Raw genomic sequence first — 72,089 nt, forward strand, 5'->3', positions numbered from 1 at the left:
CTTGGCCAGCATGTCCTTGCTGGGGCCAGCCCTGGCTGACAAGCCTGAGGCACTGGCTTGGATAAAGGAGCGCCCCTCAGAAAGCAGGGAGGCGAGTACGCCATCAAGCCCAGCACAAGCCTACGACCCCGCTGACGCCCCTGGACTCTGACAAGCTTCTCCACCCGCCCCCAGAGCCCGCAAGAGCGGGCCGGGCCCTCCCGGCCCACCACCCTCCTCAGCCCGCCGCCCCGCCGCAAGATGGCGGCGCGCCGAGCGGCGGGGGCGGACAGCGGCGGAGGCCGCGTCACGTGGCGGCGGCGGGCGGCGCATGCGCTCTGAGGGCGGCGCTGACAGGCGGCTGCATGGTGCCCGCCGCCCCTCCGCCGCCGATGCAGTGAGGCCGCGCCGGGCCGGGCCGGGGGAGCCGGCGGCGGCCTGGATGGTGGCGTAGGGCCCGCAGTGCCGGCTCCCCAGCATGGCGAGCTACCTGCCCCCCTGCGTGATAGACGGAGGCACCGGGTGAGTGCGGGGACGGGACGGGACGGGGGGGACACGGACCGGCGCTGCCAGTCCCCTTTCTGAGGAGTGTGTGTGTGTGGGGGGTGTCTCCGCCGTGCCGGCGCCCCTCAGCCGCCTCCCGCTGCCGGCGAGGGCCCTCGGCGGGGAGTCCCTTCTCCTCTCACATGTCCCGGTCTCCTCTCGGCCTGTCGCCCCTCTGGCGGAGGGTCTCCCTCCCCTGCGGGCCTCTCCGCCGCTGGGGTGGCTGCTGCCGCTGCCCACCGCCCTCCACTGAGTACCCTCCTCCTCCTCCTCCTCCTGCCCTTCCTCCCCGTCGGGTGTTTGGAGCAGGGCAGTCCTGCCGTAGCCCAACTGTGTGGCCCGGGCAGGCCCTGTGCCTCCGGGGACGGTGCGTTTCTGTGCGCCCTTTTCTGCTCTTGGGTCCGGTTTTTGTTCACGTTCTCTGACTTTGTGAACTATTGCGCGGTTAAAATGCTAAAATTGGGGATGGCTTCTTTCAAGTGACTGCCTGGAGAAAGGGGACACGTGTTTGCTTTGCCTGGGAGCTACGAGCCAGCAGTGACTGTGGTCCAGAGGCAGGTGAGGTGTGCTTGCTGGGCTGTGGCCTCTCCTTTATGCACAGTACCTGGACCGCAGTGGCCTTGCCAGATTGCATCTAGGTGTGCCTCTAGACAGCATGTACATCTTCTTGAACCTTTCCAAGTATTACCCCCGGCCAGCAATGAGACGGGAGCTGGCTGTCTTACACTGGTGGTATTTCTTTGTCATGAGGTCATCCCTTCTTCACCTTTGCCAAATCAGTGTGAGATTTGTTCTATGTTTAGCCGAACCACAAGTTTTGTAACTCTAGTCTTTGAGGACTAAAATGAATCTGAATTGCAGAGGCTGTGCTCGGGAGGCATTTCAGGAACAGGTCTCTCCTACCTGTCTGTGACTAGAGAAGACCCATTCATCATCCTGTAGACCAGTTCTGCTGTGCCTCAGGAGTGGGAGGTGTCAGAGGGAGCTGTAATGAAGGTGATATTGAATATGTGGTGTGTTTTTGCTAATATCTTTCCTTTGGCCCAACAGTTACGGACACCTCTGAGGAGGAGTGGAGACACCAGTCCATGAGTAACTAACTATTCAGCCAGTAACTTTACTTGTCAGGCTGTGTTGGTGTCACTGATTGTGTTAATTTTTTGCAATAATAGACCTTTCCTCTGCAGGGAATTTGCAGCACTATTTTCATTTCTTTAATGCTTGGAAAGTTACCTTTAAAATTTCCAAAACTGAGCCATCTTAAAAAAAACAAACCCAAACCCAAATCAACCAAACAAAAACCCCAACCTCCTAGATAACCAGAGAAAGTACTTTCCAGTGATGTGGTGTCACACTGCCTTCTCCTGAAAAAGTGTTTCATATTTTGAAATAAGTCTCTATTAAACTGTCATAAAACTTTTAGAAGTCTCTTGTCATATTTCTGTTTCTACCTTATTGTACTAGAAAGCAGCTTTGTCCCCTCAGTAGGGAATACTGGAGTCCACAGCTGGAAACTTTGGGAGTAGGATAGAGACTGGTTCCATCTGCATGTAATTCTGCCTGTGCGTTAGATACTCCTTGGTAGTTTCCCATGTTCCTTCTGTTTACTTGCTGAAGATATTTTAAATATCTGTTCTGCACAGAACTGTTGGTGTTACAAGAATGTTACTTTACAGTTTTGAAGAGTTTTTCAGGGAGAGAAATGGGAGCTCTAAGTGGATCCTTTAAAAAGGCTACAGTGTAAACTACAAAATCCAGAAAATGCATTAAATGCAATGTCTGTCTTTTGCGGGAGATGATCTTTGCTCTCAGTTTGTGGAGTGATTATAGCAGGTAGATACTTCTGATGAACAGTTGTACAAAATAAATAAGGATAGAAAATGGTTTATTATGTCCTTTCAGAGACATAATAATTTAAGTAGAATTTCTAATCTATTTAGTGCTTGCATGGAAAAACTGGTGGAGTTTGTGTGTGGGGGTGTGTATATTGGTTTGTTTCAGGAAGGGTTCAGATAGTCCCCAAATGATGTGACTTCGTATTTCCATGCCTCCAAATGATCTTAATTCATATGAGACAACATGGTGTCTCTGCTGATGGGACTTCTGCTTGGCTTTGCTGCAGGGCACTGAAACGTGGAAGACTTTTCAGCAATGAGGTTATTGAATTTGAAATAAGTTATTTTGCAGAATTCAAGAAGAAATAAGAGTCTGAACCAAAGCAGCCAGAAGAAGTAGCTTGACTCATTGATATACAGTCTCTGGAATTTTCCTCTGTGTGGGCTGAAAACCTTCTTATTGTTAGAATGAATTTATGTTGGGATACAAGCTTCAAACAATTCATTCAAATTATTCATGAAAGGGTTTTCAGATGAAAAACTAGGAAAAGTATAGCAGAAAGGAAAAGGTATATGCAGACGTGCGCTGTGGAGCATTACGTATATAAAATCCACTTTTCTACTTACATCTCTGATAGTGAATAAGGTGCTTTGTCCAGGCACTAATCTCTCTTCTTTTTGTGTAAGGGGATTTAAGAAGTCTTGGAAAAGACTCTTTTTGTTGTTGTTGTGTTGTGTGTAAGGAGCCTGGTTTAATTTACTGTTGTTTGCAGCCCTAGGCCTCAGTCCTGTAAAATGCTGGAATTTTTCAGGAAAATAAAAAAAAAAAAGCAACAGCAAGTGTATAGAAAATAGGTAGTGAGAAACATAGTGTCATAGCAGGACAGGATAACATTCCTTTTCTCTGTTGGATAGATGACTTGAACTTTCTTTGTCATAACTGTTCACTCTTTATTAATAAATTTTGCAGAAAGCGGTAATAATTTGCTCTCATCTTTTCTATTAGGACTTGCAAATGACTTGTCCTACTTCAATTTTGATGCACTACATCTTCATTTTCTTTGCATGAGGTTTTCCTCGTGATCAGTTTACACATTGCTATCTGTCTTTTTGTGGAGAAGGGCATGCTATTTTTAGTTTGTTAGGACTATCAGGCGTTTTTGGTGTTGCTGTTTTAAGTAGCTTTAAACTTTATAACTAGTTTTATTAACTGGCATTTAGCTGTGGGACATCAGAATGCTAGTAGGTGGGTGTGCGAAACAAAGATGTCTTAAAATACCTCTCCTCTTCTGTGTGTGTATTTGCAGACACTGAGGAATACTTCTATTTTGGGTGTATTTTATTGAAATCACTCCATTTTTCTTTTAGTAAAGAAAAATAACTCTGACAAAGTCTTACTGATGAGCTTATAGTTAAATACTTGATTTCTGGGAGAAGTGAGCTGGACTTGTCTTAAAACGTGAAGCTTAGGGTGTTCGTTGTTTTTGTTGCTGGGCTATTGAGATAGCTGGAACCTCAGAACATGTTACATTTTTCACTTATTATATTTCTGATGCTAAATGAGATGCTTTAGCCGAGTATTACCTCTGTTCTTCACATGTGAAACTTGTGAACAGGCATTATTGTAATTGCTGTTCTCAGTCTAAGGAGCCTGGGTTAATTAACTGGTGTTTATAATCACAGGCTTCAGTCCTGTAAAGTCCTAGAGTCTCTCGAAAAAAGCAGTGGCTCTAATGTATGCCTTATTCCTATAGTGCCTGTTGGTGCTCTTGGGTAAATTGTGGAGACATAGTAGATTTCTTCTGTTTGATATTTCCTCCTTCATCCCTTCTTTCTTCATTCCCATTCCTTCATCACATCCTCCTTCATTTCAGAAGTGCCTTTCCACATCTTCATAAAGAACCTTGTGTTGCGAGTTTCTCAGGCATATTTGTAATAATGATAATACAGTCTGTTTATGGCAGCACGGCATCACAGGTGTTCTGGCAGTAATAACTTAGTTATTTAGCATCTCAGCTGTCAGACTGTTCTCTTTACAGAGGGTATTTTTTGTTTTTTTTACAGGACTTTATTAATGCATTTTGCTGTTTTCAGTCACTTCATTTCTATCGCTTCAGAGCTTTTTTGTGGATGTAACACATTGTTTTAAAGATCTGGACCAAAAAGCAATAGAAATTGAGGAAATGCTAAAATGTTCACAGCTGGGCTTTGGTCTTCTGCATGCTTGTCCAGAGAAAAAATTGATGTCTATTATTTTGAGATAGATAAAGTAACTGCCTGAGTTTGTGATTTTTATATGCCTAAATTATGTTCTCCTGCTTTAGTAAGAATTTTCCAAAATACATCCCTGCTCTTTAAAATGGTTGAGGGTGCAGTATCTGCTTCCAGGTTTGGTCTATGTCTACATTTTGCAGTCATTTTTCTATGTTAAGTTTTTCCATTTTTTTCATGGTAGGACCTCAGAAAAGAAGGTGGTTAGGACATACCATTCCTCAGAAAAAGCTAGTGAAACTGATTTGTGTATTAACTCATCACCTGGGAAAAACAGGATGTACTAGAGAATGATCTTTATGTTTAGAAACTGCTTGTTTCAACAATATGTAATTTTCAGATTTTTTTTTTAAATGAGTAGTCCCTTCAAATCCCCTTGCATAAAATAGCTTTAGTCTATTAGATCAGTTTTCTACTAATCTTTAATGCAGTCTCCAGTATCCTATATTTTGGAGAGTTTCCAGTAGGTTCCTATCTCACTGGCAATAAATCTGTTACTTCTAATGAAATTAAGTTGGAATACTGATTATCTACACATTCCCTGCAGCTGTCTCTGTAATTTACAGATCACAAGACGTTGCATTACCATTAGTCTGCTAGGCTGTAACCCAGGAGAAACAAAACCATGTTTTAGATGCTTAAATATTCATTGGAGAAGGGACTGGAGACCAGGTAACCTCTCTAACTGTTTAAGTCCAGAGCCTTTCAGGTCAATGAATATTTAAATATCTTGTATAAAAGGGAACGGTCTCTGTAGGAGGTCCTGGAAGTGGGTCACCCAAACACTTTAATGTGCTCTTGGGTATGGCGCTGGAAGGTGGAATGTGTTCGGGTCCTGCTGGGCAGAAGAAAAATCTGGGACCAAGTCTGCCATGTCCCGAGTGAACAGGCTACTTGGTAAGAAAGGGCAACACAATTGCATTGTCTCTTTTTCTTCGCTTCCTCAGTGGTTTTGAGAGTAGTTTGAGTTTCCCTCCCATCTGGTTTTGTCAAAACAACTGAAATAGGGCTGCTTGTTCAAGTCTGTCTCTTGTTTGATCCTAAAGAGATTTTTTTTTTTGAACAGCTTTTTTTCATTTCCTTGCTTCAACATTGCACTGAGAATTTAGTTACTCTCATAGTTCTAGTATTAATCCTTCAAGGATTAATGGCATGCAAAAGAAATCTTTCCACATGTTATCTTCTGTGAGATGTGTTCTTTGAAGAGAACTATTTTTCACTGATACTGAGAAATAAACTTATCCCATAGTTTTAACAGGAGTTAATTCAGTGAGTGAAAAAATAAATTGGTAAAATATTGAGCTATATGCTTTTAGTAACTTTAAGTTATTCTAGTAGGGGGATCTGATACCTACTTGAGAGGGAAGGTTTGCAGACTGATAGCCCAAGTTGACTTTTAGAGCATGTTTTCTTTTAATACTGTGACTGGGTGTGAGTTTAGCATGTGTGTAGATGGGGGAAAAGATGGCAGACCAAACGCCTCTCAGCCAGAGTTTAGTGTAAGAAATGAGTTCTGGTTATATTGCAGGAACCTTTAATTTTACATATATATATATATGCACACACATATAAAAATTGTATAAAAAGTATGTATGCATTTTTACATGCTTAGGTATATGTGTAGATACATATATATTGACTTTGTTTTTTGTCACTAGGGCTTGAAGGGCTGTTTTCATGAGGCTTCTGCCTGATTGCCATTTCTAAGTCTTAGAACTAAGTCTCTTGAATCCAAAAATGGTTTCCTTGGTCCTCACTATGTGCATTTGAGCAAAACCCTTTTCAGAGAGACATGAAGAGGAAGTATCATGTAATGCATATTGAATGCCAGTATAACTCCTGTTGTTGCTTGTTACGTTTTAACAATATTCCCTAGGTAGGCCGCATCCTAAAAATGTGAAGAAACTATGCAATAATAATCATAAAAACAATTCTTACTAGTAATGGCCTTCTTTACAAATAAGTCTAATTTAATGTCCTGATTGTATTTTTTGAGAGCCACAGAAAGTATGCATAAATATTTTGGATTAGACTGAAAGCATATGCCTATATAATGATTAAAAATAAAACAAACCCTTGCCCCCAAAACACAGTCCTTGTCTTTTTAGCCTTGGGGAAGATGTTTTTTTTTTAACTATTATTTGAAGTCTATCAAAGCTATAGCTTTGAAGAGATATTGAAAATATAGTATTTAAATTCCAAGGTCACTGCTAATTCTGTTCTGATTTAATTCCTCTATCTAAGCAAACTGACTTTTAATGAGTGTTCTTATGCCAAATGCTCCGTAAAGGGGAACTTACTGTTTAAGCTCTTAATGAGGAAGCAACCCTCTGCTTTAGTGATGGCATAATATTGTTTGCAAATATTGACAGCAGGGTATAGACAAAGACCCTAAATTCAGTTTAGGACCTAGAATGTGACTGGTCTCATTTAAAAATATCATGGCTTTAGGTTTTCATGGTAAAAGTGGATGTGAATAATGCTGATTTCCCTCTAATCATGCTATCATTGTACTTCTGTTCCAATCTAATGAGAATATTAGAGAGACTTCGGTGTCTGCAACCATTCAATTAATTTTGTTGGGGTTTTTTTGGTTGTTGTTGTTTTGGTTTTTTTTTTTTTTTTGAAATTGCTTCTGAATTTCTTTTTCTCCTAGGAATTAAAGCTGTTTTTCATAGTCTGGGATGTTAATTCTTTCTAGTTGCTCAAGACCTGAACTAGCTTGCAGCCAGTAACACCATGCAGAGCTTTTAGGGTTTGTGTGAAAATTCCTTCTTTTTCATCTCCAAGTTATCAGTTTCTTTTTTCTCTTGATCCTTTACTTGTTCAAATAGATATTATATGTTTATTGAAAGAGACTGACAATGTTTCGTACCATCTGCTGCCCATTTCTAAAGCATTTCATCAATGCATGCTTACCTTGGTGTAGTATGTATAGATTACCACACACAGATACTATACCTGTGACAGAGTGAGTGGTTTGTGCAAGGCATGAAATAGAATTGTGTTGGGATTGCAACTAGAGTTCTGAACTGTGGTTTGTTCTTAAGACACACTATTTTTTTTCCTGTGTTTGACAATATTAAACAAATATGCAAAGTCTAATGACATCTTTGGATCATGGTAGCTTTATGAAAGGTAAGATCTGCACAGCCCTTTTTTTTACCAAAGGGTGTAATGTTGCCTGCCCGTCTTTTGTCATAGCTGGTCAATGAGATGGAGAAGCAAGAGCTGAATTTTCAGATTTCGTAGTTCAGAAAAAACACTACCAAAATTTGTAAGCTGAAGGTGTCTGAAAAATAAATAACACCTAAAATATTTACCACTTCTGAGTTTTCTTCTCAGCAGGATGACACTTAAAAGCATAACCCAGAAAATATAGATGTGGTATGCGATTGTTTGGCCTTTGCTTTAAGAAATGTAGTTAACTGAAAGGTTTTTCTTTTTCTTTACATCTAAGTCCATCTAATGACCTCGTGACCATTCTTTTTCTAGGTATACGAAACTTGGCTATGCAGGAAATACAGAACCTCAGTTCATTATCCCATCATGTGAGTAATTTTTTTGTCCTTCCAAATTCTAATATACACTGCTATCACTGAGCATTTTCATGAGTAAATGACATGCTTTCCAACTCCCAGCTCAGCCTTCATAGTCTCTTGTCCATCTGGGAAGTGATACTCATTGCGTTAGCATCTTTGGCTAGAGTGTAGCTAAACAAAACTCCTTGTTTGCAATTAGCTAGGACTGTTGCTCATTAAATCAGCTCTTGGTTGCTATGACAAAGATGAAGAGAACTCCAGTCCAATTTCCTTTTTATCTCCATTATTTTTCTGCCAGGACTCTTGAGTAGGCAGAAGGCAATTTACCTCCTGTCTACCTGACACCATAGTTACTGCCCGGATAATCTGGGGAAGGCTTCCAATCAAATTAAGTACTAAAGTGCAGGTGGTGTCTGCCTTATTTACATTGTCTGGGACTGTAGACAGTTTAATATTCAAAAAAGTTGTTCCTGTTAGAAAATGTTCTTTTTTGGGTGTGTGTTTACCAATTAAAATGTTTGTGCCCATTTAATGTGCTTTTGTTGAGCAGATTTCCTCTTCATTTTTTTTTGTATATTAGACTTGTTTAAAATGTTATACCTTTCTGGTGTTCTTGATTTTAATTGTGATCTTAATAGTTTCTCTCAAATGTTATATGTATTTATAAATACTAGCACTGACTATGTATTTACATCTATAATGGCATATATTATCTCATGGTTATCTCCATTTATGTTAAACACTGCCTTTCACTTTTTGTGAACTTTGTCAATTAACTACTTATTAATGCATCTAGACTGCCTTGTAGCTACTCACAGTAGAAGGTATAAAGGTAAGGAAATAATAAAGGTAATCGGAGGCCAAAGAGGTGGAGGGGGACATGTTCTTTAGCAGACATGGCTGCAGTACTGGTTATAGTCTTACTAGTTTAAGTATTGTACAAAATTCAAACCTAAACCACTCGTAAAGATTTAAATGTCTTATGTTAAAGAAGTGGGATAGCAGGAGTTTCCTGTGAATTTGTTATAAATCCTGTTTTATAAAACTATAAACTTGTTGGGGCTTAGATGTGTTTCCAAAATAATTGTTTGCCTGTCAGTAATTTTTGGTGCTCATAGTATTTGGCGTGTTTGTGGATGATGCCTGTCTACTCTGCATTTTTTACTACATGTTATTTAGATCCTGATTATGACCTATTAAAAGAAAACTGTATATAAATAAGATTATATTTTAGAGTACTTTATTCCATTTTTATTTATAGCTTGCCCTAGATTTTTTTTTTTTGCTGTCTCATCTTCTTGCCTATAGCAGCCATCACCTAATAATTCTAGTGATAGTTGCAGCCTGCTAATGGGAAGCATAAGTGTCTCTGAAGATTTCTCTGTAGCACTGCAAATTGATTTCTCCCCTCCCCCTTTCCTCCTTCTCACCAACTGGGATAATGACTCCAATACTTATTTCTGAAGTACATAGTTTATTTTCTTCTCCTGTGCTCTTAATTCTAGACTTGAAACTCAGAAAATCATGTTGCTTACTGGCTTAAGGAATATCTCCAGTGCAGTGCTGCACTTGCGCAGGTTTAGTGACTGCTGTAGTCTGTAACAGAATACATTTTTAAGATTTCCTCTGAGTTACTACTTACGTTAATGAGGGATGGGTGACCAGAATCCTGCGTGATGCAGTGAGAATGAACTCAGCTATATTGGCTTGTCAATAAATACTTACATAATTTCTACTTTCTGGAAACTATGCTTTCTATATGCTAATTTTCATTTCTGGAAAAGAATCCTTAAGTAAAGAAATATTCATTACTTGGTATTTAGCTGTTTTAATTTTGTTTTGATTTGTTTGGGTTTTATTCTAAGGTATTGCAATCCGAGAATCAGCCAAAGTAGGTGACCAGGCTCAAAGGAGGGTAATGAAAGGCGTTGATGATCTGGACTTTTTCATAGGAGATGAAGCCATAGATAAACCTACCTATGCTACAAAGGTAAGCATTGAGTATTTTTAAGTCATCTTTCCAAAGTTTCACATTTTTATTATATAATGTTCTAGGACTTTTTGATAGCCATTTAAAACATGCATTTGCTTCTTTTCTAAAGTATTTTTGTTGCTTTTTAAAAACTGCATGATTTGGTTCATGGCTTTACCTTTTTTTTAAACGTCTGGTTTACTAGTGTTGTCCTGTGTGGTTTTGGTGCTTGAACCCTTGTGTAAATATCCATTGATACAGTGCAGCTGTTCGTTTTCAAAATTATTAGCTATTAAAATAGCCATATTTTAATATGAATATTTAAATCCTTGCTAAAAGTGTATTCTCTTAACATGGCATATGAACTGGGTAATGTGTTGGATACTTTTGCTTCAGGGAATGTCACAATTGTTTTGTGGAGGGCTGTCTTCAATGCAGCTTTTCTGTGAATCATATTTTCCATACCGTAGTAAAGGACTTCTTTTACTTACAAAATGTTACTGGCTTATGAATTATGTGGAAAAAAATCATATTTTATACATCCTACTGTATTACTTAAATGTCAGCTGTGTTCTTAACATTGAACAAAATGTAAACATCATCCCTGCAAGAATTTTCGTTGAAAAATATATAGCCTATGTGGTCTTTATTTCTGTTTATAGATTGGAAGGCATATTGAAGCCAAGTATGATTCTCAACTTTATAAATGATAAAATTTGTACAAAAAGAGATTAAAACACAGTGCTGCAATACAGCAATAGCAGTACTAGGAATAGAGTCTGGATTCTGACTTGTAGTCCTGCAAGATGGAATCGCAATTTGAAGTACCTGGGAGCAGGAGATAACTTCAAATAGTGCTTCTAAATTAAAGTTACAATGGAAGAGATTTCATAAGGTAACCATGAGATGAGGTGTTTTCATTCTTGCAGAAGATGTAAGAGTTTGGGGACTTGTGCTGTTTGCATTTCTGGGTTTGATTATCCTTGTATGGTCTAGAGTGTTGACAAGTTTTCTTGCTTCAGTGGCCTATACGACATGGTATTGTTGAAGACTGGGACCTCATGGAGAGATTCATGGAGCAGGTCATTTTTAAATACCTACGAGCTGAACCTGAGGATCACTATTTTTTAATGGTGAGTTAATGAGACTGGGTAAGAAAATGTTTTTGTAAGAGGAAAACTAAATAATATTCCAAGCACAAGTCGCTCTGTTGGAGGATTTTTCTCTGTTTATGTTTTATTTCTTCAGCAACTGGGAGAGATGGGGGGCGGGGAGAAGGAGGAGGAAAGTAGTCTGTAAAGCTGCATTATAACTAAAGTCTGTTCATTTTGCAATGCAGGTTACAGCAGGTTGGATTTTGTTTTTGAAAAGCTTCAATCACTTTGTTTAAAGTAAATTCTGTTTGAAATTTTTTATTTTGAGTGCACTGAGAATTCTAAATGTTTGATTACCGTACCAAGCTAATCAATGCATGAACCATTAGGACTCTATTGAGGTGCTTCTTCAAAACTTTTTTTTTTTTGCCCCCCCAGACAGAGCCTCCACTGAACACACCAGAAAACAGAGAGTATCTTGCAGAAATCATGTTTGAATCATTTAACATACCAGGACTTTACATTGCTGTTCAGGTGAACAAAGTGAATATATATTTCTAAAGTACAGTATAGCTGCAGTATGTATAGTCTTCTGTATGCACGTGTCTAAAATGTTTTGAACAGTGTTTTCTGAGACTGTAAATTAGTACACTCTGCCTGCTTCTAAATACAAGCTCTTTCTCATGTAGGCAGTGTTGGCCTTAGCTGCCTCTTGGACATCACGGCAAGTTGGAGAACGTACTTTGACTGGGATTGTCATTGATAGTGGTGATGGAGTGACCCATGTAATTCCTGTGGTATGTAGCAGGATGCAATTTGAAATTATCAGTGGTTTGGACAAGTATGGGGTTTGTTTACTATAGAAGTAAATAGGAAGTGTCAACTAGAACTTAATTTTAAAATTTTTAGTGTTGCTTGGTTGTTTGAGATTTTTTTCCTCTGTTATGATTGTTTTGAAAAGTATGTATTTTATTATGTGAACTTATTTATGCAGTTAATTTAGCTGGCAGACTATAGGAAGGTCACAGTAAGGAATTGTCAGGCCATCTCTTAAAGGCTATTTCTATGTAAAACCTTGTGTTCTGTTAGTGTTATGCCTCAGTTCTGTTTAATGCTGATCATGGTTTTGGATCTCCTGTGTGCCACCAATGTCTGACAATGTCTGTCTTACAAGTGTTGTAACTTTTTTGTTGTCCTGCATTTTGATTTTTTTAATATAGCTGATAACCTGCTTTTTTTATATGATTTATTGTATTTTAGAAGTTGGTGAACTCTGCTTGTGTGGAAACAACTACAAGCTTGTATAAATGCATGTTCATATACATGGTTGATCTCATACAGCTTAATTATGTTAGGATGTTAAAAATATATTATTATCTGTGCATACTGGCATCTGTTCTGTTGATGTCATTTTGTGTATTTCTGAAGCATATAGTATGCTTGAATGATCAGTTATTTTAGAAGTGAAAATTTGATTCCCTTTAACTTTATCTTGCGTTTTGGAATTAACCTGATCCTCTCAGTATTTTGTTCATATGGGAAATACTGGGAAAAACCAGCATTTACCGTATGAAACTCTGAAAAGTGCAAAAAAAGCAAGGGAAGAAATGATGTTGGCTCAGCAATACCAGTGTTTTCAGTAAATGCATCCTGAAAAATTTCAGCAAATAGATTTCTTGTTTTTATTGTGCTTATCATTAGATAATACTTCATTTGATTTTTCTTGTCTGAGAATTGTAATAAATTTTATACTTTTTCCTATTAATTTTTCACTCTCAAACAGGACATGAGTGGCCTGTTTATATTACATTTGCTTTTCACATCATGCATAAAAGGAACCATCTGATCAGACTTGTCTTCTAATGTGTGCAAGATTTTTTTGTCTATCACTATTAGATAATAAATATCTGTTTATATGTAGTAATCAAGGCCTTTTAAATAAAAATAATATCCACTTTGCAGTGGGTTGCACATTTTTATAGTAATTTTACAGTTTCAAGATTTTACTTTTACTTAAAAATCAAAACAAAGTATTATAAAAATTAATGTTAGTTTTGCTGTTAATTATTGCTACACAGTAGTTTTTTCCCTAAGTATTTTTTCTCCTCTCCTCCTACATAGGCAGAAGGCTATGTAATTGGAAGTTGCATCAAACATATTCCTATTGCAGGTAGAGATATTACTTACTTTATTCAACAGCTCCTAAGGGAAAGAGAGGTGGGAATTCCTCCTGAACAATCTCTGGAGACAGCAAAAGCCATAAAGGTACACCCTTCTTTATCTCTTAACAAATACATAAATAAAACTCTTTGAGCTAATTTTTTTGGCTTTAACAAGTTGCCAGTGGCTGTCTTGAAAATGCAAATGTAGGCAGTGTATTGTAATTATGCAAGCTTCTGGTGGTTTATCCAATCAAGTGCGGGGGAAGGAGAAAGAGGAAGAAAATCTTCATGCTAGACTGTTTGGACTGAATATGTTCTGCAGATTAAATCAGCATTTTAAGCTTTAGATTTGTTTAAAATTTACTTTTTAATTTAATAAAAAATAAATGTATGTAATGTCAGTATGGTGATTGTGTGGGTCTGATCTTGCAATGTTAGCTTGCTATTGAACTCCTTTATCATCACAGACCTAATGGGTGTGATGTTTTCATTTTGAGAGAGACTAACCTAGATAAGTCAGTGTGCAATCTTTTTGAAACAAATAGGCCATGTGCATTGTCTTGTAGGGTTGAGTCTTCAGTAGTCATTTGGGTGAGAACATCTGTTGAACAGCCCCATCTGTAAGAATGCTCACATATTTTTGTTTTCTGATTGTGTTACACTTTAATTCAATGATGGAATAATTATTCTGGCGATTTTTAATGCACGGTATTTTTTAACAGGAGAAATACTGTTACATTTGCCCTGACATAGTGAAAGAATTTGCCAAGTACGATGGCGATCCTCGAAAATGGATCAAACAGTATACTGGCATCAATGCAATCAACAAAACCAAGTTTGTTATAGATGTCGGTTATGAAAGGTTCCTCGGACCTGAAATTTTCTTTCATCCTGAGGTAAGAATAGGGACTAGCAATATTAAGTTATAGAAACTTTACTGTGTGAGTGAAGGGGGGGAGGGGGGAGGGAAGTACCATCATTTTTGGTGCCAGTGCGCCATCACGTGGAAGTAAGATATCAGTAAGTCTCCTGACTGCAAGCAATATACAGTCTGAGATAACTTAAGCACGGAAAAACGAGAGCACAGCAGATAATTATTTTTCTAATGTCCTATGTAACATTTAAAACATCTTATTTTGTTTCTTTAAAGGCAATCTAAAATTGAGAAGAAATTGTTTGAACTTATGGATTTTATATAGTATTTTCCTTTTTTGTTTCAGCATTGGTTTAAACCAGTATGCCTTTATACTGTGTATTTGGTTATGTTGCCAATCCCTTTGGGCGCTACTCTGCATGGTAGCATTGCATTGATAATATTCTGAGTCTTGGACACTGGCTTTTGATACTGAGTCAGTTTATAAAGCATGGATGCTAATTTGGTCCTTGAGGGAAGTCCATTGAAATCTCTGTTGGTGTGGTCATAAGTAACATGTATAATTCTGAGAAACGTTACAATACTTAGTCTGTCTTGTTTTTGGTGGTCCAGTTTGAGTGAGCTTCAGGATATTGTGATGTTGCGGGAGAGGAAGGAGTCAAGTTTTGATATGTTACAGCATAGCAGAGAAGGTTCTCTCCATTCCTATGCACTCCACTGAGTTTATTGCAGGCACCCATAATCTGCAATACTATTAAAAAATTTATTGAGATCCACATTAACGCTGGTGAAGTTTCCCTTTGTCTACCCTCCTCCTATCAGAAGAATATTAAAAAACCTCATTCTCTCACCTTTTGTCTAAATTCCAGCCTTAATCTCTTTGTGGTAGGTTTGTAGCCATCTGATCTTGTGCCAACATTAAACCTCTGGGCTAAATAGTTTGTCCTCCCTGCTGTTTACCCATGTGATCTTACAGAGAGGCATTGAATCCCATGTCAGACGTCATTTTAATAGCTCCTCTTTGCATAGTCCCTTCAAAGACTGTTAGGAATAGGATATAAAGGACTAATTTCCATTTTCTTCATTTCTTGATAGTTTCTTGGCTCTGTATTGAAAAAAAAACTGAACTGACTTTCTAGACAAGAAAAACACACTAGATGATACGTACTGCATCCAAAGAGAATTTCTCGCTGGACTTCATTAACTCCTCACTTCAAAGGGTATCAAGTTAGCTAGGTAAAAGCTGCCTTTGGTAAAGCTGTCTTGTAATCTTTTCCTATTTTCAGTTCACAAAATTTGTTCTGAAGTCTTTAATACTCTCGAAGTTAGGCTTTGGGGTTTGTAGTTATCCAGATTATTTCTCCACTTTTTAAGTTAGGTATTTTACTTGCTATTCTTCAACCATATGGTGTTTGCTAGCAGACTGCAATTTCACATGTCAGTTCTCTTGTCCCCGTTCTGGGAGCATGTTATACTCTGCTTTGGATGCCATAATTCTCATTTCTACTTATTCCTTTTGCCCTGCTGTTTTATCAATGTCTTTATGGAGAGCTTGGGAGAAGTTTTCAGGCTGTGGTTCATTCAGATGAGAACTCTCCATGTGAAGCAACACCGCTTCTTTCTTCTCTTTTAATTTATGTGGCTTCATGTTTCAGCTTCTTGCATGATTAATTCTTACTATAGAAATTAGCTTGAATTCTTGGGGATTTTTCACATCATTCTTCTGGCTCCTCATCTCCAAGCCAACTTCCTTTGCTAATTTCTCTTTCAGTTCAACATATACTTGCTGTGTTTTGGCTTTTGTTATTCATCCATTTAGATACTTCATCTTGTTTAGGATGTAAATCCCAAATAGTTTTTATAACTTTGGGAAAGTTTTAAAGTTATATAATAATATATCTGTAATAATATATTATTATGTATTGATAATTCATTTAATTTCTCAAAGTTTAACCTCTGAAAGGGCAAAACCTAGGCTATGAACTGTTCTTAAAATTTAACATGAGCTTTAAAATAAAGTGGAAAACTGCCACTAGTCCAAGAATGTTTTCTAGCACTAGCATCTCTGACTCTCGAGTATTTATAAATGCAGAAATATACATTAGGACTGTATTGATGTTTGCATTGATGGGGACTTCCACTCAAGGCCTTAGAGTATTTATACCTTTTTTGACTATTAGAGATTTTGTGTGCTTGGAAAAATTCTGACTTTTGGGTGGGAATTTAACATAAGTATTTTAGTAGTGTTGAAAATTTTTATGGGGGAACATTTTGATTTGCACAGTGATGTTTTCGATTTCACTTAAAAGGAAAGACAGGACCACGTTGCACAGTAACAGTATGTTTAATATTGCAGGAGAACTCAAACTTTTGTCACCTGCAATAGTAGGTCCATGGTGCATAAATTGTAAACAGTGAATTTATGACCAAGGAAGAGAATCTGAATTTTTCAGCAGTAAAAGGAATTCTCGTTTCCCTTTTACAGAAGTGGGTTTGTTATAATGTAGAATTAGTGGTGAGCGGGAGTAATACTGACTTTGATTCCCACCTGCCCCCTTCAAAAAGTGCTATTGCAAAATCTGTCCACAGTCTCACTTCTGCCTTTTTGGTTTTCCATTCTTGGGATGAAAAATCTAATGCCTATTTTATTTCATTTTAGTTTGCTAATCCTGATTTTATGGAATCCATTTCGGATGTAGTTGATGAAGTTATACAGAACTGTCCCATTGATGTCCGGCGTCCATTATATAAGGTATGGTCTTTCTGTTGTAAGATTAACTTAATTTATTTGAAGACTGAATAGCAACATCATCATCACCACGAAGCATATACATAGCTACCACTTCCCCCACTATGAGAACTGTGATAAAGTTCAAGTTAAACAAAGTTCTACTTCTGAATGAAGAGTACTTGATGTTTGCTGCTTTTTCTTTTTGAAGGAAGGGTTATCTGTAACAGTGGCTTGATACAGAGGTAAGTATTGTCCCTGAAGAGCTGAGGCAGAGGGATGTTATTTGTATCTGACATTTGTAATGTGAATTCTTGTGCACGAAGGTCTTTGGCTTTTGCTCATTTTAAGGGTTACGTCATGGTCTTGCGCCTCTCACTCCCTTCCGCCCCCTGCTTTATTAAGCAGTGGTTTTAAATACGTGTATTTTTTTCATAGTCTTGACTTGTATTTGCCCACTGTCTGTAGTTTTAGCCATGTATTGAACCCAGTATTAAAGTACATGAAGACTTAAAATCTTCTAGGAGACAATAATTAGGCCTTTTTAAACTTGCCCAGGGTGTAGTCCAGAAAGTATTTTCAGTTACTGGTTCCTTAAGAAATGAAAAGGAAGGTACTGACAGGCATAGCCTATGGCAATCTCTCTGTATTGACAACACATCCTACGCTTCCTGGTTGTTTTCTGCTTGTGCAGCAGCAGTGCCCTTTTGGAAATAACAGCATGAAGTAATAGCGTGGAGAGGTTTGCTTGCTCATGTAAAAGGTGGTAGTTTTCCTCACCTATTAGAATGAGCATTAAGTTCCAACTAAGTAGTATCTCAGGGTAATTCGTAACTATTAAAATTTTGCAGTCTGTTTTACTTGTCTAGTAAACATACTCTGTAATCTAGAACGAGACATAGTGCTTCAGAGCAAATCTGTGGAGCAGGTTAAAACAGGAAGTTAAACTACTTAAGCTCATATGTGGAGTGAATTTTGCAGTAGATGTCTTCAATGGCTTCAGGCTTAGATATGTTGCAGAGGTTTTAGGAAACTCTTAGTGTCTGGTTGTGCTTAGGGTCTTTGCTTTTTTCCTGAAAGACCAAAGCTGCCATAGAGCAATAGCTTCATTGCTTGGTAGGGTAGGGATTAGTACTGACTTCTGGAAAGTAGTATTTAAAAATTGAGGTTAAGTTACTCTTTCCTCACCATAATCAGCAGGCAAATAACTTTCCCTTGGCTTGCCACTGGTGGAGACTTTGTTTTTCCATTTTCTGTTTTTCATTATACTTGCTTAATTAAAGCAATGTTACACAATTACCTGTTGAATGTAATGATAGATGTCAGTAGTTATTAATGCGAATGCTTGTTATCTTCTTTAAGCAATGTCACTGCAAAGGGACAAGCATCTCTGTTCTTGCTGTTTAAAATGGTGTATGGGTTGAGAAATCCACTCATGCTTTCTCTTAGTTTCTGTGGTTTATCAATTTCACTTGCCCACAGTGCTGCGTGGTGGCCAGCCAGGGCCCTGTGCTTTGGAGCTGGGTTTCCATCAAATGTATTTGGATTCTTCCTCAGTGTTTATGCAGAAAATACCTGCAAGTACCCTTCTTACAGGTTATATGTGGTATGTAGCCTTTGAAGCATTGTTTCACACCCATCTTTTGATGTCCTATGGTATTTATCTCCGTTTTTTTTTTGTTGGTTTTTTTTTTGTTTCATTGCCAGTATCCCTGTTTCCCAATCTCATCAACATATCTCTTATGAGGCCAGTTATTTTACCTTATGTTGATGTTTGGACTAGCAGGACCTTCATAAGACTGACTTCTTCAGCCAGATCCCATAGCCTGTAGCTGTTCAATACCAAGCACGAACGTTCTTTCACACATGATGAAACCTTTTTAATTGTATAATGGTTGTCAGCGATGCACTCTTTTAATTCCCGTGATTACGCCATCTTAATGTGATTGCTTGGAAGAATTGATTTATATTCTTACTCTGTGTCTCTCTGTGTCTCTAACACAGAGTTCAGAGTTCTGGATTGCTTGGGATGAGCTGCTCTCTACTAAAATGGAAGAAGATGGGTAGGCTGCTGGGTTTGGAACCAGGGGATTTGCATCAAAATTTGAAGACATAAGGTGGATTTTTTTTTTTTTAAAAACAAACACAAATCTTCAGAAAGCAGAATGAAATATAAGTGAGTGGTCAGGTGAAGTGATAGAGGAGTAATTTTGAATCTTACCTTATGGCTGAAATAATCTGGCATCACTGCTATGTTGATTATTCCTGTGTGTTGAATTCCACTGAAAAATGACCCATTCTGCATGCAGCTAGAAATGCGATTGTGCTTTTGTGGGACTCGGTGAGGCATTGCATCACCCTTGGCATTCTTTGGAAGGAAAGACGTATAGTTTCTCTAGTTCTATTTATTTGAGAATTCTTCAGCTTCCTTTTTTCTTAAAACATTGTTTCACAGCCTTTCCTTATACTTAACTCATATTTACATAAATATATAGTATAACTGTTATCACAGAAATGCAGAGAAATTAGAGGGAGAGAGCAGTATCATGATGGGGATTGTGGTCCGCATAAAAATATGGTCCTTCCCCCAGCTTTCAGGTTACTATGAGCATACTACTAAATGCAGCGTAACATGCACACCCAGCTTGCATCAGTGGGAAACATCTGCTCTGTGGTATAGCCACAACAGATGCTAGTGTTGGTTGTTTTCAATACTAGTTGCTATTTAAAAGTCTCTTTTCAACCTGGAAATGTGCTGAAACTTGTCCTAATGCTTGTCAGTTAAGGCATGAGTTTTGGCACTTAGTGTCAGAAAAAGAGCAGCTGAATTTAACTGTTGCCTAGTGAATATATTTATAATAACTTTAAAGGTGTACAGAGGGTTTTCAGAAGTTCTAAAAACTGCTTGATATTCTAATAAATGATGTTTTTTGTTGGTAACAGGTTCAGAAACTGTTACTCTTACTCTACACTAAATTCATCTTCTTTTTTCCTCATCCAGAGTTTCTCCGCAGATACTACCCGAGTTTAGATGGTAATAGGAGATAAGAACAGTATTGACAGTTCTGAGGGCTGTGCCTTCTCCAGTAGAAAGGATGTAAGTGTAGGGTCATTGGCTGTCCCAACAATTGATTTCTTCTAACTTTGCTGTGGTTTTGGCACAAATACAGGGATAAAAGAATTTGAGATGTGACATCTGAAACTAGGTAAATTCTGTCAGAAATATCTCTGAAAGATCCTAGCCAAGCATGTTTAAATATTCATGATTCGAGTCATAATGGATTGAGCGGTAACATCCTTGACCTTAAACTTTTAAGCTAGCTTCTCAAGCTGAAAATATTTGCATGAGGTAGGGACTGTAGTGTATTGGCAGGTGTGGTGTTCTATTGTAGATGAATCATCCAGGTTTTTGGTGGAAACGCAGGTGCATGGCGACAGGATTTTAACGATATTGGCTTTTTTCCTTGGAGGAGGTGACTTTTTGGCTGGGTGTGCAGCTATTGTGGACACTAGTGAACTTGAGCTTGCCGATACAATTAAGATTTGGACTACACTTGTATCAGCGTTCTCTCGGAAGGTTAAACTGTTGCCTGCCCAGCTCATAACGAACCATCCTCAAAGCCCGGAGAGATCTGGGGTGCGGGAGGCTAAAAAGGGTGGTAAAAAATCCCCCTGACATCGCTTCTACCTTGAATCGCTGGTGAACGCGTTGGGTGAAAACAGCTTCACAGGCGCTGCGTGGGGTGTAGATGGCGCTGTCAGACTGCTGTGCAGCCTCCGGCTGGAAGGAAGGCAGGCTGGGATGGTGCCCAGCTTGTTTGCTCTATCAGCCCTGTTCTTGCCTTTCCTCTCCGAAATTGTAGGTATCCTCAAGCAGGAGGCCGGGTGGGGGTCAACTGACTTTTGCTTATCTGTGCTTCGGCAAAATGATAGCGTTTGCTGCTAATTACGAAGTGCAGAGTGGGGAGGCTCTGTGGGTGAGGTGTGGCTGGAGAGACTGCCGGGCTGTTAGATCTGCATTATATTGGCACCGATGATGAGACGTGGGAAAGGAAGGGTATTCCTGCTACCTCAAGTGGAAGCCCCAAGTGATTAATGCTGTTAGTGTAGCAGAGGAGTACTGAGTAGAAGCCCTGTTTATTCTTATCGCAGCTGTAATTAAATTTAGAACATTACCCGTGCTAGCTGGTTTAACGTAGCTCAGTACATCTGCAGTATTTTGTGGTTACTTTTGTGTCTGAGTGCAGGCATATTTCTGCAGAATAGCATGACCATAAGTCACGCTGAAATCTTTCGCTATTACTCGAATTGTTAAATGAACATTGAAAATCATGATTTTAAAGAAACAGAAACTGTTTCTTCATCATTAAAAGTCAAACTTATTTTAAAAAATAGTGTTTCTCGCAATACATTTACTTCTTTGTAATATATTTGTTGTTTGATATGTATAAAATTTCTCCTTATACTTTCCATGCAATATTGGCAAATATTGCCCTGTTATAACTAAATTAAGAGGCATGTAGCTTAATTGATTTACTTGCTCATGAAGTGCTTGGCTTCAGCTTGTGAACCTTCCAGTTTTTACCTATAATAATTTTTATTAATAGTCATATATTGCTTTCATTACATGTCTCCAACGTGGTTGTATCATGTTGAACAACTTTAATTTGGAATTAAATATCATTTGGAAAGAAGAGAAACTGGGATGTGTTGTTGAAGTTCGTATTTACCAGAAAAGCAGTGGATACTTGTCAGTTTGGTGCTGCAAAGTCTGAAGTGTCCAGCTGGGAGTGCGCTTATACCATGTTACAAGGTGCAGTGTAAAGATGCATGAACCAGTTCAGCACCTTGTGTATGGTAGCGTTGAGTTCTGCAGAAGCTAATTTAACTTTTTTGATTTTTTTTTTATGTAAAGTTTTATTTAGATAGAGATTTATGTTACAGTAACTGAGTTGTTTTGTTAGGTAGCTTCATACCTCTGCAGCATTACACTGTACAGGCATAATATCAGAAATGGTATGGAGAGAAATTCAATATCCTACAGCTCATAAGAAAAGCAAAGGGTATGGATGAGAAGTGAGCAATTTCTTGCCAGCCCTCTGAGATGATTGGTGTTCAGAGTCTGGTTTCCTCCCAGAAATGGCCTACTTTCATTATTTACTTGTTGTGCTTAGCTTTTTCAGGTGTGTGGAAGGCCTTCATCCCTCTCTTCTAAGGGAATACATTCTTTTGAAACAACTTTCAACCATTTAGCTATAAAAGTAAAAATCAGCTGGAGCTTCTTTCTGTGAGATGGTATGATAATTGGTGTTAGCTGTGAAACCTGTGGTCTGCTTAGAGCTGCTAAACCAGCTGAAGTGTGTTTGAGCAGAGTAACATCAGAAGAAGCCTTGTTTAAAGGAATCAGCTGGAAACAGATACTTAAATCCTAACTTCCTTGATGTCTTTTTCTGGGAGGCCAGAGAATTCCCAGGTGGGCTGAAATCCCAAATATCACTAGTAAGCTTTCTCCACAGATGTATTTAGCATGCTTCATTGTTATGTTTTTTGTTAAGTAGTTACTGGAGTTACTGTGTTGTGTTATGCTCAGTTATGCTGGAGAAGGTATTTGCTGTGGGGGGTGGTTTCTTGGTTCTTTTTTGGTTTTGTGTGTGGGTGGTTTAGTTCCCCCCCTGCCACCCCCCAGTCTGACAGTCTTTTCCCACTTTCACTGGGTTCTTTGTAAGTGGTGGGTGTGCTGTTTGAGGGGTGGGGAATGTGTATGGATTCTGCTTTCATTGTGAGTGAGGACTACCTGGCTTCTTGCCTCTTTGCAGAAGACTCACCTGCTGAGTTGTGATAACTTACTGAAGCCCATACATGAGCAGTCTTCTGCTAAAGAGTTAGCACAGATTTGGCCCAGTGCTGTCAAGAAGTGCAGGGAGCAGGGGAACTCTAACTGTATAATAAACCATCTTTTAATGGCAGTTGGTGTCACCTAGTTATTTATATCCAAAATTCTGCTTGGCCTGGCTTGTCCACATATGTGGTAATGAGATGACTCACCTTTTCAACAAGTATACCCTAGTGCTTCTGTTCTCCTTGACCAGTATTACCGTTAAACTTCTTTCAGTGTGTAGAAGTACTTGAATAATCATAATGTGAGCAAGGTGTAACCTCTTAGCTTCTAACCCTGGAATGATAAGAGATCCTCCCAATGTTACTGCTAACTCTGTAGTTGGATAAGTTGGTCTCAGATGTATTCAAACAACTATTCTCAGGTGTATTCTGAAATCTATTTTTAGTGGTAGCATTGTCCACTTTATGGAGTATACTTGAAGTTTAATTTGCTTTGAATAGAATTATTGCTTTCACAGTCTTCTCCAACTTCATTATCTCCAGGTAATATTTTCTGATGGCATCTTTTTAATTGCTATTTCATCACTCAGGTTGGTGGTTGCCTTTTTTTTTTTTTTTTCCCCTCATTAGCAATTTTGTTTTCCCATGTGGAGTGCGTGACTACTTTGAGGTGGGGGAAGAGATGGGGGGGAGCAGGGGGAATCTCCCTCCAGCTTTAATTTTAGGACCAACTGTGGTTTCTGGCTCCTGCTTATGCATATGGCTCTTTTCCTTTTCTCTGTCATCCTCTGTCTTTTGGGAGATGTTTCAGTAATGTTGTGGGGATGCGTGCTTTTCTTTTAAGTACACCTACCTTGTTATGCACTCTTTTATACTGTAGGTAATCTGAAGCTGTGAAGAAATGAGTTTTTCGTACTGTAATGGTTTTTATGATGTGTAGAGATTTTTTTTTTTGTCATGAATAAACAAACAGCTTTCTTCTCACTTTACAAGTTACAAACAAGGTTTTCCTTGTTATCTGTTGCTTAAAATATAAGCAGTTACTTCTGCACCCTGCAAGTGTGAACGCTTATTATGCCTGTCTTTGACTCTTCAGGTCTGTGTGCAGGCTTCCTGGCTGAAAACAGTGGTTCAGGGATTCTTTCATTGCATGCACAGTCTTGGTCTGCAGTGTCAAAAACTGTTACTGAGATACAATACTTTGACCTGTGTATAATGAACTCGTGATCTCAGTTGAGTTCCTTGTGGGCGTGTGTCTAAGGCATGTAAGTGGTTTTAGTAAGCACTAATTGCCACTTTGGTTTGCAGTTACAGCAGTGTGCAGGGGCATGCATGCAGTTTTGTCACATAGAGTTAATTTTTCTGATTATGAAATGCACTTTTGTTGCCACCAGTGTTGTGTTCCACGGTTCCTGTTTTGAATCCCCCCACCTTTAAAATGACTTCTGTGTTAGTCTATGACCCTGCAACATTATCAGAATTAAGGCTGTGACATTTTAAAACCCCTATTCAAAATCCAAGTACAAGTCCAGGCTTAGAGGCTTTTGGTTCTGCTCTGAAAACTAAGTAATACCAGGCAAGCAGGTGTAGACAAGAAAGTGAAAGGCATTATACCTTTCCCTGTACTGCAGTCCTCTTTGGAGATATCATACCTTTTTGAAGAATTATTGGACTTGCTTGTTGCTATTTTTAGGAGTCTAACTCTTTACAATAAAAAAATTGAGTTCCAGATAACTTTACAGCTTCTGGAAAGATACTAACAGTAATGTAACAAAGCTAGAGCCTTATTTGGCATTGGGGCTAAATGTGCTTACTGTGAGCATCCCTGCGAAACTTTTTGTTGTAGTGACTTATTTCTGCTGCTCTGCACATGTAGGGTACTAGGTCAGCATTTTAATGGAATCCTTCTCTTTTGTAATAACATATTCTACGTAAAATTCTTCTTCAAAGGGGAAAAAAGTAAGTAGGGGACCATGGACCTCCTATGGAAATTGAGTAATGCTTAAGGTGTTCTGTGTAGCTTGTCAGCTTCCTAATGATGTTAGGATCCAAATAGTCACCTCTGCAGTGTTGGCTTTTGGGAAACTCGCTTGAAGATGGATTTAAAGAATGTGTCTTTTTATTTTCTGCACAGAATGTGGTCCTTTCGGGAGGGTCCACAATGTTCAGGGACTTTGGACGGCGACTGCAAAGGGATTTGAAAAGAGTAGTGGATGCGAGATTGCGACTTAGTGAGGAACTCAGTGGTGGTCGGATAAAAGTAAGTAAGAATTTCAAGTGCATTAATTACAGGAGTAGTGATAGAAATAAAGTTCAGAATTTTCACCTTACTAGTGAAAATGCAGTGTTGTCAAATGAGTAGTATTTTAGTGGTAATGTGTTGTTAAACATGTTGGTAGCCTTGTAATGTATGACATGTCTTTACATGAATCTTAAAGTTACTGTGAGCAGCCTCTAAGGGCATTTCTGGTTTCCCTTCTAGGAGACATGTGATCTTAGCAGGAGGCAAGAGGGATTTAACAGTTGTGTCCTTCAGCATACTAATCATGAAGAGTTTTATGACTTGGTCTCCTAGGGAGCATGACAGACTGAGTAATAAGTCTGAGATAGTGATGTGAATGAAGGGGTGAAGATGTCTGGGTCTGAGCATTTTCAGTTTGTAAGGATCTTGCCAGAAAATGTAAACCAACTAAATACAGACTGTTTTTTCGTAGCCCAAACCAGTTGAAGTTCAAGTGATAACACATCACATGCAGCGTTACGCAGTTTGGTTTGGTGGTTCCATGCTGGCTTCAACAGTAAGTCTTTATCAAAATTGTTCTGAATTTTTTTTTATTGTATATTGTTTTCTGGCTATATTTGACCTGAGTACTAAGTTTTAAACCTTTTCATTGTGACAGCCTAAACTGTGTCACATTCTGGAATCCTTACCCAACTTTTATCTCAGGACAACTTGTACAGGGCAAGTGGGAGCTTTACTTGAGTAGGGATATCATGATTTGACATAATTCTGAAGTATTTCTTGTATGATAGTTGCAATATAGTGCCTTCAAGAATAAAGTCAGCACTAGAGGTTAGTTAGGACTTCAGGGATATAGGATCCAAATTAATGGTCTTAAACCTGAGAGAGAAGCAAATATGGGAGCAATTCCTGTCTCCGAAGTGGGGTTTCTTATTGCTGTGTTTAAAAGCAGTCTTCTGTCCAGAAAAACTTTTTTTGATTAATTATATTCATATCCTAATATTTCTAGTTTTATTCTATTTCAAAAATGTAGTGCCATGTCATAAGTGCAATCTGCAAGAATGTTAAGTTGTTAATTTATTTGTTGTTTTTTTCTACTTGATACATTCTTATGCTTTTGAGGGAATTTGTTTTATATTTTCATAGCCAGAGTTTTTCCAAGTATGTCACACCAAGAAAGACTATGAAGAGTATGGCCCTAGTATTTGTCGTCATAATCCTGTTTTTGGAGTCATGTCATAATGCTCGTCTAATGGAAACAAGATCTCTGATATCTTGCTGGTGAAGAAGTTCATGTAAAGCAGAGGAAGGCAGCAAATACTGTAAATACTGAAGCAAGATGTGGTTATCTCTTGGAAGCATTTGGATCACCACCGTGCACTAAAGCACAACTTACAGCCCCAAGTCATTTCAGTAAAAGCCATTTCTCTGCTGACTACTTTAAAGCCTATCCTTCTTTCTTCCTAAATGTGAGGTAATTGAAAATAGGTAAGTCTCGGTTTAGGAGGTTGTGCAAATACTACTGAAACTGAATCTAGAAGAATAAGGCAGTGTTTTACTGCTTGTGGAAAGGTTTAAACCTTTCCCACTTGTGCCCTGATTCTGCAATCAAATCTTTAGCAATGGAGCACTAAATACCACATTGCCTTCAGGGGAGTTGGAATGGATGCAGGTACCTGCCCAAAAGGATTAGATTGCAGGATTGGGACTGTACTTTGTAAATGTAGGTTTTTCATATCATTTTGTATTTTATGATATTGGTAGGGTGAATTGATGACTAGTTCTAAGCACGAACAGCTATCAATGTCATGGAGTGATGTTACGCATTTCCAGGTGTGAGGCATGTATTGGAGTTGTGCTGGTATTTCTGGGGGGGTGGGGAAGCCGTGTATGCTAGAAACTGATTTGTTCTTGTTTGGATGACACAAACTAAGTGATTTACAGTATTGTATGAAGTTTATTATAGCCACTGTTACTTTGTTTTGAATTTTCTGAAACTGTTTTATAGAAGATGATGTTTTGTTTTGATGTTGGTGAGTGGTGGATGACACATGGGCCTTGCACCAGTGAAATAAAAGCTGTTAACATCTTTATGAATGTTTGTGGTAGTCCTGATTTACATGCTCCTCCACTTTATCTCACAAGGATAGCTTTCCATTTATATGTCAATGTACGTGGAATCATCGTAACACTGAAGCTGGAAGGGACCTCTGAAGATTTCTGGTCCAGACCCTTGCTTAGTGCAGGGCTCACTTCAAAGTCAGATTTGGTAGCTGAGGGCCAGTCAAGTTTCTGTGGATGGAGGTTCCTTAATGTCTCTGGCAACCTGTTCCAGGGCTTAACTATCCTATTATGGGTACATGTTCTTGTGTTATATATACAGTGTTTGTTCTTCCAATGTTTATATCTACATAGAGGAGGAAATCCTGCTTTGTGCTGATACTTATCTGATCTCTGTCAGCAGAGGTTTTGTAACAGTTGGTGTAGCCCAGTAAGAATTTTGTAAGGCACATCAGTTTGGTTTTAACTGGCATGGAGGGATTGAGACGAAGCAGTTATTTGTTCAGCTTAAATTAGAAATGGACAAAGTGGGACTCCATGATTCAAGCCTGGTTCTGAATGCTTTTGAACTTAAAGCTCAGCTCTTGGGAAAAACACATTGAAGCATACTTTGCTCAATCCTCTTGCTAAGAAAGAAATGGGTAATCTAATAATATGTACTGTTTCAGCTTGTTCCAGTGTTAAATCAGCTTGTCTATGTTTAAATCTGTTTCAAGTTTGTCACTGCCTGGTGACAAACCTGCCTAGGTTTTTTGGCCTGTGCAGCTGAATCCAGAACCATGAGCACAATGTGGCTGGAGTCAGATGTTGGAGGAAGATTTGCACGTTTAGTACACTGAGCAAGTGTGGGCTGAAACACTGGCACGCTCACTTTGTGCTACAAAATAGGGAATGCTGGGGATGTGGCATAGTTACATGTGGCCTGCAACCAGTTTTTGCCAGGCATTGAGATATCTTAGAGTTAACAGGAGGTGGTATTTTTGCTAAACACTTCTGCCGTAAGGCATGGGCACACATTTGGGGGGGGGGTGTGTGGTGGGGAATTTCTTTCAAAGAGTAAGCAAGACTCACGTTGAAAACAAATGAGGAAATGTGCTCATGTTCACTCTTCATAAGAAGCATTGATAGTAAGAATACTAATACAGGATGTTCAATGTCCTGAAGCTGAGTTTCCCTGTTGTTCAACTTTTTGGAAGGCTGACCTACCTACCACGCTACAGGCCATGTGAGTTTAAAACAGTCATTGAGCAGAAAAAAATCCAAGATGAGATGTGTCAGAGTACAAATGCAAATGTGAGTTAGCCCATTTTCTTCTGCCTTGCTGACTACTGTTGGGCTAATTTAAGCTTGTTGGCAAGTAACTTGCCTTTTCAGTTACGTTTTACAGATTCCTTGCAAATAATTAAAGGATCTGTGAACAGCAAGTTGAAAATTGATTCCCTAACCTGCTATTTTGGGTGCTCACCTGAAAAAGGAATACATACATTGGCTTTGAATCCTGTTGGACAGAGGAAGGAACTGAACAAGATCTAAAGCCAGAAGGGCCAGCAGATATCTCTTCTGCTCCAGACGCTTACACACCAGCAGTTACTAGTGCACTTCCACAAAGCTTGATTTCTTGAGGAGTGCTGTCTCTAAACCTAATACATGAGGGCAGATTTCTGGAGCCTAGTGAGGCTAATAGTTTGCTTCTCTAACAGCTTGCTGTTGCTGAAGGGTTGTGGTACTGCTTTGTCTATGGAGCAGGCTCTGGTGATCACAGGACAATTCTGTGAGATTGACATGCTAACCTTGCAGAAAACTCTTCCCACTCGTGTTTTCTTGAATGCAATGGTCTGTTAGATTGGCTCACTGTGTTTGGTGAAACTGCAAGTTTACTGAATAGAACAATGAACCTGGACCTAAACTGGTCTTGAGCTTTGCTGCTGATTGCTTAATGATTGTTGTGAAGTTGGTTCCTCTGGTTTGTTTTTTATTGACTTGTAAAATGCCTTGACAATCTATTGAAAAGCACTGTAAAGATCTAGGTCAACAGCCTTGCTTCAGTGGTGGGACTGCATGGAGACAGAGCATAGGTAAGCTAAATTGCAGCAAGAAGTTCAGTCTGATCTGCATAGTTATAATTGGGTCTTCTGATTTTGAGGGTTTATGGTACCATATGCCCATTAGAAAAGGGGATTACCTGTCCCCATCAACCAATTAGCAAATGATGTGTTTTAGCCTTGATTAACTTGTGACTTTGAGTCAATGCTCTAAAAGTAGAAGGTATTGTTTCCTGCTACCAATCCTCTGAGCCTGTTCCTTTTTTCAGTAGTATTTAAAAGCACTTAAGCTTTTATGAACCTGAAGAGCATTGTGCATATGTTCAGTATGGTGCTTTCAATTAAATACAATTAGTGAAGTCTTGACATGAAATGGAGTACTGATCTTTCTGTAAATAATTCATTCTTTATGATCACTGGGTTCTCTCTCATCTGGAAAAATTACTGTTTTGCCAAACAAGTGTTAGAGATGGAACAAGTGAAAACCTTATTTAAAACCACCAGGGATACTGAGCAGAGATATGCAGACTCCTGCTTAATTGAGAAGTGCATTGCATAATATTAAGAAGTGTTGTGTGGTGCCTGTCAGATAGTTACAATGAATGAAAGCTCAAACTATGGCAAAGGAATAGCCAGTTACCTCATTTTCATATGCTGGTCTTTAGCAAGAGCGTTTTTGCAAAAGGTAAAGAAAAAAATAGCGAAGGGAAGTGTCCATATAATTTTTCAACTTAGGTTTCTTTTCTGTAAAGCTAAATGTACATGATAGAAGAAAGAGGCAGAATAGTATGTATTCGAATCTTGCTTCTGTGGCTGCTTTTGTTCTTGCTGTTTCACATCTGATGATTCTCCTGTAAACACTCAGGGCCTGACACAGAGTCAGTGGAAAAGACTTCTCTTTGACATTATTGATCCTGTAATGTTCTAGATTCCTTTCCATTTCTTAACTGCCACCTACATGTCAGTCCTGTCCATGCTGCATCATTTTGGGCAAGTCACTTCATTTCTGTATGATTTTTCCTGATCTTTTCCTAGGGACTGCCTCTTAGACAATACCTTAGCATTTGTCTGCTCTGACATAACTGTCAAATCTGCAGGTGCAGATGTCTGACGTGGGCACTTTGGCTTCAAAGAGAGTAGCAGAATTCTATCCTGAGGGCAAGTAATCTCATCTTAGGATATGCATCTAAAACAGGTTGGTTGACTCATCCTTTGGCAGTGCTTTCTCCATTCAGTTGACTATAAAAATCTATGATGTCTAGCACAGATGTTGCATCTAATTCTTAAAGGCTCAAAGTTAGAGGAAAAAAGAATCCCACCCTGATTTTGGTCTCTGGGCACTACGGACTGTACACACTAAAGCAGTGTGGTTGAGGGAGCAGGCTCACTGAGGAGGAGGGCTGATGCAGTTCACTGTACTATACCCATGAAAACTGGTGAAGGATGAGTGCTGTGCTGCTTTAGCTTCCAAATGACTTGAAGATTTTTTTACCTTAACATTATTTAAATGAACAACCTCTGTGGTCCTGCTTGTACGTTCACAGCTTTAGTCTAACTGTTGCAACCTGTTATGTGTTGTTATACTTTCTACCTGTTTTTCTAAATGGTTTAAGAGTAACTCCTGTAAACTGCAGCTTATTCACATGCAAGGTAAGGGTCTGCTAGCGCAGTAGTTTTGATGTGCCTCAGGAAACGCTGAGTGTCTGACAGCTGCCGTGCTGTGTTCTTGCAGCTTGAGCACAGAGCTCCTGTGAGGCAGTGGCTTCCTCGTGTGCACCAGTTCTTGTCAGGCTGTTCAAGAAGGAAATTTTGTCCACTCTATATGCAGTGCAGTTTCAGTGGCATTCATGTCTTGCAGCACTCTCCTGCCAGGCAGATGAAAGGCTCTGGAGCCAGCCTAAGAATGCCTGCTGCCTTCAGCTATTGTCAAAGTAGAGGTCAAGCTAAATCAGGACATTTGGATTATTTTTCAACTTTCCCTTTGGTGGAATTGGGAAGAAGAAGGAGCACTTTGTAATTCCTCAGGGATTTAAATGAGACTTTCGTTTTTTACCAATACGTTATGATAAAAGCTAGGTGTCATACTGGGGAGAGGCATGGGGTTCAGAAGTACCTGTAAATAATTAAACAGACTGCCTGTCACCTTTACTGTGTCTCTAGTGCTACTTGCCTTTAAGTTCTCTTGAGTTCAGCTGATGAACATAACTAGGTTATATTATTAGTCATTGCTTCTTACCTATGTCTAGTTTGAAGTTCGGTGCTGCTTTGCTTGTGGTCCCAGGAGCCTGTTACATCTTCCCAGTTATATCGGCTGTTCTAAAATTAGAGATTTTACATTTCCCAACAAACAAAGCATCTCGGGTTATAAATGAATATATGGAAAACCATGAAGGAATTTTTTTCCTCACTTTGAATTTATCTTCCTCTGTAATTGGAGCAAGGAAGTGACAGGGCTACCAGTAATGGGAGGTGTTTAACCCTTTGACTGCCTGGGAAACAACGAACTGATGTGGATTTGAAGAGTCAGAAAATAGAGGATATTTATAAGGATGATGGCCACCACACATCTTGAGTTTGCCTTCATGTGCGTCTTGTGTTTGTGATGCCTATGCAATCCTGTGCATCTGCACTTCAAGAAGTGCTGCCCTATTATGTCTGTTGTACATCAGTAAATGAAGGAACAGTGTAGTTTAACTGGGAGGCTGCATTCATCTCGCAATTTTTCAGCAGTTTGCTGTGCTATTGTTTTTCTAGCACCCTGTGGGGTAATGACAAGAATTGCAGCCACTTTTACAAAGGGAAAATTGTTCACTGCCTTTGACAGGTGGTAGGTACTGTATATGAAAGAGATATTTTTAATGCAGACTTCTATTGCTTGTAATTCTATTTCTGTTGGTAATCTGCAGTTTGGTACAGGAGGCAGATGGTTTGGGTCAGTTCCAGTAAGGATGTAGTCAGAACAAAATAGAAGACAAGTTGCTGAGGTGCACCTACCTGACCGACAGAGTAGCTCCAGAATTGGCAGCTGAGTGATAAGGGTGCCCTGATCTGGACTAGTCACTTAGGGTGACTGGAATTAGTTTATGAGCAGGGACACAGCCAGCTCCTAGGAAATACTAGGCGTGACTGTGTCCTAATTCTTGTCCTTTCTCTGGAGCATCAAAGTGCTTTAGGGACACTTTGAATCCAGAAACAGGATGCATTTTGGAGGGGCGTTTCATTACCCTCCTTTGGAGTTCACTAACTTGGCAGGGCTCAGCCTTTTTAATGCGGCAGGTGATCCCTGCCTCTAAGGTACGGACCTTGTGGTGGGGACAGCTGCTGAGGAAACTTCTCATCAGGTTGAAGTGGTCTCTGCTACTTTTGAAGTCTCTTGCACCAGGAAAGGATGAGAGAGGCTGGATCTAGCATCTGGGAGTGGAGAGGGCATGTTCTAGCTTCTACATTTGAACTGTTTAGGCATTTGTAGTAGTAATCATTGGATAAAAATACAAGTAACTCTTGGATTAGTAAAGACATTCTTGAACACTGCATTACCTTCCTGAGAATAATGGCTAGGTTCCAAATTATATTTCCTCTTAAGCTTTTTCTTTCTGGTCCTATATGCTTTATATGCTCTTAGGCTGTAGATAAGCAAAAGGTTTAAGCAAACTCCTTCAGCTTCCTCAGCTCTTGTTTTCCAGGGTAAAAATAAAACGTTGACAGTGTTAGTGTAGAGAATATTCATAAGGGATGACCAGAAGAATAGTCTTTAGTAGCTCTTGGGTGTATGGTCTGTTTGGTTTCACTCTGTTTTGGACTGGGTCAGCATCTACTGCAGTTTAGGTCCTCATAACTTCTTTCCAAAAAATTGCTAGAAATCTATTTCTGCCTTTTGCTTGATGGTTGATTGTCGTAAGTGGCAATTTATGACAGATTTCTTTCCAGTAGTCTTAATTTGTGCATCCAGTCGGGTACTTTTGAAGACTAACTATTGGTGCAACAATAGTTGCAAAATATATGCAAAATGAGAGTAGAAATCCTGATGTTTCTAGGCTGTTTATTCTGCTGCTTATTAATTGTGCTTCTTGTTTAATAGTCTGCATCACTGGCTATGCTATTGCTTTTACCGTGGCTTGCTTGCAGAATGTTTTAGTACATTTGTTCATCTAGTCATATGGTATGTCTATAATGCATTAGATGATATTGGCAATTAAAGGATTACAGCTAGGATATAATTATGGCCCCGTGGAATAAGTTTTCGAATTATTCTGCTGCAGTCTATAATTATACTGTGTGTGCCCTGATGCCAAGGATTAATAGGGGGGTTACAAACTGTTTTCCTGTAACATGCAGTTCACGGATATGCAGTTTACAATTCACTGGCTTTAAGGAGCTAGTGACCTCTCATGGGAAATGTTGTTGAAGGATACTGTCCAGTGGAATGTTTTTGTGTTTATATTGTGCTTGTTCCTCTCCCTCAACCTGAGTTTATAATGCGGTGGCTAGTCAAGGTAGCTCAGATCTTGAGTAGACAACCCTTAAACTGGAGTATTATGGAAGTGAAAAGAGACAAGCTTCAGTAGACACCCTTGCACTGTTAAACTTGCTCCTCTTTTGTGCTCTTCCTTCACACCAGAGACATCTCAGCAAGATGCTCTGGATTCTCCATCTCCATGGAATGGAGGTGGGAGCCTTCAGGATAGATTGTTTAAATCCCACTACTTGTGTAACATATAACACTTTATTTCTGTATATCTGCAAATGATTTTCTCTGAGAACCTCTGCAATCAATGCTTCCCTGAAGAACTGCAGTTGTTTAGTTGTAATGAAGATAAACTGACGTTGATGCTATTTAAAATGGATGAGGATGTAACTAAGGACTGTCTTTGAAGTAGCAAAATAGTGCTGAACTGTTAGTTGAATCCCCAAATGGGAAACTTAGGCTTCTTTTTGCCAAATTATAAGTAAACTAAATGCCATTTAATTTTCTGTGAACTTGGATGACTCTCTTTAAGAGTAAAGTCAAACCTTGTATTAACTTTGAAATGCAACATCTTACTTCCCATGTCAGTTCTGAGGGGTTGTAGCAATGCTTGTAAAAAATATGCTCAAAACCATTCTCTGGCACTGCAACCCACTTGCGTGAAACAGCCTGTTCTTACTAAACTCTCCTGACTTCGCCAATAAAGTGACCTCATGTGGACTGCTTTTTGGGCTGGCGTCTGGACTGTGTTAATTCCCGAGTTGTGCTCTGCTATTAGTTGGCTCAGTGACAGTTGGCCATGGCCAAAAATGATGCTATGTATCATGCTTACAATTTAACAGCGTAGTTGATGGCACTCCAGTGCCTGGGAATGTTCCTCAGCACTGTTTAACTTACCAGCATAAATTGAACTGGTGTATTTTCAGTGGCAGAGTGATGCCAAATATTTCAAATAACAGGCTATTTTATTTTCTTAAGGCTTCAGATCTTTGTCATGCTGTTTTTTATGTGAATCTGATTTATGTTTTAGGAGAATGCTTGCACTACAGTTGCTGAAGAAACACAAACCTTGGGCTGTCAGATACCAATGACAAAGACTCTTCAGTTTGTTTTGAAAAAGTGTCATAATTTTTAAGCCAGTGTTACAGTTCTTAATGTCAGAATAATATTTGAATGTATAAGTTGTTTGTATGTAAGAGTACAGGTCAGCTTATACTCTTAACTTTCTGTAGCGTGGAGTGGTGGGTTTTGCTGTTTTTCATAGTTAACAGGGTTTTTTCCTTAGTCTTTTCATTTCACTATTTTGTGTGAGTTACCATCATGTAACCTCAGGAAGGCTCTCATTACAGAGATGTAGCTAGCATCTAATTTGTCTTTGAGAATCTTTCCTCCTGATGGGAGCATGTTAGAAGGAAAAAGAACCCAGCTTGACTTTTCTGTTTTTCCGGATGGCTTTACAGAACTATAAATCGAACAATTTGTTCTGGAGTATTGCCACAAATAAGGCCTGGCAGCTGGAACTAGCCTGCAATGTGCGTTGCATGAGCATTAAAGCTCTTATGTCTTTCTCTTCAAGCAGAAGCTGCTTTGAAATTGTAGTCAGAATTCTTCTTTCTCCTTTTGTGTTTGTGTGGTGGTTTCCCTGTTGCCCTCTGCCCTAGTTTTCTTCTGTCTTGCACCTAAGAAGCTTGCATGGATGTTTTGATGAAATGATTAAATTAACAAAAAAGATTGGCTGTGACAAAATGGCACTTTTCAGTGGAAAGGGGAAGACTTTTTGGGCAACTCTGCTAGAAATAGTTTCTTTGCATAGTCATTTTTCAGAACAAGGTATACAATTCCCAGTATTTGGCAAGATGCAGTCTTTTGAACCTATGCGTTCCTAAATGGGCCAAAGTTAGTGAAATTGTGAAGCAGAATTAAATAAGCCGCTAGATGCGGTTGCCATCATGGTTTGCATAGCAGCGGAATTGTTAATACAAGCAGATGACAAGTTTAGTGGTGTCATTTTTTTCAAAGCCAAGCATTGCTTTCTTTTTTTCATAGACTAGGCTGTATGCTCATAATAAAAACCAAAGAAAGCAAATCTTTCACAGAATAGTAGTTTAAATCTATCCTGAGTTAGAGACACTGAGTCATGAGTACTCCAAAGTCTTAATAACTGGAGGTAACACTGAAATTAATTCCCCTTTCTTATTCTGGTGCTGAATGTAATCGGGCAACAGATCAGTACTATCATCAGTTGGACTGCCCAGATATAAATATCCAAAAAATTACGCTAAGTAAATTGCAGCAAAGCCAACTCAGTTCTTTCCCAAGGGAAGGTCTGCTTGTTCCAATCATGATTTGTGCCACAGGCTTTTATAGCAGGACTGCAAAAATCTTATAAAAATTGTATTAGAGTAGGATCAGCCACCCTTAAACATATTAGGCTTCCAGCTGTGAGCAAATATGTCCCAGGGAGTTTTGTGTGAGGTTCCTAATTTTCTTAAAATCTTTCTTTAATGGTTTCTATTATTAAAGCTATTTCTTCCTCCTGGGTGTGTATGGAGAAACAAGCAACTCGTGATTAAATGCATGTTGGGGTCCTGGCCATAGCACTTACTGATTCACGAGCCATTGTGTCTTCAGAAGCAAAAAGACAATTACGCTCCAGAGAGCACACTTTAATTGTTCAAATAGGTACATTAACCTTTTACACTTGAATAATAAATTATGTGGAAGTAGGTCTGCCTCTTTGCAGCTACTTTTTATCTGCTCTAGCCACCACCAGAAATCACCAGGCACATCAGCAGCCAACTGAGATCATTCAGGTAGCTTCTGACCATGTCCTGTGGGTTGGTGCTCACAGGTTGCCTTTTTCAGGATTGTGTTTTGGCTTGTGCTGCCTTCAGAGGGATAGTTCTGTAGCTTCTCGAAGTAGCTGTCACTTGAAGTGAGATGGCCCAAATTAAGCATTAATGTTTTTTAAAATGCCTGTAAGAAAAGAAAAGGGCTGGCTGGAGTGGAAAAAACCAGCATTGAAAATGGCTCGGTTACTGTATTTTATAATCGGGCAGAAGCGTAATAAGGCATAGCACTCATGAGCTGGAGAACGAACATAACAGGCAAGCGCACACACAGTGTCGACATCAAAGTAAAAGCCACCTTTCTTTAAATGAGGCCAGTTTAAAATAAATTAGAATAATCCATTTTTGTTGTTCACCCCATTCAGCGCTCTGCTGGAATTCCCAATAACATATCCAAGCAGCATCAACTCTGAGGATGATTTCTGGATTGGCACAACTGGGAACTGAACTGGGATCAGTTAGATCATGGGAAAGGCACAGTCCTTGAGAACCCCATTAGCTTTGGCTGTGCCAAAGTGGTACTGGTTTAGGAACAAGACTTAAGGAGGATTCATGGTGGGCTGCTGAGCATTTTCTCAGCCAGATTAGGTTAGTCCAAAACCCATTTTTGATTAAGCACTTTTTCATGAAAGGAGTCTTCTTTTGTGTGGAAAACAAAGCATTTCAATCCCCAAACTGAACTTGTTCTCTTCTAAATAATGCCAATATAAGTATTATAAATCAGGGACCACTGCTAAGCTGCACTTTCAGTACAGATTGCTTCTGGTTGGGGTTTACCCTTTCTTTGGGGCTACATGTAAGTGCTTCCACGATTTCTCACTTCACTCCCCTCCCCCCCCTTTTGTTTGGTTTGGGTTTTTTTGAGAATAAGTTTTCATTTCATTTGAGCAATCTTCTTGAAAGAGTTTGGTTGATGTGTCCTTTTGGTTTTGTGGGCAAAACTTCAATAAACCTGATATTTTGACCAATTTTACGTACTGTCGGAGATGCACTCAGCATGCTACCAGACCTTCACAGGAATAATTAACAGCAAATACTAATTTTCTTCAATCCAGATGATCTCTGATACTATCATGGGAATGGTGAGTGCTGACTAGGAGGACGAACATATGGCAGCCTGGCATGCCTGGTCAACACTAGTATCTCTTGCTCTAGATTTTTTTTTTTCTTTTTTTTTTGTCTTGTCAGCCATGCTGTCGTGGTTTTCCAGCTTTCAGGGTAGCTCTATGAAGGGAAGCAGAATGAAGATAGATGTGAGCAAATCCACCTGGAAGGGGATGTATTATGAAAAACTTGTTATTTTACAACCAGTCCTTCTCCTGAAGGTATCAGCTTTCATGTGAGGAAAACAGTCCTTGCATTTGATATTCTTGATTCCTTAGTGGATATTCAAGTAACTCACTGTTGGGTGCTGAGAAAATGGGGTTATAATCCTGAGACAAGGTGCTATTTTTAGGACAGAATTCATCTGTTCCACTTCATGATTCTCAAAGATACCTAAATCTGAGCTCATCAGTTTTGGCTCCCTTTGTAATCCAAGGAGAGAAGTATGTGCCTGTGAGTGCAATTCACAGAGGTCTAAAATAGGTCAGATAAATGACTCCGTGGCACTGCCTGTTTCTTTCCGTGAAGTTAGATCAAGATACACAGCTGAACTTAGGTGACAAGAGTTTTCTTCCTAGAAGCTCAAATCTGTGTCACAAGCTTGGGGTCAAATTTTCTGCTAGTATATCTAGTTTCTGACAAAAATAGACGTTTGCTAACCCTTCTTCAGAAACATTGGACTTTTTCTGAGTCTGAGAGCATCAGGTTAGGAGTTAAAACTTCTGAAAGGGTGAGAAAACCTGTTTACTCCTAGAAGCAGGGAAAGACCCTGCATTTCTTAATGAAATTTGTGGTAATGTTTTCATGTTGTCCTGAATTTGAGTCGATTCAGACATCCATTTACCAATTGTAGTACTAAATTGAGTGTAACAGTCATGAGCAGATCAACTGTGAGTGTTTATTCTTTCCATGCACCCTTCCTTCATTATTCAGTTGTACTTCGTGATGCTGTATTTTAACTGCCTGGTGTAATTTGTGCGAGTCTGAATATTAGATATTTTCAAAGGTGCTGAGTTGATGTGCAGTGTCAGAGCTGAGAAGGTTCATTTTACATTGCCGCTGTTTATGACAGTACTGCTTATGTTTAAAGATCTTCTTTTGACATCTCTGAAATCATCTTACTCCTGGACTGTGGCTGTTCTTGGGTCCTTCCTTGTTTGTGCTTCATGATTCTGCTTTTAAATTTTTTTTTTGCTTCTTACCTTCACTGAGCTATCAACATCTCTTCCCTCTAGCAAGCAGAGGTCCAATGACTTGCTATATTATGATTTATCGAGTGCTGGGGACATCAACTAAGGCATTTATTATAGCTTTGTAATTTGATAATAGAGAGTTCAGATTCTGGGGTTCTAGCTTATCCTAAAGGCAGCTTTTAGTTCATCAGTGACCATAACTTCTGTTCCTGGGTCTGTATCTGTTGCCACTGAAGGCAAAGACCAAACTCCTAAATAGCTTTATGAATTCATTTCTTATCACTTGGGATTGCTTTAACCTTTTCTAAAACAAGAACTAGAGCTTTGAGGAAGCAGCAGACAGAAGAGGAGGAGGAGAGCAATGTGTTAAACACATGCACGCTTAAAAAAGATGAGAACTAAAAGCTTGGGCACTCCTGTGGCAGGAAGGAGGACAGCCAGCTCTCCAGCAGAGCCTGTTTTATCAGTGTTTGCTAAATGGCTACTAGGGTGGAAGGTGCCATAGGGTTGAAGGAGCACTGTTACCTTGAGCCTCATCTTTTGTTTTTATTTTGGTCTTAATGGGAAATACTACACCTGAGACAGCCAGGCTGTGGCTTTGCTGCATGCAGCCTTTCCAACAGCTGGCCTGCTCTTTCTGACATCTCTGATTGCCTATGGTATTGATGAAGAATGTGACTAGTATTGACAGAGCTTTGACTGACCATACCCAGCTCGGTGGTCCTTCTCATGTTCTTCCACAAAGCAGGTGATGTGATACTGAAGGTCTTGGTAAAAAAGCTGTGCTGTCATGTCAGCTAAAGTCCCTGTGCGATCTGTTAGCTGTTGGTGTAGCATGAGCAAAAGTAAAGAAGAACTTGGAAGTCCCAAGTATTCCCTTCACATAAGTTTTAATTCATTGGCCAACAGTTCAAAAATCACTTTTAGCTAATGTGAAGCATCACCTGTGGTCAGCTTAGCGCTTGTTGTTCAGGACATTTGGACAACTACAGCTTGGTCATGCTTTTATTGTTGCTATGAAACTGAATGCAGTGTTTCCATTCCCTGCTCTCAGCTGCCTTACGATGTTTGTTATTATACAGTGGCCATCTATCGTTCAAGCTATTCAGATGCACAATGTCCAGCTATTTGTCTCACACTGAAAATTACTGGCAAGTGTCCTGTTGTTTCAGCCATGTTTGCTTCTCGTAAGGTCGTTACGTGTCTGATCCACTTACATTCTGTAGTGCATAACAGCAATTGCCATTGACATCAGAGTGCTGTAAGTCAACCCTTTCTGAATTTTGAGGCGCATCCAAAGTTCCTTATCACAACATGATTCAAATGGAGAAGGTAAGTTAACCCATTAAGAACAACTCAGAAGAAGCAAAAGGCACATGCTGTTAGCTACGCTTATTTGTACCGTTATATCTGCTCTTCAAACCATGTCATGAATTGCAAGGTTAAAAAGGGTGTGCTTGTAACAAGAGAACAATATATTCCATGCCACAGGAATAACACCCTCCACTTAGATGTATGTTTCCTTTTTGCAAGTCAAGAATTGTACAAGGTGGCTAAATATTTTTATGGCCTCTTCACAGATAGAGAAGCAAAGGCAGAGGACAGTAAATGACTTGCTCTAGAGCATACAAGGGATCGGTGGCTGTGCTGGAGTATTTCCCCTGCTTACACACAGAGCTATTAATATTCTCTCGCTGTGGGCTGCCGTTGTTCTAGGACGTTACTCTGAGGATAAGCTTCTAATTAAATTGTTTACAGATGAGTGACTTGGTGGACTACCCACACAGTGTCTTAATAAAACTAGCTTTCCTGAGGGTGTGGGGTGTTACAGTACGAGAGGTATTTCAGCTACAGTGATCAGGAGTGCCAAGCACATCACGGGGCTTTAGGTTCATCGCAGGAAAATTTTCCCTGTGAATGCACCAGGGGAAGTGCGGCACTCAGCCCATGCTTGCTCTTTCTGAATGACTGACAGAAGCAACACAAGCAGCTCAGGTGTTGGTCCTTGTAGTCTACATTGATGCTGCTCAGGACAACACAGTTTTCTTCATCTGGACATCTGGAAATCCATCACTTGGATTTTGCATGTGCTGTAATGGTGTCTTTTGAAAGCGTACCATGGCTATAGGATGTCAGTGGTTGTAGCAGACCTGCATTTCACGGGTGAATGTTCCTGAATAATGTTCATTTATTTGGTTATTTGTTGGCAGCTTTAGAGCAAAGTTTGTGAGACTAGCATGCACACAGGGGCAAACATCTCTTACCTCCTTGGCTGGGAAGGATCTTGACAATAGATGTTTCTGACAGCAACGTGGAGCTCTGGGGTGCTTAGGAAGGAGACACCTATAGAAAGGATGCACTGGGGAGAAGGTGGCAGCCAGGATCAAGCAACTGTTGTTTTTTCTGGGCTAAAAATGTAAGAGCAACAACAGTGGTTGCAAATGGGATCTCCTTGTCACTCGCTGGTACTGGGGAAGATGTCTTCAGTTTATCCTGTTGCTTGGGAGAGCAGTGCAATTCTGTTTGTCAAGCTGCTAGAATACTTCAGGCATAACTGTAAGAGCTTCCCTAGGGAGTGAAAAATAGTGTTAATTCACTCACATGGCTGCATTACTCTGGATTGTGTTGACTTTTGAACACAAAAGAGCTGTAGGGCACAGAGGGACAGGGAGGAGAATTCTTCTGACATTTAGTATAAAGCCTGGGGGCACCTGATGCTGTTTTCTCTGCATGCCTTTACTCCACAGGTATGCGTACCTGCTGGGTGAAATTCTGTATCCATCTTCTTTTGGAGATTGCTGGGTTTATTGTAGCATTACATTTTGTCCTACTGATTACCACAGTACTTCTGATAGTCCTAAGCAAGAACCTGAGTTGCTGTGCAGGTTTATAACATGGGAGAAGATACACTGATTTATCCCATGTGATCACCAGGGAAAGTGTTTTTATTGGTTTGTAATTTTCTCTAGGGAAGTTGCTAAAAGTTCAAGTGCTTTTAAAAAGCTGGTTTACTTTTGCCTATTTGTTGTTGTGCTTAACTTGAGTAAGAATTTGAAAATATTTGGCTTTCTTAATTTTGGTGAAAAAAGTTTGTATGAAAAATTTCCCAACTGCCATCCACCACCGCCGTCTTGAACAGTGTCCATTAACCTGTTGGCTCCTGCTTTCTAGTCAGTTTTAAATCCTTCTTGTAGTGTTAAGATCCTGCCATTTCACTTGATAATTAAAAAAAATCCAACCTTCTGGCCAGTTCATTGCGTGAAGTTTTAACTGGTGCAAACCTTTTACTCTTCAGCTAACATTTGTATAAGCAAAACTAAATTTCACCACTGTGGTTAGCCTAGAAGGTGCAAAGTCATAGCTATTGGGCAGCAAATTCCTTCATTACTCTCATTTTTGTGTAGGTAAAGTACTTCTGGTATGTTGCCAACCACTTTTTTTCAAGGTCATTTCTATTTAATGTATCATACTGCTTAATTCTGCTACAGCTTTCCCTGAGCAGAATTATGAATCCCTGTATGCCATAACAGTTTCTTTTGAAAGCATACCTTATACTTTTCAGAATAGTGAAATGGCCAGGTATTAATAAGGGTGCTTTTTCAAGGGTTTTGAAGATGGTAAAAAAATCTGTCACTCACCTCAGTGCTCTTTGCTGAAATTTAACAGGGGCACTTGATGGAAGTGTGGAGGCAGCCCAAGAGCCTGGACGTGATTTACTTTCTCCATTTCAGAAGTGAGTGGGAATCAGCGGAGGAGAGATTTCAGGCAATGTTGATAATTGGGAATCTGATGGACAGATTTTGTCATTTTTATGTGCCCTTTATACAGTCAAAATGTCTCTCATCAGTCTTAGCAGGATCCCCAACTCTCAGTAATGATTCTGCCTAGCACTGTCCAGTGCTCGCTGTCCTATTGGAGATCAAATACAGAATATAATGTTCAGCGGTGAGTTAAACTGGGTCTGGGAAGGCTGCTTGTTCCTCATCTTCTATTTTTGTTATCTGCAGAAGAGCAGAGTTTAGGAGAGGTGGTGGGGTAGGAGGGTTTAATATCCAAGGGGATCTTCCAGCTTATTTGGGAGAGAGTGGTCTCAGTTCTTTTCTGCTGCCTGTATAAGATCCTGCCAGGTGTAAATCACAGCTTCTGGTCAGTGCAATCAGGAGAAGCTAAAATACAATCCAGTGTTTGATGTATAGCTACAACTTCTCATTTAGGTTACATATACAGTAACACTATGTATGCATAGAAATGCTACAGATCACATAGCCTGTTGCACATTTTCCCAACCACAGAAATGGCTGCATAGCTATTAGCTCCTATAATTAACATTTATGTCTTTCGTTAAAATGAATCTGGTAAGAAAACCCTTCGTTAGAATAATTAGAGGTGGCAGGGTAGTGTGTTGTGCTTTTTGCAGAAGAATGTATTTAGAAAAATTCAAAATCCTGAAGCCAAGATGGAACGTTAGGATGAGCAGCACCAAACGATCAGGAGAAATAGCTCAGTACACCTGTAGAATAGCATGTTTTAGTTCTGCCTGCTTGTACCAACCAACAGCTCTTATTTATACCTGCCTTAGAGTCTGTCAGTCCGTGCCACAGACAGAGCATGCTGTTTGCTGTGTTTAACAGCCTCTCTGTTATTGTGTGCATGTGTTCATCCTGTGCTACTTGTCAACCCACAAACCACAGTTATCTAACACCTCATTAACATCCAAGTGCCCAGGCCGAGGGGTCTTCTGTCCCAAGAAAGGTCTAATGGTCTCCATTACAATCAGAATTGTGCTGACCCTTCTAGGAATCCCTCTGTGTTTCAATAAAAACAGTTAACTTTGGGAAAGCTGCTGAGTGGCAGCAGGAGTTTTCCATTGCTTTGCTGGGCTGTGTAGGGGGAGTGGCAGGAAGGGAAAAACACAGTGAGTGTGAGTTTGTATATCCTAGCTTCTAATTTCTTGCTTTTTATAAGTTTGACTTTTTCATAGTTTGGTACTCAGGGAGGACATGTGATCGTAGAATCATAGAATAGTTTGGGTTGGAAGGGACCTTTAAAGGTCATCTAGTCCAACCCCCCTGCAACGAGCAGGGACATCTTCAACTCAATTGGGTTGCTCAGAGCCCCGTCCAACCTGACCAGGCATGGGGCATCTACCACCTCTCTGGGCAACCTGTTCCAGTGTTTTACAAAGAGGTTTGTGAAACACTGGAACATTTCTTCCTTATATCTAGTGTAAATCTACCCTCTTTTAGTTTAAAACTATTGCCCCTTGTCCTGTCACAACAGGCTCTACTAAAAAGTTTGTCCCCACCTTTCTTATAAGCCCCCTTTAAGTACTGGAAGGCTGCTATAAGGTCTCCCCGGAGCCTTCTCTTCTCCAGGCTGAACAACCCCAACTCCCTCAGCCTGTCTTCATCGGAGAGGTGTTCCAGCCCTCCGACCATTTTCGTGGCCCTCCTCTGGACCTGGTCTAACAGGTCCATGTCTTGTGCTGAGGACCCCAGAGCTGGACGCAGAACTGCAGGTGGGGTCTCACCAGAGCGGAGCAGAGGGGCAGAATCGCCTCCCTCGATCTGCTGGTCACGCTTCTTGTGAGGCAGCCCAGGATACGGTTGGCAGTGATGCTGGATGGTAACTTAAAGTTGAAGCTTCTTGTCATGGAATAATGAAGAAAGTTTAGGTTTTGATCTGACTGAAGACAAGCAGGGAAGCGTATGTGAAGTACAGCCTGGCAGGGGTGGCATTTCACATCATCCTACCCCATCCTTCAGCTGTCCTTTCTGCCCAGCTTACGCTGTGCTTGACTTGACAGCCTCCTGTTTCAATTCAATGCAGTAACAGGAGACTGTATTTGGTAACCAAACCTAGTCCAAATTGCCAAAGCAAGCTAAGAGTAAAGCAGAGGTATTAATGAAAGCCGCCTTGTGTATTTGAAAGTTTTACAACAGCCATACTGTTTGCAAAACATTTTTGCTATCTTTCACCTACTACTTTTCTCCTCTAACCAGAAGTACCCTGGCCTCCTAGGTGATGATTGTAATGGGGTTAATTTCATAATAGAAATATGCCATGTAGCAGTGTTGGGACATCACTGCAACACAGTGATTTACCCAGTCAGCCAGGTGCTCATTGGTAGATAGATGCTAGCATCCCTGTGACTCTGCGAATTAAACTAGCAGCCAGCACTAGTTTGTTAGTTATGTAAAGGGAATTAAGGTACTAATTGGAAAGGGGGTGCATAAATTTGACTGGCATGAGTAGGAAATGCCTGAGGAAGCTGACAATCCATCTCTACAATGCCGTTCCTCAGAAATTCTAATTAGAAATAGCAACTGGGTTCTTTTAATTTTCTTCTGTGTGCACTCCAAGCAACATGAAACCAATTAACTTTCTTATTGCATCTATACATTACTTTATGTACAGAACACAGTGATAGAAGACGTTTCTATTTGAATTCTTGCCTTTTGGCCTTTAACAGAAAATCAGATAGTTGCAGTTTATTAGACTATTAGAGAGTATATGGGAATGCAAATTTTAATCTTTTTTTCTACCAGGAAGGAAATCCTAGACCTTTATACTTCTAGAAGCTTTTTTTGTACAGTGCTTGTGATTTCTCAGCAATTTTCTAAAACCTGATAAAGATGCACATTAATTAAGTGTAGATGAAGGAAACTTCTTTGCAGTTAATCTCTGAAGTCTGAACTGCTATTCTGTACATAAAACTCCCCGGGACTAGGAGTAGGTATTTAACCAGCATTTTGTTTTGAGGCAAGGAAACATGCAATCTTGAGTCTGGGCACTGTCCACATTCATACAGAGGATGAGCTTTAACTAAAAGTAATTGTCTTGATACAGCTTGGGATGATTAACAGATTTACCTTTTCCCTTCCTGGCTTTCTTCTCTTTAGGTAGGACTTATTTCTCAGGGAAAGTTATATAAAGCTATAAGCTAAAGCTTTATGGTGATTCTAAGTACTTGCTTAGGTCTTGCCCTAACAAAGAGAAATACTGAATTGAGTCTGGTGGGGGGTTGGAAGGAGGCAGACACAGATCTGTCTTGAGGCGTTGTTTCACTCTAAGCCCTACTTCCATTTACTTTCTTTATCAGTTCTTCCGTCATGGCTCATAAATCAAGAAGAACAGCTATGATGACTTCTGAGAAACAGCGTCTGTATTTGGGGAAGCTCAACAAAGGGTGAAAATTGTCAGAGACTGAAGTACCTAGCACTGTCTAGGTGTAGATTTATGGTGTTACAGACCCCCAACCACCCCCTCCATCATGACCTCACATGGTGCTGCCTGTCCTTCATGATGCAGAAGAAGGAAGAGGCTGACTGCTCCAGATGTAGGACCCTCCCCAGACTTTATCACAGCTCTATCCAGCTCTGATAAGAGATCCAGACCCAGCTCTCTGTTCAGACATCACCCCCAGACAGAGGCAGCTGACGGAGAAACCAGTTTCTCTATTGCTCAATAAAGCAATACAGGGCATCTGGACTTTATTTTCCTCATAAACTGTGCTGAGGTCCTCAGCAGAGGATTAAAGCATGACATGAGTCCTCATTATTTGCAGCAGTGTGGTCCAACCTTTGCAAGTGCTAGATTTGGGGAGTGTGACCCTATCCCCATGATCTCTCTCTCCAGGGATGTAAACTCCTTTACCTTCCAGAAAACCAACCGTTTTCATCTCCTCTCCCACCTCCCTTGCCCCTCCAGCAACCGTTGCAACCACTCTCTGGTGCCTACTTCGTACCTGAGGATGGGGAGAGTGGGGCAGGGTGGGATGGTCGCTGCTACCTAACCCACAGTGCAGGGATGCTGCTGCTGGGCATGTGCGTGTTTAAGAAGCAGCGACAGTAACTCAGACCTGTGTTGAGCCTGCGCAGGCTCAGGAAGGGGTGTCAGGGCAGTCAAGATGCTTGAAGACCTGTGCTCCATCTCTGCTGGGGTCAAGGCAGCAGGTCAGTCGGTATGTTGGCTCGTGGACCAGGAACCAACCCTGAATTTATCAGCATTCAGAGGGATTTTGAATAGGCGGAATCAATCTTTTGGGGAATGCAAAATGATGTTAATTAGCATGGCTGCAGTAAGTGTGGGCACTGCCCTCGTTAGGTTCCCAGGAGTCTATTTTGCTGGAGGAGTACTTGTCCCTTTCTCCTGGCCAGTAAGTAGCTGTGTATCAGTTAATCTGTTTCTAGTGTGTTGGTTACTGGGGGAATGCTGAGTCTCCCCATTTGCTTTCTGATGCTAGAAATCATCCTTTGGCTAGTGCTGCCAGATGCATTTGAAGGGGTCCTACCTCACCTCCCTAAAATGGCTGCGTTTCAGAGGTAATTGAACAATTTCTGCTTAGCTGTCTCCTCATGGTGAATGTGGAGTGAAAACATCAGCTGCCTTACACAGATTGACATAACAATATTGAGAGCTGTGGGTTTTGGTTGTTGTGTTTTTTTGTTTTTTTGTTTTTTTTTTTTTTGGTAAGATGCCGAGAGAGTTACAAGAAGTGGCAAAAACTCTTTTAGGCCAGATTGGATTTAACATTAAGGAAATAACCTCGGAAGTGACATCTCAGGAAGCCGAACTTAATGGCTTGTTCATATTTATTGCTGTTCTCTAACCTGTGGGGTGATGAGAAATAGACTTTCATACTGCATATACACTATACTGCAGTACTTTCTGTAAAGTACAACTTGCGTATGCGCAGTGTTGCTCTGTGGTGCAAGAAATAGTTTTGTGCTACTGAAAACTGATTAGCTAGAGGGAGCTCTTTGTCTAAGATATATGCTATTTCAGCCCTGCTTTTTCTCTTCGTTAAACAGTAATTTCAATAACACAAACCTGTTATGTCTATAGTTTTCCAAACTCATTTTAAAATTGCATTTAAAGATTTAGAATAGGTTTTCCATATAAGAAACTGGTTTTTGCTGAGTTTGTTTACCTGTCTGATCTCCAGAAAAAGTTTGGTCACTCTGGGAATTTTTCAGCTTCTCTTGTGATGAATTCCTGCTACAGTGGAAAGGAAAATAACTCAATATATGTTTAAAAAAATTCCTTTTTAATATCTGGAGTTGGTAGAGCTGTATATAAGTGGTGTTTTCCAGTGAGAAGCACATTTGCTCACAGGATGCTTATGTGTGCACGTGCTTGCTCCTTAACAGCCTGATCCAAAGCTCTTTGCTGTCTGTGGGATGACACTCATTGACTTCAACAACTTGACCCCAATTATTTTGTGCTGGAGTTGTGGCTTCATAGAGGAAGGATTCTGTGTCTGTTTTCTTCAAAACTCAGTAGGTTTTTCTCCTATAACAGCTTCTCCCTCCTCTCACATTTGGATTTGGTAAAAAGCTTTTGGTGCTTTCTGAATCTTGATTTAGCGCTTTTCCATGTTCAGATCACCTTGCAACTATTAATGAAATAAACCCTACAACATCACACAAATCCAGCAATGCTGGTGTTCCCAGTTTACAGGTGGAAGAACCGAGGTACAGCAGGAGCCAACAGCGTACATCGAGACATGCAGGATTGCTGTGGCAAAGCCGCTGAGCCCCTAAACCTTCCTGTTTTCCTGCCTTTACTGTGTGGTTTGGACTACAGTGCTTGCAGGCTTTTAGGTGTTTGCACATGTGTCAAGAGTGCAACTTGCAACCCTTTTCCTTTCTGGTCAAGACTTTTGCTGTTTTATTTCTGAATATCAGTACTTCCATGAAATTCAATGTGCCAGAGAGAAAACAAAGTGCCTGACTGCCCCATACCTCAAAATCCAGTTTGCTGAACTAGAGCAATAGTGAGCGTGTGTGATGGATTCACATCTGTACATCTCTTGCAGCAAGCTGGTAACTTGATCCAAAAATGTAATGGCTTAAAACTGGACTATTGGCATTTGTAATTCAAGGCTGCAGGATACGTTTTTGTGTGTGGAGATAATGGGTATCAAGTCTAAAAGACTCCTGCACGAAAGCAGCACTAAAATCAAGTGGAGCATGGAGTACTTTTCAGTGCAGATGAAATCAATGACTCTTTCAGCGCCAGCTGCCACGTGATGTCCCAACCGTGTCTGTCTGTGCAGGAAGCTGGTGATGCTGGGAAGCCTTCCATAGGCAGAGGGTTAGTTCAACTACCTGATTTTGCAGAGGGCCAGGAAGAACTGGCAGTGTAACTCCATCGATGCTATGAGCCTTCTTTCTCAGTGAACAACTTATTCTGGGCAGGACAAAACATCATCTCCATGTTTCCATTTCAAAATAAGTATATTCAGGGTGAAAAATGTGTTTAGTTTAAACACACACAAAAAAATCAAATAATTTAAAAATAACAGTAAAATACTTTGGCGTCCTTGAAAACTGCCTCATTTTTCCTCATCAAAATGATTCAAATAAACTCATGCAAAATTTCAGTCCCCCAAACAGAGATTTCTGTTGTTTAAGAAGGGAATTGTCTGGAAAATTTTGCCCAGCTCCAGGCTTCAGCCTCTGCCCAGAATTGCATGGCGCAGTTGCATACTGGCTGAGAATCACAGAATCATAGAATTGTTTAGGTTGGAAAAGACCTTTAAGATCATCAAATCCAACTGTAAACCTAACACTGCCCAGTCCACCACTAAACCACATCCCTAAGCACCACATCTACACGTCTTTTAAATACCACCAGGGATGGTGACTCCACCACTTCCCTGGGCAGCCTGTTCCAGTGCGTGACAACCCTTTTGGTGAAGAAATTTTTCCTAATATCCAATCTAAACCTCCCCCTGGCACAAGTTGAGGCCATTTCCTCTCATCCTATCACTTGTTACTTGGGAGAAGAGACCGACCCCCACCTCGCTACACCCTCCTTCCAGGTAGTTGTAGAGAGCAATAAGATCTCCCCTCAGCCTCCTCTTCTCCAGACTAAACAACCCCAGTTCCCTCAGCTGCTCCTCATAAGATTTGTTGCTTTAGACCCTTCACCAGCTTCATTGCACTTCATTGCTGCTTCATTCAGTGCCTCAATGGCTTTCTTGTAGTGAGGGGCCCTGATACAAGCCAGGATGCCGTTGGCCTTCTTGGCCACCTGGGCACACCGCTGGCTCATATCCAGCTGGCGGTTGACCAGCACCCCCAGGTCTTTCTCTGCTGGGCAGCTTTCCAGCCCCTCTTCCCCAAGCCTGTAGAGCTCCATGGGGTTGTTGTGACCCAAGTGCAGGACCCATCACTCGGCCTTGTTGAACCTCACACAATTGGCCTCGGCCCATCGATCCAGCCTGCCCAGATCCCTCTGTAGAGCCTTCCTACCCTCCAGCAGATCAACCCTCTCTCCCAACTCCTTGTCATCTGCAAACTTACCGAGGGTGCACTCGATCCCCTCATCCAGATCGTTGATAAGGATATTAAACAGAACTGGCCCCAGTACTGAGCCCTGGGGAGCACCACTTGTGACCGGCTGCCAACTGGATCAACTCCATTCATCACCACTCTTTGGGCCCGGCCATCCAACCAGTTTTTACCCAGTGAAGAGTACACCCAGCCAAGCCATGAGCAGCCAGTTTCTCCAGGAGAAAGCTGTGGGAAATGGTGTCAAAGGCTTTACCAAAGTTTAGGTAGACAACATCCAGAGCCTTTTCCTCATCCGCTAAGCTGGTCACCTTGTCACAGAAGGAGATCAGGTCAGTCAAGCAGGACCTGCCTTTCATAAACCCATGCTGACTGGGCCTGATCACCTGGTTGTCCTGTACATGCCGCATGATGGCACTCAGGATGATCTGTTCCATAACATTCCCTGGCACCAGGGTTGGACTGACAGGGCTGTAGTTCCCTGGATCCTCCTTCTGGCCCTTCTTGTAGATGGATGTGACATTTGCTAACTTCCAGTCAGCTGGGATCTCCCTGGTTAGCCAGGACTGCTGATAAATGATTGAAAGTGGCTTGGTGAGCGCTTCTGCCAGCTCCCTCAGTACTCTTGGGTGGATCCCATCTGGCCCCACAGACTCGTTTGTGTCTAAGTGGTGTAGCAGGTCGCTAACCATTTCCCCTTGGATTATAGGGGCTTCTTTCTGCTCCCTGTCCCTGTCTTCAGGGGAGCTCCAGCTTGAAGGGGGGATGCTGCACCTCAGCTGTGAAAATCAAAATCACAGTTTGAAATATTTCTTCTGAACAACCTGGAGAGGCAAGCTATGGTTTGCCCTTTCCTATCCTTCAGGTGACTTTTGCAGGACCTGCTTTCTAGAAGCTCTTTAGTCAGTTTGGTCTGTAGGGGAGCACGAATGAAAACAAAATTTTCTTCCTTATCTGCAGTCAAAAATGCTTCAACTGGCAGCTGTTGCTGAAGTCACTTCCAATCTTGTCTTGCAGAAATACGCTGCCAGTTGACATGCACTGGCTTTCACTTCTCCCCGTTACAGATGCAGCTGCCAGGAGCTGGGGCTGGTCCCAGTGGGTAAACTGGCCACCAAGTCTGAAAAGTAATGTGTGTATAGATCAAGAGAGAGAGCAGGGAGATGGAGGTATGCTTTTTTCTATGGATCTCATCCCAGACTGGGGATCCTGGACCTGGCAATGATTTTCTCTTTTGTTTGTTGCTGTCGAGTCTGTTTTGCCTGTAAGTGCCTGCCCAGGGACTGCCTCTCACTGTGTTTTTGTGCAGGGCTCGGCATTTCTGTAGTACAAGAAGTTATAGCAGCAGCCTGGGGGCTGCTCAGGTTGTGTGGATAGCAGTACCCACATGAAACTCTTCTATAGGAGAGAGTGGCTGTGATGACATTTAACACAGCTGCAGGACAGTACATACAAGCATAGATTTACAGGGGACAGGCTAAGAAAGGTACGGTCCACCTTGATCAGCACCAGATGCTGAAGCATATTCCCACATCACCTGATAAGGACACAGCTATGTAGCTGTACGGTCCTCCTGCTTATGTCAGGATGTGTCTGGCCCTGTGGAAAGGTCAGGGGGGTTCCCAGTACCGCTGTAATTATTTTCTGGCTGGTGAAGCATTGAAACTGCTCCATAGCCCCAGATTTAATCTCTTTAAAATTCCTGGGCCTGGGACATCTGCCATTAAAAAATCCCTGGCTGAAAAGTTCCTGCCAGGTTAATGTTTTCAGGCCAGGATAGGAGTCTTCTGAATTGTTTGTGGTGTAAATAACTAATTTTGGGGAAAACTTTTAGAATGCAGTTGTTGAGAGATACAAGCCAAGTGGTGTAGGCTGGAAGTGTTGGAGCTACCCCAGAGGCTTGACTCCACTGGTTCACTTGAAAACAGTGAAAATTATATGGGGATCATTTGATACCTGGTTTAGATACCAAAGATTTTTTGGCTACGGTATAAGCATCTGCAAGTGAAGCAGCTGTTTGAGCTCTCATAGCTGATGAAGATGTAGGCAAAATAGTCAGTGGAGATCTCTGCTTTACACTGAATGGAATCATTCTCTAAACTCTGTTGGCTGACTGTCAACTACACTGGGATCCGAGACACCTGGCTTCCATGTATAGAGCTATAGGTAGTCACTTACATATAGGTTCATTCATCTGGAAATGAATCCTACTGTAAATTAATAGAAAATATAACCTGAAGGGATTGAGAACAACACAGTTGCTCAGCCTACATATGAAAACATTGAAGAGAAGTAGCACTAGTTTTCAAATACACAGAGGACTGCTACCAAGAATAACTTGTTTTCCAAATCCCTGGAGGGTAAGATGAGAAATGATGGATTTTGGTTGCAACAAGGAGGATTTAAGATCGACATCACAAAAAACTTGCTAATGAAACACTGAATAGATTTACTGAGAAGGATGTAGAGCTGTCAATGTTTGAGGTATTTGTCAACAGGTATAGACAAATACCTGTTGGAGGAGGTTGGTGTAGATTCCTTCCAGTTCAGTGACTGAAAGATAAGGTCACTTTACTATTGTAATATAATTGAAAGACAACGTATAAACCACTACACAAATCATGGTTTCATTTACTGAGACAGTTCCCCGCCCTGGAATTGGGGATGTCATCAGACTGGGATGGTCCCCATGTGTAGGTTACTGACTGTGCTTACATTTTCCTGAGGAGCTGCCGGTGTGACAGCAAGAAGAGATATGTCCTTCTGGAACAATGAAAAGGCAGTTTAGTTTTCAAAGGTTTAAGCTACTTATAAAACAAAGTGTAAGTCATCTTCAAAGACGAGTGGTATGACCATTTCTGCTAGCATTTTGCCTGTTGAAGGAATCGCATCCACCATTTTGGAAGTGTAGGCCATCGTGTCATGCAGAAGCACCTTCTGAAGCTGCAAGAGTCCTAGCAAAACCTGTGTGATCTAGAGCACATTGCACCATTTGTGCTCTATCTTAAGGCTGAGAATTTGCAATATGCACATAAGAAATTCTTGGATACTGGATTTTCCTGGCAAAAAATAGGGAGAAATGAAACCTTCAAAGGCATTTGACATAAAGTAGTTTAAGCCTTGTGAACTGCTGAAACAGCATGTTTGGGTAGGGCTATCTACTGTAGCTATTATAAATATCAAGCAATATATTACTGTGGCTGTGTTATCTCTGACAAGATTAAGTGCATTCCTGTCAGAGAGAATTTTCCGATAAAGATTTCATTGCCTGTTCCCCACATACAAAATGATAAGTGACCCTGATATTTCCCTGCTCCACTTTATCAATAAAAATTGTTCTGGTTGGATTATTTCTGTTTGTCTCCTAATGAAGTGACATTTTGTGATGTGTCAGTCAATCCTGGAATTGAGAAAGACATATCAGCTCAAATCCACATCCTAAAAGCAGTAGGTATGTACCACACACTGAAATATGCTGTGCTGTGCTTTTAATCTGCTTTACTCATAAAAGCATAAATCACCCATTAAAAATAATTACTGAGGTGAGGGAATAGATGAACCAGATTGCTCATTGTGAATCATAGCATCGCTTGCTGAAACAGACATACGATGGTATGGAATTGGAGACATCAAAACTGATTTAGGAAGAGACACTAGCAATGTTAAATCAAAGTTACTGCTTATAGAGCAGAATATATGGTTTGCTGGGTAGACATCCTGAGGACCACATGGGGTCCCATGAATATTAAATATTCCATGCCGCATGTGAAAAATGCAACAAAGTCTAAAATATGCATAGGAACCTGAAGCGATGACAGTGGCTGCTGCATTGAAGTCTGCCATTGTGACCTTTTCATCACTCACGCATCCTAAAGCGTCCATTTCCAGAGAAACTCAGCAATGCTGTGATGAACCCTCCACAGTCAATTGGGTCCAGCATAACAAAGGCATTTGGGATTTCCACATTGGCACAGGTGAGCATACCCAGAATAAAAGTTAACCCTTGGCATCTATGTAGGTTGGAGAAGCTCATGGTGGCTGAGACTACTTTCCAGGGCTTCTTGTGAAGTGTGAATCCCATTTTAAGAATATTTTTAGCAATAGAGATGGCTTGGGGGATGCTAGAAAGAGTCTGTGGTGAAAGAAGTGGGAGCTTGGAATATCTGACTGTTCCTGGCTTGGAGTGTTAGGGAACTGCTGCAGGTGGTCTCTGGTGGAGATTGCAACCAGAGTTACACCTCCAGCTGGAACAGACCAAGGCACGTGTTGGTCCCCAAGCGTGGGAGGAAGAAGGTGGAAGAGCTTTTAGGAAAGGCTGAGGCTGGTGAGATTGTATCTGATTTCGTGTGGAGTTTGCTGTCTAAACTGAGGCATAGAGCAAAGCAAAGAGCCAAGAAAATGAAGCACTGAGCTGTGACTAGAGAATTGACACCCCAGCATGGATGAATGATAGATTCCTTCCATTCAAACAATGACCCATTGGTCCTTCTTAGACCACTGGCTGTTCTGGTGGCCTTGGACTAGGTGAGTAGCAAGACCAGAGACCGGGAAAGTTGATGTGAGTCTGCAGCAGTTAGTGCTGCTTGTTCTAAAGGATCTGCAGCTGTTTTCATAGGTGACATAGTTTTCATTGCCCATTATGATGTCAAGTGTGTTAAATTTATGATGCAATGTGTTTATTTTAATGTGCAGTGTCTGCATCTCACCAGCCACATATATTTCAATCTTTAATGTAGCCATCTCATTGTATTGTAACACTCTTGCATATTTACTCACAGTCTCTCTGAATGGAGAATTGAACAGTATCTCATGGCATTTTACTAATTAAATAGATTGTGTGTTTTGCTGGCAGTGTGTTGTGAACATTAACTTCTGAAAGCTTTTTCATTTGTCATTGTCTCATTCTTTGGCATTATGATTACTGCAATTTTATATGTGATAAGACTTTACAGCAAGTTAGACTGTATGTCAGAAATTCCTGCCCGCAGCAATCTGCTCTGCGAGATAGAAGTGTAATGGGATTCATAATGTTCACTCGCACTCTCTCTTCATCAACATTTCCTCCCTCCTCTTGACTGGGGGTTTTATTTGTGTCTCTCCCTGTTCCATTTGGACTGTGGGGAGAGGGGCAGCGGTTGTTTTTGATTTCCTGCTTTAACCTTGACTGTGAAACACTCTTTCTTATCAGGAAGCTGTTAGGTGGTGTTTCAAAAAGTCCTGGATGCTGGAGGAGCATATGACTGTGAATAGGATATGTGCTCTCACAAATGCTATCGAAAAAAACACTGCCTCATGGGATGTGGAATAAGGAACTCCATCCCTGAACTTCCAGCTCGGTGGCACTACTCTGGCAGAGTGCGAGGCATAAAGCCACGTAGCTGAGTACTTGCTTGCTCCTGGCACTGAGTGAGGTTTATGTAGCAGTTTATAAATCCCCGTGTTGGCTTTAGGGTTGGTGCTGCTGTTGCGGCACAGTGGTGTTGGTACCTGTTTGTGCCCATTTTCTACTGTAGAAAAGCTATGGCCATCAGTCTGAGTGGTGTTTATATCCCCTAATGTAGGATGTGTACATTATAAAAATTTGCCTCATCTATACTCCAGTGTGGAGTGGAAAAAGGATTTATCCTTGGAAAAAGAGATGTATTCTAGTCCTGATTTCAGAAACTGCTGGTGGGATTCAGTTTGTCCTAAATTTCAGGATAGTTAAACTCTCAGATCAAGGTGGCTGTGTGTGAGCCAGGTGCCTGAACTCCCATTTTAATCTGTGAAGATCCAGTTGATGGAGCCAGCAGAATGCAGAGAGCTGTTCAGCTCTGCATAAACGTAGGATGAGATGGGTACTTCCTAGGTTTCACTGACTGTATGGACTGGCTCTCTATGAGGTATAATGGGAGCTCACATGTAGACATCTCCAAGTAGACACTGGCAAGATGTAGTGCCCAGAGGTGACAGTGCTGGCTGTTGAAGCTACTGTCCTAGCTGCAGACTGCAACCATGATATCTGTCCCGAGGGATGGCAGGGACCTTGAAAATCGCCTTCTCCAGACACCTCATATTTCCTCATCTGAAAGAGAGCCCTTCTAGAAATGCTGTCGAGCTGAACCCAAGCCTGGGCATGCTTCTTTCTTCCTTGTTGGCGCTTCCAAAGGCCACAGGCTTTGTGTGTGGCAGACTGCCTTCCGCCTGAGCGATGGAGTGTGCGCAGGAGTGCACGTGCTGCGCTGCTATTTCTGCAGGATTAGTGTACCATGATGCCTGTTCTCAGCTGCCTCTCCAGGAGCAATCAGTCTCCTCCAATCTGATGAAGTACATCCTTCTTCCTCCCTCTGCCAGTGGTCTCATCTCCTGATGACATGCCTGTTCATGTACGTATGTGTTTTGGAGTCCCTCTAAGCACTCTGATCTTCGACACTCTTTTATGCTTGTTAGGCCCTTCTATTTCTTTAAGGTAGGGAGCTGCTCTTGTAAGTTATATTTTTTGAATTGATTTTTTCTCAGGCAAAATAAGATCAATCAAATCATATGGCTAATAAAATTGATAAAGAACCAATAAAAGCCCAATGACACACCATCTGGCACGCTGAAGATGAACGACGAGAAAACCAAGCCACTGCTCAAATCTTAACCTTCCTTATCACATTAGAAGCTCATTCACACTTCATAATAGCCCAACATTTCATTTCAGCTACTGAGATTAATGCCAAAGAATACATAATCAGACAATAATTCTCTGTATCTTTCTATCCAGATGCAGCGAGTGGAGTCATCAAAATAAACAGATCAGCCGTTTATCCCCCCCCCCCCCCCCCATATTCACTAGAACTGTAACAGAAGCAACTGAAACAGAACCTCTGCAGGAACAGAGCATCCTGCTGTTAAACAAAAGGCAGCTGGAAAGAGCAGATTTTCCAAAGCATCAAAATTATTTAGGAGGAGAACCCCTGTTAAAGTCCTCAAAATTTCAACTTGTAATTCATGGGGCCTCATGCTGTCGAGCCATCAGTGGGCTTTTGAAATTTTCACCTGACCCTGCCAAGAAGGGTGTTAACACAGAATATAAAGTTGAGTCTCAGATGGAGATCTGAGGTGATAACACCACATTGCAGTCAATGGAGTTGTATCTTGCCAAGGGCTGATTTTGGCTTTCAAACTTCAGAAAGAAATTGCAAAAGCCAAATAGGGGTTATTGGAAGTCATAGCAGTGAACAGCCATATCTATAATGTGAGTACCTTTTAGAAACTGCACATGAATGTATCCGTTAATATGGATCGTGACCCTGTTGCACCCTTAAAATATGGGGTATTATAACAAATACTGACAAATTGTCAGTATAATCAAACCAGACAGGGCTGGAGATTTGACTGCCTATTTAGAGTACAGATTGCTAAAGGCTCCTTAGTTACGCCTGTCCCAGTACTGACCATTCCTCTACTAATGTAGGATATCGTGTACCCATCTGCTGAAGTATTGTGAGCTGTTCACAGTCCAAGTGATGGGTTTCGGTCATCTATCACCGCAAGTCCTAATCAGAGTGCCGCTCTGCTCGTGATATGTTGGTGTAATACATCTGCACAAAGACACAGGTGGAGATTGCATACCCACACATCTGGCAAATGCGTATGCCCCGCGTGTTTATGGATGTGTGCAGAGGTGGGTATGGGCACACGCACACCTAGCTGTGTATTGTTGCTCCCTTTGGCTTTAGATTAAAATTGTATTGATATTTACAGCATAGCTCAGGCCTCTCAAAAGGGAGGGATATGTATCTCTTGAAATGCCTGTGGGCCGAAGTAATCCTTGGTGTATCTGCCCTAGGGGATGACATGAACTGGGACCAATGACTTTGGGGAGAGTATTACAGCAATTGCACCCAGTAATATTAAATGACCATTAAACCAGTTATTAAGCCTCAGAATAAATGAGATATTAAACTATGCAAAATGTCTTAAAAAGCTGACTTAGTGGGAGATCTTGGTGAGTAGTTATACACAGGGTGTAGCTCAGTGCAATGCATCTATTAATGATCTAAAGGAAAAGATCAGCTCATTACTAGCAAGGTTTGCAGTTTGGAGCAATAGCTGGCAGTGGTGAATAATGGCAAGGGAAGGGCAGTTATATGTTGTTTTGTAAGCTGGAATGATTTAAATAACAAGTACTTTTAACGTAATCAAATGCCAGCATATGCTTCTGGGAAGTGGAGATGTGCATCGCGCTTACAGGATGTGGGGCTGCCTCCTGGAAGGCATTGACTTGGGGAGGGGATGGGAGGTCATGGTCAATAAACAGTGTATGATGCTTGTCCGATATAATCGTGTGGCTAAGAAAGTTAATGGGAGCCTCAGATATAACCAGGGGGAAATGGAGTAGAAGGAAGAAAGTGGTATTACCGCTGGTTGCTGCAATAGAATGCCCATTGGTCAGAAATGATCCTGGGGTCTGGATAAAGGTGCAATGCAGTAATTACTACTAGAATAGCTACAGATGTTTTTTGAAAATTATCTGAGTTTAGGAAAAAAGCTTACTTACAAAAGAGGAAGGTTACTCAAAAATAAAGATGTGTCTTACTCACAGACTATGAGCACCTATGTAGGGAAAAAATTATTGAAGCCAGAGGACTGGTGTAATAAGCAGGTAAAGACATAGCAAGATCCCATGCCTGGAACTTCAAGCTGGATATATTCAGGGTAACAACACAAAGTAACTTTTTATGGGGTAACAGCCCTGGTAAGTCTACATCTAATGATTTTGTGGATTCTCCATCACTGCTGGATTTCTCTTGGTAAGCTTTACTCAGTTCAAGCAGAAGTTATGCAGGAATTACCAGGTGAAATGTTACGCCCTGTGTTATGGTGCTGTCATACTCACTGATCATAATGTTCCCTTCTAGCTTTACAAATCTATGAACCTAAGAAATGCGTGACTGAAGGGCAGCTATGGTGCAGCTACTGCATTCTTAAGTGGCGAAAGCTCTCTGGGTCATATCTTGAGGACAGAGAGGGTGTTATGCTGGGGAGACGGGCAGAGGTGAGAACTGACCTTTGACTTGTTCACAGTGACAGGAATTGCAAATACATGTTCTTTGCAAAAAAATACATCTTCTCCTGCCAGTTCTGGGAAGCCTTGCTTCTGCAAAGGTCTGCTATAGGCCATACCTGACTTGCTCTGCACAAGGCTTTGAGAGAGGGCACATGGGGGGCAGGCGTTTTTGCAGGGGAGCGTGCATAGGGGTTGTAGGGGAGGAAGCCTATCTGAGTGGCCGCTGAGTGAGCCAGCATGTTTCTACTCTCTTCAAGCAACATTTCAGAGCAGTATTACCCATATTTAGCACTGTGCCGTCTCCTGCGCCTCCTAATACAGCCTTCTAGCTACAAGGGGTCATCACCACTGAACTGGCTCATCTTCAACTTGGGGTCCACCAGGACCCCCAGGGCCTTTTCTGCCAAGCTGCTTTCCAGTCAGTTGGCCGCCAGCACATACTGGTGCACGGGGATGTTCCTCCCCAGGTGCAGGACTTTGCACTTGCCTTTGTTGAGCTATGTGAGGTTCCTCTTGGCCCATTTCTCCAGTCTACCCAGGTCCCTCTGGCTGGCAGCACAGCCCTGTGGTGCATCAATCACTCCTCCCAGTTTTGTATTGTCTGCAAGCTTGCTTACCAGTTAGCTTCAGTAGCCAATCTGCTACTGGTGGACATTCTGCCACATGAAGCATCTACCAAGATTTTCACCAATGCAAGGAAGGCATCGTGCCCAGGCAGCCTGACCCCCCCCAGGGCTGTGAGCTGAATGCCACATTTGGGACACCTCTCTAGAGCAGGTTTGTGTGACAGCAGCCCCCTTCACTTACACTGGGAAGTGGCAATCAGTGGGCCAGGGCCACAGGTATCTAGGAGTGGACTGATAGTTCCCGTGCTTCATTTTTGCCTGGGCTGTCAAAAAAGGCCACGTCTCCTTAACCCCCTTGCACCCCTCCCTAGTGCAAAGTTACACTCGAAGAGCATCACTTGATGTATCCCACCTTTAGTCATGTCTACACCTTGTAGCTGATTTCAGTGCAAACATCAGCAGGTTAATGTGGAGTTATCTGATGCAGACATGTATCATGGGCTATTGAGTCATGCAGAGATGCTAGCTCAGACCCTAAGAGCAATTAATTGCTCTTAGCACAGTGATAAACCCAAGCTGATAATCTCTGCCTCTTAGCAAAACTAAGGTATTCAGAGGTAGAGCTGTGTTCTTCTGGAGCCCAGGTGGTCATCATTTGCTCTGGCCTTTCTGCTCTGTTTCTCATGGTGTGATGTAGACACATTTTCAGATTCTTTTCAGACTCACTAAATCATGACAGTTCCCAGGAACTGAATGGGGAGTCGTGTTCTTAGCTCCCCGGAAAATTAGGGCTGTTATATTGTCACATCAACAATTGAACAGGCATTTTTACAGGCAAATAATAACAGATCAGATGGGGAGATTGAAAGGTGTAACCAATAAAAAGAACAAAGCGACAGGGATGGAAAATTGTTGCAGTGCAGATTAATTGCAAAGCAGTTACAGATATAAAGCAGAAGTCAAGTCAGGTAGGCAAAAGAGAGCTTGATAGACAAGGAATAAAATGCAAAGTACAGGAACAAATGCAATTTCAACAGGAAGTTTTATGAGGAATTATTGCCCTGAGGTAAAGAATCTGAGGCTGGAAGAAATAGCCAATAAAGCAGAAAGAAAGTAGTTTATTATTTGAAGAGGTTAAGGTTTAGGAGCAACATCTGTGACGGTCCTCTAATATCAGCAGAGATCTGAGTGCCATTATTCCCCTGGGTAACCTTGAGACATCTCTGGGGCTTCTCTAGCCTACAGAATGAGACCAGCAGTAGCCTGCCCTATTCATGAAGTGATTGTGCCTCCCTCTCCATAATTCAACAACAGAGGACTGCGAGAAACTCAGAGTCAGAAAATGTGAACCTGAAGGCTGAATGAATTTGATGAATACTTAACTTGTGAAATGTATTGCCCTGGGCTGTCATGGAGCCCACCATATTGAGACGATTCACTGAAAAAAATAGTCATAAGGAGAAAGGCTGTATGTTGGCAGGTTGACATTACAGCTGAACCACTCTGGCCTGTTGAGCTGGTGCAGGCAGCGTGTATCAGGTTTTTTTCAGCTACTAGGCGTGTGGTGCAGCTATCATCTGTTCAGTGTAGGTAGCAGCTCCTGCAATATTCACAGGTAACATTCCTGTCATTGAGGCTACTTGACAAGTCCCACTATAAGACTGTCATATTAAGTTGGCATAACTTTTCCAAACTTCAACAGTTAGAGGGAAACTTTCTTGGATGGACAGTTCAAGGAGGATGGGATTGGTGATTTGTCTTCCTCAGCTTGTCTCAGCCATGCCCAGCTCAGGCATGGCTATATGATAACAGGCTTGTTTAGGGGTCCCCTTGGGACAGCCAATGCCAGCTGCCTTCAGCCGTTGGCATATTACTGATGTGTTAATTTTCCTCATTGCTGCAAAGGGTTCCAGCACACGGTTAGAGAGGTTGTGTGTGCAGGATTTGCGTTTCCAGAGAAAGAGGAGTTTGATGTCTTTCCCTCCTGGTGACTAATGTGGAAGATTGAAACCTTTCACTGATGCCTGATCCAAAACCCACTCAGCCAATGGCAGTCTTCTGATGAAAAGCATTTTATGGAAGGTGCTTGAAAACCTAAAGATTACCAATGTCTTGCAGACTTCATGCTGCCCTATACCAGATGAAGGTCCCCGGAGAGCTTGCCCAACAATTCCATCACTTCATGTGTAAATAGCTGCCTTATGTACAGAAGAGCTTTCTGAAAAAGAAAAAAATATTCCATTTATACCTTTCCAGTTTGTTAGCTTGTCCATGTAATATGAGGAAAACCATGCTGACTATCAGTCTGAAGGGGGGTGAAGTAGTTTCTAGCATAAACTTTACTGCATGAACAATTCATAAGAACATGAGAATGACCACACAAGGTCAGATCAAAAGTTCATCCAAGCCTGTGTTTGGCACAGCCAATAAAAGTTGCATAGGGAAAATGTAGAACAAAAGAGCAAGCAGACAGTGGACCCTCTTTACCACCAGCACTCTATGGTTTCCTTGTAAGTATACTTTTTTTTTTGGTGATTTATTCTCTTACCTTCACAAACATAGATCATGGTGCTGAACTCAGTAGCCATACTTTAGATTTATATAAAAAAGTCTGGTGCTCTCATCAGGCTGGGGTTAGTAATGCAAGTCATCCCTAGGTATGCCTGCCACACTGATAAAAACCTTTCTGCAGGCAGAGTCCAGACCTGGAGGTCTTCAGTGGTTAGATTTAGATACAATTAAAGACTAGATAGGATTGACTGGCTCTCTGGGAATTGGGATACTGATTTGACATTCTGTAAGAGTAAAGATAGTCCTGTTTGACCTACCAGGGATTATATTTCACTAATAAATAAACTTTGGTAGTGAATTCTGTCAAATAGCTGTCAAAGATACACATTGATGTTTCAGTAAAAATCAGAAGCCTTGATGATATAACAAAGCTGCTGTACTAAAGCAAATGAAATTTTCACCGGTGAATGCTTGAGGTTCAGCTAATCAGTTCTTTAAAGCCAAGAGCATTTCTTCTTTTCATTACTGACTTTGGTCATATCATAACAGTAAATACAATAAAACTTGCTATAAATTGTGCTGGTCACGTATGGTCAGATTATTTGTGGGAATGATTGCTACATGGACTAGAATTACATTACCTTAGGTTATTGGATTACATATCATGTCCTGCTGAATTTTAATATCATTTTGTTTAAATGCAAATGCTAAAATAAATGATAGCTTCTGCTTTAGGGCTGTGGATTAATTATTCAAGATGATCTTACTATTAACTGTGCAGGGAAGATAAATCGGTTAAAGGAAAAACTTGACATCTTATCAATTTTTTCTGTATAGAAGCTTTAGTGGAAAAAAAATGCTTGTTGCAGCAGTTTCCTTTTAGTTCCTTAATCATGTGTTAAGTGAGTCTGTACTAGGAGTTTAATACAGAATTTTAAAATGCTTAGACCTAATGATACCGCTCTGGACAGTGGCACTGCAGCAGGGCAAGGCATCTTACAGTAGGAACAGCCCAAACAAGTCACGTCAGCATTCCTCCTTCCCATAACCAAATTTAACAAAGCATTTATGGTGCCTGATGGCACCAAATTTGGGGGGCAGAGATTCACAAGAGAGGCAGGTAAGTGCTGTGTCCTCTCAGGGAGGGAGGGACACACATCTGTGCACCAGTCCCAGAGAACAGGGGGGTGACAGTGACATTTTACAGCTCTGTACAAAACTTTTGAGACAGCAAATTGGGAAAATCGGAAAATGGGACAGAGAAAAATGAAATGAGAGGGAATTTAGAGAAGAAAAACCTGGCACAACCCCCAAATTCAGTGGAAGGACCAAGAACATAAGGAGTAGTAGGAAGGGGTGGGAGTGAGAGCATGGGTGTTGTGGCAGGGAGCCACAGGGCGAGAAGGCATTGCCTCCGCTCTGCCTGAGCTGGTATGCTTGAATTTTCTGGTCTCCCTGGGCAGGTCATAACTGGGACGCACTGATGGACTGGATAGAATTCAAGCACAGACAATAATAAGGGCTGTACAGCAGGATTTATGAAGAAAAGTTAAGCACCAAATGTGCACAGTTTGTCTCCGTGACAGCCTGACATTAGAGCAGTGTAAATACAGATGAAAAGGAAGAGGTGTCATTTAACATAATAGAAGGATGCTGTGAGCAAGGGCTTTCCCTGGTCCTTACTTCAAGGAAGTCTGCACATTAATGAAGACTATACTCAACCCCTTCTGCACGCTTGGCTGCTGCTGCTGAGATCCCCCCCGCCAGCTCCTCAGCCTGTGCCCTATCCCTCCTCCCTGGAGGGAAATCACTCTCAATCACATCCAGGTGGGATGAAGAGGGAGTCCCTCCCTCTCCTGGGAGTCAGCAAAACTCCATTCCCATTTCTGCGGAGGCTGAGTATAAATCCCCTTAGTCAACGTTATGCTGTATGCAACCTCTGCTCTCCTATAGCTCAGGTTATGTTTGAGTTGTAGCTGTTGCGGTTGTTGTCTCCAATGCTCCCATCAAACACTGCTCATTGGGGCAATGGCACGTAAACATCTGGGTATGCTTGTCCCTGGGGGACCACTTAGCCAGTGAAATGGGTCACAAAGTTACCAAACCTCAGGGAAAACTCTGGAGACCATTAGGTAGAAAAAAAAACCTGTCCACAGGAGCTGTGCCTCCTCTCCCTGTCTGCAGCTCTTTTTCCAAATCTCACTGTTTCCTTGCTCAAGGGTAGCAGCTGCCTGAAAGCTCCTACAGCTTAGAATGAGGCAACTGGTGCTCAGCTATCAGGAAAGCATCCAGAAGTAGAAATTTCCCATTATTTCTTAGATTGCATTTTAATTATTGACAGGCAGACAGCCAGCATTGGACGGTGATGATTGCCGAGAGCCCAAAGGCGTTCTGTAGTAGGGGGTTAAATTTTGTTAATGATCTGAGTTTCTGCCAAACTCGCTGCTGCATATCACGAGTGACACTAACTAGACTTGGAGGCTATTTCAGTTAAATGCTTGCACTTTATTTACATGAGCCATTTCATATACTGCCACTCAGAAAATACAGAAGAGGACAGAGATGAAATAAGGATGGGTGAGTACCTCTGGATGGCTGACCAATTTCCTTCCCTACATTATGGAGTTATTTTCCTGCAGCTAGGGAAGAAGTTAGCTCTTGCATTGTCATAGTCATTTAAGAAAACTGTCTCTTTTCACTGCTACCTGTCCTTCTGCCTCCCATTCCAGGAAAGAGTTTTATTAGGGAGTTTGGAAATTTTTGTACAAGAGGAATGTTATGAATTTTGGGTCCCTTTCTTAAGTGCTAATGTGTCTGTTCTATTTTTCCTTAGTGCTCCAGTCCATGCAGTCACACAGACAGTTTAGATTCATTACTTCCCTCAGCAAAGTCTCTTGTGACCTTCAGCTCCCTTCCTGGTTACCAAATCCATCTCCCCCCACCCCTACCCCTTATCTTCCTTAGGGCTGCAGCTCAGCACGTCTGTATTTCACTTTTGCCCTTTCCCCTGGTGTATTAAATTCAGAGATCCAGCTACCTATTTCAAATTCACTTTCATCCTTCTATTCCCCACTTCTGGAAAACCATCTTTCTTGCACTACTCGGGGTTTTCCAGTAAAACCTTATGCTATTCACCCTTCCCAGAACTCTTGGTAGACTCTAGTGGCTCTCATGCCAAAGAGGATGGTGCTGGTGCCATCCAAAGAAGGTGGTACGGCTGCCACCAGTTTCTTGGCCATGAGGAGGTTTTCCACAGGACTTCAGTTTTTCCCACCTCCTACATTCCAGAGGATCCAAAATAAATGAGTATAGCACTAGCAATATGTTCAGCAGGTGACCTGAATGCGTGTGGTATTGCAACAGGAGATAATGCTGACGGGAATGGGGACTGAATTGTCAGCCAGTCCCATTCAGTGTCAGCCTTGCACTGGGAGAGCTTGCCTGACCCCTGCTCTTTCCTTGAGCAGTGGACACCTTTGCAATACCTTGCAAGGTGATTGCTTGGAGATTGAAGAAGAGCTAAAATGCACGCTTACTGCCTATACCCGCACAGCTTGATCACAAACCCAAAACTCTTAAGCGGGATTTAGGACTGAGAAGTGCGAGAAGTTGTGTGACTCCTTACTTTAAATCAAGAAAGCAATCATCTGTCAAGGCAATCTAGTTTCCCTGTTTTATCTTCTGAGAAGAAATGTATGGCTGAAAAATTTGTAGAAGTTAACACGAGCAGGTAATTTTAAAGGAAATATTCACCACCCTCAAGAAATCCTTTCTGCTCAAATTTGGCTGGCCACCAAATGTCTTGCAGAAGCGCTAGTCCTGACTGTTTTAATTCTCCCTCCAGTCCTCCACAGGTACGTATTCTCAATCCCTCTCTTCAGGGTAACCTCCACTTTATTCTGAAGGGTGCACAACTGGGGAGGGGAGCTACATTTGATCAGCACAAGAACATGCAATCCACATATGTACTAAATGCTACAACAGAAGAAGCAACGTTTACCCTGTCAACTGGATTTAAGCACAATGGCAATCATGATGAATGTCTGAACCGTGATGGCCATTCATTCATTAATGTCTCTCTCCTCGACGCTTACTGTGTTGCATGAGTCCCTATGATTGTGCTATGATTGATCTGCTATAAAGAATGAAATGGGTCTTCCTCTCCTGTCAGCCTCAGTATTCCTGCCTCTCGACCCTGTCCCTGCGTTTCTTTGGCCTCTGGGTCTCTGAGTGGCTGCACCACCTGCATACTTGATGGATCTTCTTGTACTTACGCTCTCTTCATCTTCAGTGGTGTCTACCATGAAGCATATGTCCAGAATGGATCAGACGAACCATGTCCATTAAGTATGCAAAGACACCGGAGTGGTAAGCTCATCTTTAAAGACCTTCACTGTTGACACCCAAAGTCTTGGTGCCCGGTAGTCCCACCGTCCCCAACAAGTACGGGGTCTGTGCTTCTCACTTGGTCAGTCACATCTGAAAGGGTGGTCTCCTCTTTCTCCCTGGGGGAGATCGCCATGACCATCCTGAGAGGGACCTATAGGGAATATGAGTTTAATCTATACCTCTTGCTCGAGACAGCAGGAAAGAGGTGAAAACTCTTGTCACTTCACTGAGATAAGCTAACATGCTGTACTCATGTGGCTACATAGTCTTAATAAAACCAGCTATTAATGTTCTAACTCTGGTGGGGTTGGTTTGTTTTGATCCCCCCCCCCCTTGTATAAATTAAAGTCTAAGTGCAATGCATCTCATTAGTGGCCTTGTTTTATATTAGTTTAGGTAAACCAGGAGAGGACATTGTATAAAGCACTTAATCAAGTAATAGGCTTAGTAGTAGCATATTGGACAAATAGAGAAAGAAATTCCCAGAAGGCTCAGTGCTTTGTGTTTAGCTCACTACCTTACCTAGTTCCTTATCCTGGTAATAGACTCCCAGTAAAGTAAAATAACGCCTAATAAAACTTACGCTTGAAAAAGTAATTTGCTTGGGTTATTGATTTAATTAACTTGAGTCCATTTGTTTAAACACTGTTTGTGTTTTAAATGCATAGCACAGAACCTACAGAAGAATGTTCCTCACTGCAGTTGCGTACTATATACCTTGCTGTAGTGAGGTAAAGTTTGGTGAAGAAGTTTCCATTTGCGTGTGCCCTGTTGAAAATCTAAGGGTGGAGGGCTAAAATAATCCATCAATGACCTTGGGCCCTGGTTCAAAACTAGGCTGATGTCTGTCCACTGGGAGCCCTTTGTGTGCTTGGTGTAATGGAACGTGGTTCTAGTAGGGAGAGTTGGCAACTTTACATAAATGGGGACTTTGTCTGAAATTGGCTGGCTTTCCTTGTCCTTTCAACCAAAAAAAAGGCCTTTAAAATACTGTGAAACCTTTCAGGCTTTGCAAAGCTGATGCCTATTCTACCATCTCCCTCTCTTTTTTTGTTAAATTTACTCAGCTCTATTATTTTGTAATGCCAATATCACTTCATTAGCTATGAGTCACACCATTCATTAGAGTAAGAGATGGAGTAAGTGTTCTGGAAGACCTCATCTGTGAAAGATCTTTGGGTGAGAGGTGGAAAGGTCCTTCTGTTTCGCCATTTGTAAAGTTGAATTATACTTTCCTACTTGGTTTAGTGCTGGGAAAAAGTATTCAGGTGGAAGAAGCAGCAAGTAAAGGAAGGTAATTTTAGGAAACTTAACCCTTTAGTACAAGAGTATATAGACAGGTTGCCTTGGCTCTATGATAATAGATAATATCACTAATAAGGGATGAGAAAATGTCAGATATCTCATTTTCTCTGTGTCTGTTTTTAAGGCTGAGATGTGGGGAGTGCTACTTTCCACAGTGGCATTCTTTATTCCAGTCACTCACTCTGAACCGGGAGTCAGTAGTGTTCTGTAGGAGTGCCTTCAAAAACTATAGAACTGATTAAAAATAACATTTCTGTAAGATTTTACTGGGCTAGTACAGAATAGAAATTGTGGGGGAAGGTTACAACTACCTATTGAATTTTGTACATCACTCTCGTGGGCATGAGATTAAAGAACTGCAGTCACTCTAAATTACTAAACTTTCTTTGTACAGAGAGTCAAAAGTAAAGAATGTCCTCCTCTCCCAGCACTGCAGAACAACGTATCACAACTTTGTCATCTGGGGACCCTGACAGGGCCCTGGAGAGTGGCCACATCACTTAATTTTTGCCTGGAAGGCTCTTCAGCCCAAATTTCCATTCACGAAAGTTGCCTAAATACATTTGAGGGTTCACACTCGGATTTTGAGCAATAAGGGTGGTATGAGAACTTGAAGGGGATGGAGTAAAAAAAATCTTTTTATTCTGTTTCCTGTTTAGTGGACCATATTATTCATAAAACTCGGAAGGTGGTTTTGATTTTCTTCTTCTAGCATGATATAATTGTGTATTTTGTCCTGACATTTCATTTCCCTCCCCAGCTGCAGAGTTGCCATTTTATACCATCAACTGATTGTTCATTAGAGTTGAAAAGGGGAGAGGAATTAGACACCTCCACAGAAATCCCGAAGTCGCTTGGTGTCTGCGGTTGGATTCATGTAGCTGAGTGGACAGGTTTATGGTGCAGCTAAGTAGCCTCTACTCCTTTGACAGTCGAAGGAGATATAATCCATCAAGCCAATGAAGTACATCTAGCTAAACGTCCTCATTAGGTTTTGCAGTGAGGGCCTCACCGCATAAGATATTGATATTTCAATTCATTTGGGGAACTCTCAGCATCCTCGAGGTGCCTGATGCTTACAGACTGCTGGCCTTCATGGTCAGTGATGCTAATGCTCAGTTATGAGCAGGTTGCCCAGTTAGTTATAAGCAGGTTCATGCTCTTAAAAACTGCTAATGTGTTTACTGCCAGAGAAATGATTTCTCAGTCAGCAAAGGTTTGGGCAGGAAGAGCTGTTGGTATTATTCCTCTTTTTGATTTAGATTCTCATCAATTTTGTAAGTGTTTTGATTAGTTTATTTAACTCCCATTATTCAATACCTCTATGCCTAAAGAGAATTCGGAGCAAGAAGACACTGCATTTATTATATCTATTTCCTAACATGAAAGATATGTCAGAAATTTTTAAGATTGCAATCCAGATGTAAAGAACTAGGGAAATTGCAGCCATATCTCTCCTTCTTCGTGCATCATTTAATGAGACATATATGGAAAAAATGTGTAAAAATGCAGTTAAAGATTACATCAGGATGCATTTCTGGGACAAACTGCTTGCGTTGCATAGAATTTCACAGGGCTTTCTTTTTAAAAAGCTGAGATCATAAAGTTCACTGTGTAACCACTAGCACGACATTCGTTGGACCTCAAGACAAGATCTGAATGTTGGGAAATTGTTACTTCCTCATGAGTATCACCCTGTCATCCTCTGGAGCTTTGAAATATGTTCTACTAGGTGCAGATATTGGGTTTTTCATAGTAACGGAGCCAAGATTATGTATGAGCTCTAATGTAAGAGCTGTGCAGGACACGGTATAACATTACAAATTCTCTCAGCCATTCTACGTAGTGCGAGCCACTCTGTTCCTCACCAGTTCAGCTGTGAAAGCACCGTTTGCAATGTTACTGGCCATTCTGGGTAGCATCTCTCTTGAAGCTGTACCAGAGGGGAAACAAAAGGAGAGCTGGGGACTGCTGGTACCATACTGATTGTGTGCAAGCCTTTCTCAGTGCTGTTGAGAATGAGAATAAAGAAAAGGAACAGCTTTTAAATAATTAATAATTATATTAATTAAATAATATTAAAGCAAGTAAGTGCTAGGTTTGTTTTTGTTATTTATTAATTTTAAAAAAGAGCTTATTGTCTAGCCAAGCAGGATTTTTACTGCCTTAATGAAAGGAATCATAAAATCCATAATGTGTCCCCTTCCTCCCCATCATCTCCTTGTTGAGCTGTCTAAGACATACTTGGCCAGCTGCTGCAGCATATTGTTACTTTTAAATCCAGGCCATCCATCTTGTAATTGGTTGCAATCGGTGAGGTCAAGAAAGCTTTGCAGAATCAGCTTTTTTAGGCTCAATACATGTAAAAAAATTAAAAGCCCGTACTTTTGAGCTGAAGAATTCATTCAGCCAATTCTTCCTTTAATCACAATCAAGCCAGATTTCTATTAAAACTCACTCAGCACTTGACTGCACGTTATAGGAGCCACAGTAAACAATGAGGTATTAGTTGTCTTTTTGCTTTCCTTTTCCTATGACCCTTAAATCTGTACAATATTCATTGAGTGCAACTAACTACAATCACTGTATTTAATCTTAAAATGTAATTAAAACAAAGAAGTGTGAAATGAAAAGCAATCAGACAGAAAATATGGACTACAGTCAGAGCACTTCTGTCTTTTGTTTTGGGAATATAAATTGGACTGATCGCATAACTTGGACCAGTCTAATCAAAGTAGCACTGGAAACCCAAGGCAGTTTTTGAGGAGAAAAAACCAGATGCAATCCATAGATTTTCCACTGTATAGTGGACAAAAAGCAGCCAACGTCGCAAAAGTCTTCTCCAGCATTGAGTCAAGCTTGGACTATAGGGGATAAGGCTGTACTGGAAGTCCACGGAAAGGCTCCGGTTCTCACCCTCCAGGGGGTGCAGGAAGTGCCAGCCCTGTCAATTTTGGTTATCACTCTGTAATTGCTGAGTCAAAAATTATAACAGTGGGCATGCGGTCTCAGCCAAATGAACAGCAGCGATGTCTGTTTTAGTTTGGTAAGTTTCTCAGGTCAGATCTTAGCCATATTCTTCTTTGGATTTCTATCATCTTACCTGATCTTCACTGAGGAGGCTTTGCAGCCATTAAACAAATAGTTTAATGCTTAATCCTTTCTATGCCAGAGTTCTCAGGCTGCAAAATAGAAAAAGAAAGAAAAACAAAAAGAGAAAATAATTTCTGGTTTTGGGAACTCTTTGGGCAAGGTTTGCACGCTCCGTATGTGTACAGCTCCCAGCCTAGTGGGAGCTTCATCTCTCTTGACTATTTTCATGTCACCAGGATGTGTATAATAAATGAACAGTTCATGGCCATGCTGTTTTTATGCTATAGATCAGCCCATTTGGCTCAAAAATTAAATAATAGTAATAATAGGAACATCAAGTACTGATACAGATAATAAAGCTCTCAATCAGCATATCTAAGAGTGCTTTATGAAGGTGGTCAGGTACAGCAGTAACTAGTCTGCAGACAAGGCAAATGTGTAATACTCAATGTTCTCTTTCTCAAAATAACACAGACGGGTCCATTTGTCTGTATCTCCATCCTTACTGTGGACTGGCTGAGATAAAAACTATTCAAGTGGCAAATTATTTTTTTTATCAACATTATCTACAGTCCCACAGTAGGAAAGGGTCTCATAATCTTACATAGATTATTTTCAAACAAACCTACTGTGTGTCCTCTTAAGAACTTAAAATGAAAGGAAGGATCTCCATCACCTTTGGCAGATTTTGCTCTGTTGGTAAATTCACTTCTGCATGTGGCCTATATCCACCGTCAGTCTTTGGCAGAATTAGGATTAATTCCACTTGCTGCACCTCTTGCATGGACAGTGCAGGGAAGCCTGTAAATATGCATGGTAAAATATCTTTCTCAAGGGCTGTTTTTATCTTTATTTAAATCAGGATTATGAAAAGTCTCACCGCTGTGTTGTCCTTCCAGGCTGCAAACCTAATTAACATGAGCTCAAAAAGTGTGGGGATTAATCCTGCATTTATCTGTTGTTAGGTATCGAAGGTAAAGTGCGGAGAGCTGTGCAGCAGCAGGGGAAAGGACAGCCTCACCACCTTGTCCAGGCTGGGACACCTTGGGTCAGGGAGGACCCTGGGAGGGAGGACCTGCTCCTTCCCAGCCAGC

At 41.0% G+C, this 72,089-nt stretch overlaps 1 protein-coding gene across 2 annotated transcripts; it reads left to right on the plus strand.

The window, feature by feature from the left end:
- The first annotated feature begins 296 nt into the window (after window positions 1-296).
- On the plus strand, window positions 297-27,173 carry ACTR3B (actin related protein 3B). Of its 2 annotated transcripts, none has more exons than XM_075045271.1 (12): window positions 297-501; window positions 8,124-8,179; window positions 10,036-10,160; window positions 11,165-11,275; window positions 11,675-11,770; window positions 11,926-12,033; window positions 13,358-13,501; window positions 14,121-14,294; window positions 16,932-17,024; window positions 24,973-25,098; window positions 25,553-25,636; window positions 26,231-27,173. In XM_075045271.1, the coding sequence occupies exons 1-12, from the start codon at window positions 458-460 to the stop codon at window positions 26,363-26,365; spliced, it is 1,296 nt and encodes a 431-aa protein (XP_074901372.1). In that variant the 5' UTR covers window positions 297-457; the 3' UTR covers window positions 26,366-27,173. The 2 variants fall into 2 exon arrangements, with proteins under 2 accessions (XP_074901372.1, XP_074901366.1); XM_075045265.1 differs by having other exon boundaries at window positions 298-501; window positions 26,227-27,173.
- The last annotated feature ends 44,916 nt before the right edge of the window (window positions 27,174-72,089 follow it).

The sequence above is a fragment of the Buteo buteo genome, chromosome 2, assembly GCF_964188355.1.
Source record: "Buteo buteo chromosome 2, bButBut1.hap1.1, whole genome shotgun sequence".
Taxonomy (NCBI): domain Eukaryota; kingdom Metazoa; phylum Chordata; class Aves; order Accipitriformes; family Accipitridae; genus Buteo; species Buteo buteo.

Coding starts and splice junctions, on each gene's coding strand:
- ACTR3B (XM_075045271.1), top strand. CDS start 458: ATGGCGAGCTACCTGCCCCCCTGCGTGATAGACGGAGGCACCGG. Junction 502..8,123: donor GTGATAGACGGAGGCACCGG/GTGAGTGCGGGG, acceptor TTCTTTTTCTAG/GTATACGAAACTTGGCTATG. Junction 12,034..13,357: donor TGACCCATGTAATTCCTGTG/GTATGTAGCAGG, acceptor CCTCCTACATAG/GCAGAAGGCTATGTAATTGG.